General features: G+C 36.5%; 1 protein-coding gene across 1 annotated transcript; it reads right to left on the reverse strand.

Moving 5' to 3' along the window:
- Positions 1–17,722: 17,722 nt before the first annotated feature.
- On the reverse strand, positions 17,723–57,725 carry LOC143357325 (protein dissatisfaction). Its single transcript, XM_076793738.1, has 9 exons — positions 57,716–57,725; positions 53,879–53,959; positions 52,400–52,561; positions 23,671–23,803; positions 22,787–22,991; positions 19,825–19,944; positions 18,820–19,062; positions 18,472–18,553; positions 17,723–17,976 (listed from the first exon to the last, which is right to left on the reverse strand). Exons 1-9 carry the CDS (start codon positions 57,723–57,725, stop codon positions 17,723–17,725), a joined length of 1,290 nt encoding a protein of 429 aa, XP_076649853.1.
- Positions 57,726–61,762: the final 4,037 nt, after the last annotated feature.

Here is a 61,762-nt window from a genome sequence, read left to right on the forward strand (position 1 = left end):
CGAAAGAAAACAAAAAAAAAAAAAGAAGAAAAAATCGGGTCCTTGGCACCTACACGTGCCGCGAGTATTGCGCGCTTTCCGTTTCCTTTGTCGCACGCGAATCATTAGCGTTCCCTCCGCAGAAACTCTAAAATTAAACCGCGGTATCTTTGCCGCCGCGGTAATCTCCTCGGAACTCGCTGAGCTATCTGAGGTTATTTCGAAAAAAAAACCGGGTTCAGAGAACCGTTGCGTCGCACAGCGCGGCATGCTGTGGACAAAAAATCGAACTAATTTGATTTTGATCTGATTGTTCGGTGCTATCATCCGTTGTTCAGCACACTATGTAAACGTAAACATTTATTTCCAAAAAATTCGATAAAGGACTAGTTGAAATTGAGAATGCATTAAAACCTAATTCCTAGAAAATCAGCTGAATTTCTTCGATATACGTTGTTGTTTTTTGACGTTAAATAAGGAGAATTCCTACAAAACTGTGAACAATTTCTTGTTTAGAAAGTAATTTAAATGAAAAGGGGTCAAGACGCCATGATATTGTTATAATAATCTGAATAAATTTAGTCTTATAATTATTTTAAAAACAACGTGTACCAGTCGCATTGTGAGCTCGGTACGATTAGTGTTAATAATATCGACATGACTATTATGATTATTGTCTCTTATTGGACTTAATGCTAATGTAACTTCATTGGTACAAATTAAGCAGGGAAGGAATGACTGCAGACAGTGGACTAACATGTGCACAGGTTAAAGTGAAAAAAAATGCAATTTCATTTGGAGCAACAAAGGTGATTTTTGCATCTTTCAATATTCTCCAGTCATTAAAAAACGCACCGTTTTTCGCAAATATATAATTAAGTATGTTAATTACTGCACATAGTAATATTAAAAAATTGAAAATACTCCAAAAAATCCTTAACGATTGATTGTTCAAGGGCTATGAAATAGACCGCCATTCGAGGGTTAAATGACTAATCTGCGAGTATTTATAGCACTCCACACGCGTAAAATGTGCGAAAATCATTCCAGAAGAATAAAAATTATAAAAACTCCAAACTCCAACAAGATGCGTATACTTTTAGGAACATAACAAAATCGTTGGTAGAAGAGATAAAGTTATGCTTGTTTCACTTTCTTACAAATTACAATCTACAGTTGTGAATGTTTAAAGATCGCCAGATAAGTAAGGTAAACATCCCAGTGGCTGACCATATCTCGGTATCCGGACAGTAATACAAATTTAATTTTTTTTTTCCTTATTTGTTAATATAATTAAAAATAAAAATTAGTAGCATAAAGTAGCATTAAAACTTATCAGTTAAAAATTATTATTTTGAAACATGTGTCATATCTATAACAAATCTTGAATAATTTCTTAAGCTTTTACTAAGAAATCTCGCTAATTTATTAAGGGAATATTTCACTATATCTGATGTTTTATGTTACCTAGGATGAATGATTGAAATAAATATACTTTAATATGTGAATCAAATATTCGAACGTCCAAGAAAATTAATTTCTTTTTTATTATAAAATTATAAGATTTACATATTGGGAGAACAGTTTCCTCAATGCCGGTAGGGGACCGTTATGCTGTACCAGTAATTGACCAATCAGCACGTGGCTGCACGAAGTACAGGTGAGTTTTCATGTGGAAATATTAAGTATTTAATTATGTTATATAGTAAATTATAATAAATAGCGTTTATTTCTGACATGTGTTTCAAAACTTTACATTCATATAAAATGGATCTTTATCTTTTTTCTTTTATAAATTGAGCATAGCAGCAACGAAAAAACAAAACTATACAGAAGACTAATTAAATCAAACTTTTGAAGCTGTATCGGAACAGGTAATGTTGCAAATATTACGTGTTCGGTTAATGGGAAAATGTAATTTGGGTACTGGGACATGCACTTTTAGGTTGTCCGTTAACTTGGACATTGTACCTTCTCGTATAATCATTAAAATAAATACGCCTAACATGTAATAGAGGTTTGACTGTACTATCTTTCAATAATTACACTGTATTAGCTTCTAAATTAAACAAAACTTGTTTAATTTTATGGTGGTTTTATACATCAAACAAAGAAATACTCTACCGCTATTCCTTAAACGTCCGGATACTGGGACGTTTACCTAGCTCGATAAGTAGCCACTAAAAGACCGCTAAATTCTCATAAGACAGCTGTTTAGCGAAAAGATCACGGTCGCTCGTAATTTCGCTCTTGATCGGTCCTTAACAGAAAAATCCACGGTGACACGCGAATCGATATCGGAGAACCATAAATCCGCGACAGCACATACCCGAGAAAACATGTTTTGTTCGTGTCGAAGTTCGCGCGAGTGAATCAACACGATCGGTTATTTTGTTTGTTCACCGCGATACAGCGCTTCCGAGTCGAGTATTTATCGAGCATGTTCCCTCGTGTCGACACGATTCGACGTATCCACGATTTTTCTGAGGCTCGTGTGACGCGAGCGAAGAACAAGATCGAGAGGTTCACGAATCGATCCGATGATCGTCCGATCAATCGGAGCATCGGGATCGGAAGAGAGCGTGATCGGGAACCACCGAGGAATATCACGATCGGGGACTACGAGAGTCGTAGAAGAGGCGTTAGAATATGAGAACGGCGTTAACTTATCGAATCTTGCGTCGTACCAACGACCCCGTCGACCCTCAAAACCCGATAAAACGACCAGCTTCTGTTCGAACGCTGAATGCGTTCGCTTCTTATCGAACTCGTCCGGTGGTCTTGTAAACTGACCGATCTTTGGGGATGAGCGATGTCCAAAAAGTAGCTGGACCCTTTCCTACATCGGAATTTCGGGAATCAAGGAATGCGAGAAACTCATTCCCTGAGCACCCTCGAGCTGTGAACGTTTTTATTTGAACGAGAGATAATTCAGCGATGCTGAAGACTAGATTCTTTTTGGGAGTCGAGAAAATAATGAATACCGTAATCGTTAAAAGTTCACGGCTAGACTGCGGATTTTTGGATCTTTACAGAAAGGAAACAATTTCCACCAACAAGAAGGTGTGTTTTGACATACACTGTGCGACAAAAAGATAGCACGTTTATTAAAGTTTTGTAGTAAAAACTTGTAAAGATATATTTTTCCTGTTTTCCGTTAGCCTGCATGCACAACACGCTCAATATTATTATGAAATAATGGACATAACATTTATTGTTGGAAAAGTGAATAGCACAAAGTATTTAGAAATGATTAATGAGAAAAATGAACGTATATGCCAAATGTGTTGCTGAAGATAAATTCACTTTTCAACTCGAAAACGCTGTGGTTTATATCGCAAAGGCGGTGAAGGAATACTTTTTCTGAAAAATAGTTCAAATTTTAGATTGGACAACAAGATGTCCTGATCTCAACAAATTTTTAAGAATACTTAGAGGAATCTGGTCAGGCTAATATCCAAAAAAAAAAAAAAAAATAGCAGCCAATTTGAAACCGTTGAATGATTTTAAACAGTGTATTCAAAAGTATGAAAAATTTGCTGAGGAAAGTATTAAAAAATTAATCATCAAATATTGTTAGAATTGTGTTCTGGAGTGTGAAAACTTAACAATGGCACAGATTTCTTACAGAAATAGCGATTTGCGAAAACTAATTTCAACAGACATGCAGGTTAAGTGTTCATTTATTGGACAGGTCACCCTAATTCGGATGATGGAAATCGGCCTGCACCGATTCCAGACGAAGAAGAAGAAAAAAGGAGAAACCGTTCTTCGGACACAGCCGATTCGTAAATCCGGCCTGAATTATGCATGTATCGCAGAACAAAGATCTGATCAGAATTCGATGGTGTCTCGTGTATAATGCGAGATCATTATCGTCTCTTATCAGAGATACCGTTTGTGCCGGTGCTACTCCTCCTATCGTCGCTCGGCTATTCACCGAGTCTCACGACAATAAATGAAAAAAAGAAAAGCAGAAAAAATGCAAGATGATAATCGTGCCTGACGTAATACCGGAGCGATTACTTCGAGCAACTGTCACCAGTCGAGCTCGATACCGAAGTGCCGCTGCTGCTTCTGGAAAACTCTAACTTCCGTCTAGCTCTGCTCGAATTTTCTTTCTACTCTGAAACCGACTGCTAGATTCACGACCTACTTTCCTGATTCTACGAACTGGAAGATTACTAGTCGAGACACTGAATACTCTGTCGCGAGATTTTCTTGGCCTCCGATCGTCTTTCTCGAATACTTTGAATTAATTAGAGATTGCGGTCCACCCTCAATTCTTTTAACATTGCGGATGTCCGGTTATAGTCGTCTAGAGACGCCTATTCAGTGGTAAAACAGTATTTGAAATAAAAAAGAAAAACGTTTTCGGAGAATATTTCGGAAATTGTGTGACATCGATTAATTTCAAATAATTATTTGCTTTTGTTTGATTTTATAATATATTCAGGATGTATTTCAATTGTGCATTTTTTCGCATGAATTTTAAAGAGATATTCGAGAGAAATATTTCTGCCATTGTTTATGTAAAGCAATCTTCGTAGATTAATTTCGTACAGCGAAATCCTTTTTACAAGGTGCCTGTTGACAGTCTTGACACTCACAATTACGATTGCGTATTGTAGAAGTAGGTTTAAGGGTATAACATACGATAAAAGCTTTTACAGTGATATCTCTATATATGTCGCCAATGCCTAGATGATAAACGTCGCGGAATGTAAAGGGGCCACGAAGCTCGAGAAGCCTCGGACGCCGAGGAGTGTAAACATAACACGACTCGGGTATGTCTCCTGGATGATACACGACCAAGATACAAGACCCGTGTTGTTGACATATATCGAGAATTCACTGTACTTGGTTTGGCACATACGACCTATTGTTCAATGATGCTAATCAAATTATTTCTCCTTCGTCGTGGACAAAAGTGATCCTCGGACTGCGGATTTTATGCAGTTGTTGCAGAAACGAATTAGAGCAATTTGGAATAGTAAAAACATTTTAAAAATCTAAGAAAGTCAATATATTGTCTTTTGACTTAAGATTGTCAATTAAGAAAATAAAGGGGCTATATGGTTACTGTTTCGCGCACTGGATGCCGACAATTCTTATTTCGCACAAAGATCCGCAGTCTAGACTAAATGTATAAGCCGTTCACTGCAAAAGCGGTGTCAGTCAGTATTTTTCTGTTTCATCTCAACACTACATCTCAAGGGTTTAATCGTGATCAAATAGAATAATTGAGATATAACGTTAGCGTGGCTTCCATAAGATAAACGTAACATCCATCGATATTATTGCGTTTTACAGAGCTTTTATTTAATTCCACATTATCCAATGATTAACTGTTTTGACTTGCATCGTTTCTGTAATAAACGGCTCAAATGCAAACGTTGCTCGAATCTGTTAATGACCGAACCTGTGTGAATCGTTCGCTGCTCGGAAAAGGGATCGTTCGATGACGATAACGGGCGCTAGAGAAGGGTGGAGAAGTGTTATCGTTATCGGTGTTCCGTGGCGGGCAAACATCGGCCGCGTTACCAAGAGAATCGCGAAAGAAAATATGCAATTATATATTATCGTATTTCGGGATAACGTTGCGTGGCTTATGGGTGGTACGATCCCGGAACGGACCAATCGCTGTGCCCCGTATGGTGCCTTACCCCCTTACACGTGACCCCTTTATAGCCACTGCGTCATTACTGACCCCGCGAGGAGCAAAACAATAAACGATGGTAATACCAGAGCAACAAGTTTGCCCAGAAACGTCGAGAATGTGTTTTCTGCTCTGGCTGTATCAAAATGAGACGTGCCCTCGCTTTGATTATCTTACTGCTATAAATCACACGATACGTGGACCGTGGTGTACGTGCCTCCACGTGGAACGATATGTCAACCGGGCTTCGACCAGCGTACAGAGGCCAAAAGCACCGAGCTTTTTCCTTCGTTTCCTTTCCTTCGTGCCTGCAAAGTCGGTCCTACCAGTACCGGGCACATCAGGCTTCCTATTTAGCGCGTTCCCCGACGAACTTCATTGTTAAAATGTTTCAATGAACGCGACATAACTCATTCGTGAAATATTGAAACCGTTCAGCAACGATTCGTTGTGATCTTTCTGAAATTGATATACCATGCCTTTAAATAACAACGCGCATAAAATTAACTTGACTGTTTCCGTGTAAACTACCAGATCGTGAACGTCACATACAGTAAGGAGCAAAACTGATTACACACCATTTGAAACAGCATAACTTTTTTCAAATTAGTCCAAATAACTTTAGTGCTTTTGAGAAGTTAGAATGATTAGTTTATTAGACGAGATGTAAACAATTTTTGACAAAAATTTGAATTGTTCGGAATCGTGAAAGAAATAGTAAAAGTTGGTTTTTTCAGCTTTTTTATCTGAGCCTGTATTGAAAATTTAAAGAATGTGTTTGATTCGCTCGAATAAATTATATCCATGCTGAAAATGTCACCGATATTGGTTACTTTGTTTACGAGTTATAAACGATTAAAAGTGGGAAAATTGCCATTGTTCACGATTTTCGACTTAAAATCGCGATCTCATGGGATATACCCGGCGGTAGCGGGGATAGTTCTGCGACTTTTATCAACCAGGTATTAGCGACATATATCGAGAAAGGACTGTATACTGGGTCATTCCACAAGTAATGTGAATTACGTTTCAAGATTTTAGAGGATCAGAAACTAAAACATTTGTGAAGATAATTAATTAGTCTCTTGTAGATTGTAGTTATATTATATATTATACATGATATACGTACGTATTTATATCTTTATATCGGTTGTAAACAAGAGAGGAAATATACATATAGAATACTGGTGATCATCATTATGTTGTGTTACACATTCCAAAAGTATGGAATGAAATTCGTGCTACTTACGGGATGAACCAACAAAATTATGCACATTTGTCAATCCTTTTCAGTCTACACTGTATTTGCAGTTTCCCATTATTCGTCTACGAAGACTTCGTCAAGTATGTATATTGTATATACAATCTAACAATTCAATATACCATGACTGCTATTAATATTCGGACATTTTCGGCCATTTTCAGAAGTTCAGAACGTTTAACGTTTTTCAGAATTAGATTATGTGTAATAGAAATTTAGAATAAATTTATCAGCATTGCTAAATGGTTCAGAAATGGTAAAAGTGACAGTTACATCTTTCGATACTTGTTGTATACATTTTGAAAATTTCATCGAAAACAGTGGTAACTCTTCGTGTTCTAAAGTACTTCTAACAACTTATTTTAATAGTAATGCACAAACCATACAATGTTATTCTTAGTATTTTAATTTCATACTTATAATACCTCCCCGCTATTAAACTCACATCTATAAACGGCCAGTTGTAATATAACTACCATAAAAAACAAGTTTCCCGTAGATCGTTAAAATATTCTGTTACTGCAATAAAACTAAATGTCACATCTAAGTTTAAAATATAGTGCCAGACTAAGTTAATATTAGCCAGATTATAAACGACATTAGAATTACTTTTTTGATAATATGTTTCATCTTTTCCAGAATAAAATATGATTTATATTCCAAATCCGATGACCGCGTGTTAAAATACATCTAGCGCCATCAGACGTCAATGTTCGTAACAGTACCTAGCAGACCTCGTACCGCAGATGATAACTCATCTGTGCTCGTACCACATACGAGGTATAGAAGTAGACCAATCACCCACTATATTTTTCTGTCTCACGTCCGCGGGGCTCTAGAGCCCCATTACCATTTTTGTGTCACATCCTACCGTATCGGTTGGAACTAATATTGTGGAACTAATATTAAAGACGAGATGTAGGAATAGGCCAGTTCAGTCATTTCATCTTATGCTGTTTCGTGTCGCACGCCATAAAATACCGTGAGAATGTTCATGGTTGAAAAGTTATTCTGTACCTTGAATTCTATTACCTACCTTTTCTAAGAAATTAGATGGCCACATGGCCAAAGGAGTGCTTGTCGACATCATTGGAAAAAGAAGTTGTTGTAAACATTACACAGTCAGAAATAAGAAATTTATCAGTCTATTGCGTTCGATAATTCAATAGGTACAAATATTCATGGTTCAAAAGTTATTCTGTATCATGAGTTCTATCAATTACTTTTGCTAAAAAATTAGATTCCAAGATGGTCAAGGGAGTGCTTGTCTACATAGTTGCCAAAAAGAATTGTTGTAAACATTGACCAGCTAGAAATAATCAATTTACCAGTGAATTGTGTTCGATAAATTAATGTGTGCGAATATTCACGGATTAAAAGTTATTCTGTATCTCGAGTTCTATAATTTATTTTTACTAAATAATTTGATGGCAAGATGGTCAAGCGATTGCTTGTTGATACCATTATCAAAAGAAATTGTTATAAATATTAAACAGCCAGAAATAATTAATTTATCGGTGAAATGGGTTCGATAAATTAATACGTGCGAATATTCATGGTTCAAAAGTTACTCTGTATCTCGAGTTCTATTAGGTATTTTTACTAAAAAATTAGATGGCAAGATGGTCAAGGGATTGCTTGTTGATACCATTACCAAAAGAAATTGTTATAAACATTAAGCAGCCAGAAATAACAAATTTACCAATAATTACTATCGCGGCGATCGATATCCAGCGAAGTTAGTTTGGGGTGGGGGAGTTGCGCACCGCGCACCTGATCTCGGCGGCCGCGCTCAGCCGTCAGTCGAGGTGCGCACTCAGGAGGGAGCGGGAGGGCTCCGGGACCAGAAGGACGAAGGACCTTGGAGTTGACCAGAGGTTCTCCAGAGCTGCCCTGGCCCACCCTGACCACCCTGGCCTACCCTCGCCTACCCTCTAGTGGACCAGGGATTCTCCAGAGCTGCAGTGGACATCACTGGTCAACCCTGGTCCGCTGGCTCGCGGTCGGCCCGCGGTTCCTGGAAGCCGTCTCCGCTCACCTTGGTCAACTTTCAGCAGCTGGTAAGTGACAATACAAATATACATTATCTATTTTGGAATACGTGTTTATTCAACGAACGCAGTCAATTATTATTTCTGTATTTTTAATTCGAATTTGCTTCGGCATTTTTCACAAGTTTCTTTTCTTGAAATTATATTATATTATATTTTTGACATAAAGTTAGTATTCTGAAATTTTATTATATCATATTATATTTTTTACATAAAATTGGTATTATGAAATTTTATTATATTATATTATATTTTTGACATAAAATTGGTATTCCTCCGATCGGAGGTCCCTCAGGGGCTCACTCACGGGCCGGGCCGTGGGTGAGTACGGGTATTAGCGAACCCGGGGCGACCCAAGCTTGTAGGTTGTTGCGTTTTAATTTCCCTATATTTATTCTTGATTAAAATTGTTGAACTTTCCAATTAAAAATTATTTCTGGACTTTCAAAAGTTCCTCTTTTAAAATTTATTTATCTGATTTAAAATTGGTATTCCTCCGAACGGAGATCCCTCAGGGGCTCACTGCTGTGGGTGAGTACGGGTATTGGCGAACCCGGGGCGACCCGAAGCGCCACCTCAGTAGATTGAAGTTCTGACTTCATCTACTCTTCTTTGTTTCTTGTCGGTTAGGCCGTACTTGCGTACGGGGTCAGTTTGGCTCTCTTGAGCCGGTTAGATTCGCACTCTTGTGCATATTAGGTAGGCCGTACTCGTGTACGGGGTTAGTTTGGCTCTCGTGAGCCGGTTAGATTCGCACTCTTGTGCATATTAGGTAGGCCGTACTCGTGTACGGGGTTAGTTTGGCTCTCGTGAGCTGGTGTTAGGTTTGGCTCTCGTGAGCCGGTTAGATTCGCACTCTTGTGCGTGGTAGGTAGGCCGTACTCGTGTACGAGGTCATCGTTTCTTCATTGATTACTTCGGTGTTCCTTCATTTTGTGTCTAATTATTATTAGACTGTTTCAGTTAAATCACAACAGTTCAGCAAGATCATCGTCGCACGAAGACAACCAATATTAAGAAGACATCGCATTATTTATAAGTTCGTATTAGTTCTCGAGCAATTATTGTGTTAGAATCACTTTGTTAGTTTCGCTTGTTGATTTGCAGTTGGTAGCGTCACCCTCGAACCAGAGACTTCTGCTCTGGTTCGCTCCTTTCATTTTTTTTTTTTTTTTTCGTAAATCTGAGCCTTGTGCTCTATTTTTATTTTCTCTGTCATTATTCAGAGACTTGTCAATTCTTTTTTTTTTCGCTCACAATAATTGCTCGACTTAAGTTCATGCGTTAGTTATTAAGCTTGTTTGTTAGTATTGTATATATGTCGAGTAATTATTGCCCTAACTTAACTTTGCTCGACTCGATTGTCAACTCCGACACAGTCTCCTGCTGTGTCGGACCTTGCTTGCAAGTGTTGAACCGGTCCAGTTGCGATATTCGGCGTGGATGCATAGAGAATCGATGGTCAGGGAGCAGTACTCGCCAGGTAGAACCCTTCTTTCGTAAAATGTCTGCCTAAGTCATGTCAACGCTGGCGTGGCTCGCGCCGGAAGCAGGGGATCCTTCGTCCGTAAGTCTCTTCGTCGCCTTGTTGCGCCAGCGTTGCTCGTGGCGGGTAGTTGGGGAAGGTAGTTCTACCGTACGGTGGAGGCGTCCCTGGCCGTCGTTCTCTGTGAGGAAGCGTCGGGTACCGTACTGGTCGGCAAATAGCTTGCAAGCATTGTACGCGTCGCGTCACCCTCGATCCAGAGCCTTCTGCTCTGGTTCGGTTTTGTTTCTCTCTTTGAAAGAATCAGGGCCTTCTGCCTGATTCGTTTTTGATCTCCCGTGAAACGGAGACTTCTTCTCCGATTCGCACCTTTTGCTCCGCAATAATTACTCGATATACGCTAAATGGTAAAGTGACCTTTTCCGTCTGTGGAAAAGTAATTTTTCCCATTTAGCGATCTGCGAAATTTAGTGTGTAATATTGTAAATCGTCATTGTAAGAAAGGGCGTCAGAAGGAAGCGTATTGAATTCCTTCTGGCTTCCTTTCGGGTCTCTCGTGCAGCAACCTCCTCGTGGTGAGACCTGGGCAATCGGTATTATTCTCTATTTGTAAGAACTTTTAGTATCTTACAAATAGAGAATAATATCGAGCTAATAGCTGCTTATTTATAATTCGCGATAACATTGTAAATAGAATTTAAGACTTACTAATTATAAAAACTAGTGTATTCAATTGAATTGTGTCAGAATTTACTTTAGGCTAGCTCGGGATGAGCCAAGGTGGGCCCTCAATGCTTTCCTTGTTTTCCCCTGGTCCACCTTCAGCTTCTTGGTAAGCTCCTTTGAATTACTAACCGAAAAACACAGTTTTTCATCGTCACCTTTTTTCCTGGATTTCTAATTGAAATTTGCTTCGGAACTTTTCAAAAGTTCCTTTTCTTAAAAGTGATATTTTTTGCCTAAAATTGGTATTCCTTCGATCAGAGGTCCTTTCATTTATTATAGGTATATGGTCTAAGCTTCTGGTGGATCTAGTTGCAACATTTGTCGTTCGTCAGCGTAGAGGGCGTAAGAAATCTAGTTGTTGTTAACGATGTCGGTATTTCAGATCGTGAGACACGAAACCCCATATGGTGATTGATCTACTCCTATACCTCGTCTGTGCTCGTACCATTTCAGTATCGCGGTCAATGTTACCGATAGTTCAAGAATTTCGGCGTACTAGCACTGACGAGATATAGGAATAGACCTGACACCCAACGTATGTTGGTGTCCGTCGGTTTTGAGGTGGTAGCCTAACACCCCATTCAGTGTCAACACCCAACGTTACCAATAAAACACGATTTCTGAGTTTTATAAGCATGAAGAAAAAATTGTATACTCCATTCGCATTACATGTATTTAATATGATTTGGCGGGAGCAAACATACGTTATGCTACCGTTTAAATGTTGTATATGACATTTATAAAGCCTATTTTACTTATCAAAAAAATGACTTATTCTATATGTATTCGTTTTTATAGTTTTCTTATCAGATATGATACAGTATGCATATTTTATAGCTTTCTTATTACATTTCGATCTAGTAATGCATACATAGCTATATAATTACATCAAAATGTAATAAACAGGTATAAATAATACGCACAGATCTTCTATCATTTAATTTTTACTCGCCGGTTATTTAGAACCGGTTAGAAGAATAGTTTCATTGTCACAGCCATTAGCTCGATGTGATCGTCGAATTTAATATTTTATAGAGCAATTGGTATAATCTTGGCGTAGCAAAATAGAATCACACCGATTGTCCAGGTCTCACCACGTGGAGGTTGCTGTGAGGGAGACCCACCCACTCACTTAGTATTTCATTATCGTCCCACCCGACGGAAAATTACAAAATTACAAAATAGAAAAAAATCTGTACTTTTGTATATACTCTTCCGAATACACATTTGACAGTGCTTTACTTTCGACCACTGTACAAAGGAATAATAAGACGAGCTAATTGCAAGCCTACCCGTCCAAATTACTACCTGCCTAGTATAAAAACTAATATTTTCCCCTGCATGTATCTTTTATGATTGTGTTTTTTTCTACGTAATCCCCATGCATTTTCTATCTAACAAGTATATTATATTTTTGCCATGTGTGTGCCTAATTAAATTCTTTCTCTTCGTTGTTTTCATTTTGTATTAAGCAAATGATATCTAAAATGGAATTATTTTTAGTGTATCGCACAACAAACATTATGCACATCTTAAAAACAATAGGTCATGGGTAATCATTATACTGTGTTCTCATTTGGCTTACCATTTCCAATGAGAAAAACAGATATTTCAAATATCTGAAACGGACTTTTAAATTAGCACATGAAAAAAAAAAGAAAATAAAAGGAATGACACATTTGGAACATTGCCCATTCGATGCATATTTTAAATAAACCCTCGAGCGGACCATTTTCTCGCAACGCCAATCTACAAAATACTAGGGGTGTGCGAGAATCCGAAATATCGGGTCGGGTCGGGAACACGAAATTTCTTCGAGATTGGGACGGGTACACAAAAATGTCGAGATTCTCGAAAGTGTCGGGATTCCCGAAAAAGTCGGGATTCTCGTATTTATCGGGATTCTCGAAATAATCGGGATTCCCTAAAGGGAATCTCCCCGACCATCGGGTTCTCGCACACCCATACAAAATACATATTGAACGTCTCAAAAAAAAAAAAAAAAACAACCACGACCGGTGCATTATTATTCGCGACATTTTAAAAAATACAATGTGTAAAACTCCCGTGCACTTTAATTTTTATACGCAACTCTATAGAGAATCAGCATGTGCCGCCATTTTATTTGGCTTACCATTTCACTGCCAAAGGATGAAATAACTGAAACAGACAATCTAGGGTTAACACATGAAAAAAAAAAATTAAAAAAAACATACATATGCAATATGGTTGTCCACTCGATATATTTAAAACAAACGCGCGTGTGGATCATATTTGCGCAACGCTACTCTAAAAAAATGTTCATTGAACATCTTAAAACAACGCGAGCAGTGCATTATCTAACGTGACGCTAATTTATTTCTTCCAAAACGGAAAATTTCCGTGCACTTTCATTTCTTGTTCCACAACTCTAAATGGTACCGCGATGGCAGCCGTTCGAATTTATGGGCAGGGAGCCACATTCTTTCGCAATGCTAGTCTACAGATAATAAATAGTAAATATATCGAAACAAATGCGAGCAGTGCATTATTGTCGTGACGCTAATTTATTAAATTCGATATGGAAAACTCCCGTGCACTTTAATTTCTTTATGCGCAACTCTACAAGGGAGCAATGGCTGCGGGTATTTAGGGGCAGCCACACCGGCTGTGGGTATTTAGGGGCCGCCACATCGGCTGCGGGTATTCAGAGGCAGCCACACCGGCTGCGGGTATTCAGGAACCGTCGTATCAGGATGCAGTACGGCATTTCATTTATCGCTACGCTAATTCAACTTGTTGTGATTCTCTCGCAACTCTAATCGAAACCACGAATACCTACACGACACCGAGCAGCCGTTTCGACTGACGGGGACCACTTTTGTAGTGGTTCGTTGCAGCTGGAGCATGGGCGCCTGAACAGAGTTGTGTAGAATTACAATTGAATTACTCCTGGAATTATAATTACAAAGTAATTGAATTACATTGTAATTCAATCATATTGTAATTTATAATTCAGATCTTCATTCAATTAAATTACAATGTAATTCGTAATTGCAATTGAAGTACAATTATAAAATACTTTGCAATTAAACTACATCAATTACGAATTACGATGTAATTAAATTAAAATTAAAAATTAATCCTTCGCACTCGGAGCCATCGATTCTGGACTCATCACCTCCAAATTAACTTTGGAGGGTGCAAATTAATGCTAGAAGATTGAACTTTACTTACAGCGTTATATGAAACCCCATAAGGTGATTGGTTTACTTTTATGCATTGTCTGTGTTTGATTTGCGTCCTTAAAAGTTAAAAAATTGACAGCACTGTAGAGTTATGAGTATAATTGAAAAATATTTAACTTTTCATTTCACTAATGTAATTATTCGTTTCGATAGTACTATGGAACTCAATTTTTGCTTCTGGTTTTAGTACAATAATATTTTGAAAGTGTTTCAACAAATTATTCGCTATTATTATTCATATACGTTTTATAATGCTGGAAATAATAATAGTAACAAAAAGCTTTATTAAAAATTAATTTACTCAATGACATTTTCTTTTTTTAAAACAGTTTTTTTTTTAATAGAGAAAGCACTATTAATTCTAACACGAAGTGTCTTGCTGTAAGGTCTTTGTAGGTATGAATCATATTTTGTTAATATTATATAAAACACAGTGTTTATATTCTAAAAACTTGTTCCTTTACAACAAACATTAGAATGTATGTACAAACATAAATTGACTCATATTAATTAGATATTCCTAATTAAAGGAACATACAATATTATATATTCATACTTAACTCTGTTGTAAGTAAACGCTGGTACATTACGAAATCAATAGTATAAACTATAATTACAATTAACAATAGTTCGTTTACATAATTTACAAGAATAGAAGGAAAATTACAATATATGATTATGAAATTATAAAAAGATAAAATTATAAACTATAAAGTTTTAAGACATTAATACATGTACGTAATATTTAATTGTGGAAAAACATTGTTAAAATTTATTTCTAATTTTAATCATACTTAATTGAAAGCAAAATATATAATTAAAAAGTAACAGTTAATTAATACTGCACTACTAAACCTCGACTATTCAAATGTATCCATAATTTCGAACAAGCAGTTCTGAAGAAGTTCCTACGTTTGTTATTTTATTAAAGTTGTACGATTCGAAAGTAATTTTGTAGGAACCAGAAGAATTCAAGGAATATCGTAACTCATATTTTTGTTTTTCGAAGTCTGTAAAAGTTAAAGAACTGTAAGAAAAACCATAGTACAATATAAATTTCTATTTGAATAAGCAAAGGGTGCATTCAACTACGAGTACATTATAGAAAACATACATTGTAGTTTTCACTACGTATATTTTTGGATCTGTAATCGATCGTAACATTTGTTCAAATAGAAAATTTATCAAAAAACGCGCATATGCTTAAGGACGAAATAGTTCTCATTTGTGAACATGTGTGTGGTTTATAACCTACTTCGAAAATAAATCTAATAGGTAATAAAACAACAAAAAGTATATTTTATTTGTAGAATTATGAGTTTGTACATGAAACTTACTAATTTACAAAACAGTCTATACAAATGAAAAATGTCAGAAAAAAATATAATAATTCTCTGATATGCATTACATTAATACGCTCGTAATGGATGTATCGTATCGTCTAATAATACAAAATAATTGAACAGTAGATTGTTTAGATTATTATAAAATACTTTGCAAACGTTACTTTAAATAACTTTGTTCAACCGAATAATTTTTTACAGTCTACCATTCTCATGATCTTCAACTTTCTGAAATCCACACCTATTTCATCAATCATGAGGAACATCTAATATTATATGAAAAGTAATTTACACAACCTGCTATTGCAAATGATATCGCTAATAAAGCGTTGCAAATATTTCGTCGACTTTACTAAACTAAACTCAAGTGTTCAACAGCCTAATACAGGGCTGAGACTACTTGCTGACATTCCATCCATATGAGTATTCAAATATTCGAATATACGGTTTATTGAACTTGACAGTGATCTATTAACATCAACTGTCCATTACTGTTATTACATTTGAAAACATTTCTTCAACTTTTAATTATTTGCCAAATTGTCACGTCAGAAATTTACATCGTATTTACAATTTCGAAAAAATTTCTTGTTTAGATTCCACATTATATTACATTTATTTGTTCAAAAAAAGAAGAAACATTTTTTTGTTTAAATAGTTGTCGTTAGTGTCTAATGCCAATTGATCTTGGCAAAAAGTGTTCGATAAAGCAAATGAAGCGTCTATCATTATAACCCATGATATATTCAGAAAATATTTTCATTAACGATAACTGAAAATACAACTATAAAGCTCGTCATGTATCAAGAAAATATTAATATAAAAATCAATATGCTTGCATTTCTACGAGGTAGAGAGTAAGAAAATTTGAGATTGATTTATGGAAGCGTTCAGTTATTCCTAAGAAACTTATTTAGCAATCTTTGTCGTCATTTTCATCGTTCGGAACATCAAAAAGTTTTCTGATGCTCTGCCGTGGTACGCAGCTTTTTTATTAACATTTTACTCAAATATCGTTAGCTTCTCTCTTTCTCTCTTATTTATCTCATATACAAATCAATTATTTAACAATCCTATTCACGGTTACGATATAATATTGTTTTGCTAGGGATCGTAGTACACGTTTAATATAAAGTTTGTTATACATACATATATCACGTAACAGAGCCATCGTGTGCATTAGTATCCAATCACAGTACAATAAGTGCAGTAATGTCTCGATGTATGTGAAAGAGATGTGCACGATATTTGTGTAAAATTGATCCTCAAAGTTGAAGCTCTAATATTTTAATCTAACGACAAAACATTTTTGTTTTTAATTATTTTCTCATGAAACGTTTACTAACATATTTGTGAAATTTGATCAGTGAAAATATTCGACTGATTAGTACGAATAATCGAGATTCTACAGTATCGTTGATTAAAGAAGTAAATATGTTCCAAACTCTGCCGGGTTCAGTATCGTTTCAATCAGAAAAATGTCACGAACGTTTCATAGAAAAATGATTGGAAACAAGAACGTTTTATCATCAGTATTGTCTCACCGACCCGTTAGTGTCAATGTTTCGTTCACTCGCTCTTTTCTGCGCTCTGCGTAAAAGAATAGTGAATAGTGCGTAAAAGAATAGAGACACAACTGTATTCGAATAACGAAACAATTTTTACAATCGGAACCCCTTCGATTCGAATATTAGAATACGAGACATTGGTAACATCGATCGTTTACGAAACGTTTGAATGGCAAATTATTCGAGTAGTCTCAGTCCTAGCCTACAATTCCTACTCCAACTTATCCTCGAAGCTTCTAAAGAAATCGCAAGGGCCATGTAAAATCTATCGGTCTTGAAGAAATCTGTAATTCGCCGTAAACCTATAGTTACAGTCTTCTGCTACAGATTTCGAAAACTTTTCGAAAGGAAGAAGAATCGGAAGAGTTTTCGAAAACCGTGCGCGATCTCGCGATAAATTGTCGGCCGTTCGCTCGAGAACTTCAGTTCTTGGGATTCAACATTTGACACATGTTATCCAACAAACGGGAGATGGGAATCTCGCCTATGGTTTCGCGAAAGAACAAACGCTCGACCGTTTTTGAGCTGACCGATTTCAGGTAACCGACTAGATACATTAACGCCCCACATCTGCTAGATTGCTGTAGATATCGGGACGACGTATAATCTCCCAGGATGCATTGGGCCTGGTCTTGCAGCATCTTGATCGATTCGACCGCTTGCAGGCCCTCCGTCTCTGCGACACAATACGATTTACGTTACTTCAGAATTAATCAAATCAAAACTATCATTAGGCTGAGGATTTTATGTATTTATAATGCAAAATAACAAAAATATTTAAAGCATACAATCATAGTGTTACATTAACTTCAACCGATTGAAATTATTAGAAAAAGACATAAATGTCCACGTAGCTCCTGGATCTTGCAATCGATGCAGACAATTTTTGGTTTTCATAAAAATCCGCAGTTTAATTATAGTTAAATATAAAAGCGTATTAGACTGTTCGGAATGTTCCGGCCGTTTCATAGATATTTTATGAAATTCTAATCCAGTGTGACGTACATCGTTCGTCGGTATATTGTTTACAAAAAATAATACAACTTGTTCGTTTACCACTTTTTTCTTACGTTTAACATTCTCGAAAAAACGTTGGATAATAATAACGCAAACACATTGTTCATACAAATTATACATTCTAACAATTAAGTAATAATTTATGCAATATCACCTGGTGTAAATAGTGCCACTGCCTTCATACATCCACATTCCCCCACGTCTGGAGCGAGTTGTCTGAAGCGGAATATTATGGACTGTAATTATAAATAACATATGTTACAGTCAGCGATGCACCACACCCAAATATTTAGAACATATTACACTAAAGCTCTGGACGATTCTCTATATAATTATTACGAGACTGCTGATTTTATGCATTTATGACAAAAATGAACAGGTGAGATACGAAACTCGAAATTACACAGATTGGTATTCGGCACACGAATATCTGTTAGAAAGGTTTATTGAAAGTCGACGAATCCAAGAAGAAGTTCGTTTGTCGAACAGTAGCATCAGTCACCTGAATTGTAATTAAATCTTGATTCGTCGTAGCTTCGTCTTTCGATAGTCTTTCTCGTATTTGCTCATCCTCCAATAATCCCGTAATATTGCAGGATATGAACCATTGTGCCAGATGTAGGAGAAAGAGTTGCGTCCACGAAGCTTCTAATAATAGTAGCTGATCGTTTTTTGAAAGCGCTTGAACAGGTGGAAGAGAGTGAACCCATCTTACAGCCATGAACAGCAGACGAGCAGTTGTCTCCTGAAACATTGAACCAAAACTAGAAACGATTCGAAAAGTAACTGTTCAAAATTGTTACATGAAGGTTCTGATCAAAACAGTTACGAAGAACTATTGAGTGATTGTCAAAGTTCATGGCCGATTTTCAGAGACCTCAAGACCTCTGAAGAAAAATCGTGCAATTTTTACTGCATGAAAGAAAAATCCACCAGCTTGTAAAACGCTGGAAAACAATTGTCTAAAATGGCAGAGACTATATAATTAATTAATAAAAATGTTATTTTAACCCTTCACGAACTAAACTTTTTTTAACGCTATCAACAACCTAAAATCGAAATGCAAAGATCTTGAAAATGAAGAATTTTATTCTGAGAAGAGAAAACCGAGAATCTTTGTACATTTATGTACTTCGATTATTTTCATTGTAATGCAACTAAATATAGCATTGCTATTAATAATGTGAAACAACAAATTATGGATGTTTCCATTCAAATAGGAAGATTCTGGCTAAAACTAAAAACTATAATTTCTTATTACTATTTCTTGCGGTTGTGATTCCCATAGCCATTGCCTACTGTTCCATAACAGTTATTTTGTCGGATCTATATCTGTCCCAAAAAGATTTTTTGTATATCAAGCATTTTTTCTCTTTTTAAGTACAGTGACAAGAGAGATAACAGAACTAAAATGTTGAATTGATGCTTATTGTTAGCTCTGCTATTTATGTTTTAGTAATAACATCTTTTAATTATTTTGGAGGAGATAATGTTGATATAGCTTTACCTGTAATGGCTCTCGAATAGATGGAATAGTTTGTAAAGTCCCTGATGAATTCTGGCTGACTTCCGTTTGTTCCAGGGAATATTCTGACTCAGGTTGCAGCCGCGCGTTCCACGCGAGTTCCTTGACAAAAAGAAAATGAAAATACGTTTTGCAGAAGAGAAACATAAAGAAAAATTTAATACTTTTATTAAGTTATGTTATTTTATAAGAAAATGTAAGTTTTGTACGTGGTATTCTAATATTTTACAACAAATTGATCAATTTTTGTGTCGTAAAAGTTGCGATATAAAATAATAGTCATTCAAGAACAAAATTATCAATTTTAAAACTACAAATTGGTAACGTTTTTATGAGTTTTAATAAGAACAATAACATGTTTAAATAACATGTGAGTATAAATAATTTTATACTCATTAATCTGACTATCAAAAATTATTGCAAAGATTTAATATGAAACTTTCAATTAACACTTTAAAAAATTTCAGAAAAGCTTGAAACTTGTTAGACAACTGAATAATTTTCCAATGTAAGTCACCAAAATAAATCATTTTTTCATGATAATTATATTCTGTAATGATACTGTAATAGTAATAAATATTTCGTTATTAAGTAATCAAAATAGTAATAGCGATTACTCAGTAACTATAGTTTGTAGTGATTACCTTGATTGCATTTTGCCAAACTGTGTTGTCGGCAAACTGTAGATAGAAACACCAATAAATGACGCACAGGAACAATAATTTTCTTATTTAAAGAAAGAATAGTCGAGAATTATTTAATGTATGCGATGACAGCATGCACAGATAGGACGTGCCATATATTTACTACGCAATAGAACAAGAAACAACATTCTAACATTGATTGAGAATTTTTCGAAAAAATATTTCGTCTCATTTTCAGTGACTTTTGATGAGACCATATTTAACAAAAACCGAGAATTAAAATTGAAGCAATTGTATTTTCTTTTATTTTTTTCGTAGTTACAATTAAAGTTAAAGTGAATTCATATTAAATAAGTGTTGCAAGCCTTATTTCGAAAAGTTAAAGTCATTCAGTGTAAAAACAACGCAGGTCGCAGCAGTTGAATGAAAATCTAGAGGGATATCTTTTACTAAAAACTATTAAGGTCAAACAGCCAAAGATGCACAAATTTCCAAACAATAAGTGAAGAAATCGAGAACCATTCAATTTACGAGAAAAACTGTGTTTACTTATTCTTAAAAACATTAATAAAAATAATTCGTGCAATTACTACAACAACAAAAGTTGTTGGTTCTAACATCTATAAATTGGGGAATTGAATCAAATATGGCATAAAATGTAAAAATACTATTTGGAAAACCATACGATTAAGAAAATTCAATGTTTTAATGATTCGGTTACAAATACAAGTAACCATACATTCAGAGAGTGATCGAATTATTATGAACACTTCGAAACTATTACTTATTTGAAGTTTGGTAACAAATAGAATTAATATATTGTTGTGTTTTCAATAACATATAGCGATTATTTTATATTGTTTGCGAGTGAAAAAAGTGCTGCAATAAATAGACAGCTCCGTTTTCGAGTAATTTGTGTAAACCAATAAAATAAATTAAAAATAAAGTACTGTTTCAAACGTGCTATCAATTTATCATGAATCAAAATTCGTGTTGATGCATTTTTACATTGCATATGAAACCTATACCTTCTTTACTGTGCCAATTAATGCAATTTAAATGTTGAAGCTGTTTGGAGCTACTTTTGTGCCAAAAAGAAAAATAATATACCTAATCACTCATTAAAAAGATTTAAAAGAGAATATACTTTATTTTAATCATTACCATAAGGAGTAACACATTCCGAAATATTCTATTATATTTTACACTATTACATTATAATAATATTTATAAAGCCAGGAGTAACTAACAACTAGGGTAACGAGCAGAGGAATATGTATGTGATTGAAATATAATTTTTTTGATTGATAACTGTTGCGAGCAACAGAAATAGATTTTCGGTCATTGTACTAAAAAATATTTTAGTTGGAAAAATAATTGGTATCCTATGACTCTTTTCCAATTTGGTTATAACTATATTGCAGATGTTTATGCAAATTTTATATGCCAAAATATACAAAATATATGCAAAAAGTATGCAAAGTATGAACAAAATTTGTTGAAAATAGTACACTATAATTATTATCAGATATAGAGTAGTTGTATAATATTTTTCGCTATTTATAATGTGCATTACAATATGTAACAATAATACTTTCTGTGTTTTCAACTATCAATTGCTGCTTTTTATTAGGGAAAATTAAATGTACTAAAAATGTCCTCTAACAACACAAGATCTAATGGGATTTGATTTTAATTTTGTTGTGGTAACTAGCGAAGCAGAAAAATTTGCTTGAATAAATGCTAAATTGTTAAAGCGAGCTCCTTTTTTATAATTTCTTAGGCTCACATTGACATTTCATAGTATATCAATGTATACACACTACCTTGTTATGATTCACAATATTATCACGTGACAATACGAATAACCGTTTCTTAGCAAGATAGATAATTATTAGAAATTTTATATTTTTGATTATTAACGTATAAAAGAAATACAAAAAAAAATATGAACTATCCAAAACATACGCACCACGCAAAATATGCAAAATAAAAAGTAAATTTTTGGAATTACCTAATCATGACATAAATTTCTATCCAGGTCCCATTGATCGACCAATTTTCTATAAAAATATGCATTTTCATAAACATCCGCAGTGTTGTTATAACAGTTATTGTCCCTGGTTCCAAGCCTTGGGAAAGGGGCATCTCGATTGAGAACAGAATGCGGCAAAGTGGTAGAGGTCTCGAGGATAGTCAGTATCAGTCCATTGTGCGAAAGAGAGGCAGGATTTACTCGGTTATAAAGTTTGCAGAGGGGAGAGACACGGAGGCCGAGCAAATTGAGCTGAATTACTTACCTGACACTTCTCGGCGGACATTAGTATCTGAAGAAGGGGCGGTTGCGGCGGCAGGGTGACGTTCGGGGACGCCGAATAGAGGGTCGTGGCCGAAGGAGAATGCGACAGAGCCAGCGATACAGGGGATTGAGAGTCTTCCGGTGGTTTCTGTACCAGCCCCACTGGTCGTGGGTAAGGCATGATCCTTTGGTTGCACCTTAACCTTCTACGGTCATTACGTTTTCATTGATCTCCCGGAGCTACACCGCGTCCAAAAGTTTCCGGCCCGGACCGGTTCATTTTGAAAAGTCAACTTTCTAGCCGAGTTGTTTCGACAACTGCTCAATTTACAGCGACCTAATTTCAATTAACTACTACCATACAATTTTCTTCGCGATTATAATGAGCAATAATGATAGTTCCATACAAGAAGAAAACAATTGGTATTTATTACATGTCTGCATTTACTTTAAAACATTATCGTCTATCGGCGATTATTCCGAGCATATCATTGTAATAACTAGACTGTGGATTTTATGCAGTTATGACATTAGAGAGTCGGTGAAATTTCAAATAGTGGAAAGATTAAAAGAATTTAAGAATGTCAATGTATTATTTTTAGATTATTAGACTTATTAAAGAAAGACAGACAATTTCTACCGGATTCCTGTCTCTTGCAATTGAGGCAGACAATTTTTACTTTGCATAGAAATCCACAGTCTAGTAATAATACAGCTATCAACTTGAATTATTATCAGAGGCTAAGTAGACGATGTGTTCAAAGCACGAAGTTAAAATTGGAACTGCGGCTATTCAGGGTTAAGTTAATATATTGAAAATTATTATAAATGAATTTACAATAATTACGTCTTTACGACACGTTTATTAGCAGAGGTTTTGCGTACCTGGGAGGTAGTAGAACATAACCGGACCCAGGCCCAGTCCTTAATCGATCGTCGTTTTCAATCGGCGATTGTTGCTTCTCGGAAATCACTGAATGAGGTTTCGGCTTCCTCGGACCACGTACATGTTGTACTGCTAAACATTAGCGATGACATACACATATTATCTTTGTGTTTGAATGAATTTTTCAGAAAAACAATGTTCAATTTCGGCACAGCCTCCACATATTACGTACACTTTATTATTCTTTGTAGAACATGTTCCTGTAGTGAATTTGGGATTTGGAACAATGTCTACAAACGTAGGTATTTAAAGCATTACAATTTATTATGATTACACTTTTACGTATTTATAATATTAACTAGCAAGATGAACGTGGAGATACTATAATTATTAACTGCAATTTAGAATGAACGTATCCGAAAGATTTAAAATGAACGTGAAGTTAAAGAAATATTTACACGTCAACGATAATTATAATACTTTTCGCAATGTAATCACAAAATGATCTTTTAATGTAGGAATATCATCTTCAAGGGTTCTATCGACGCCACCCCAGGACTTAATGAAACAAGAGAGAAAGAAATAGCATAAAGAAGCTCGATGAAGATTGAATTGAGGGTTGCGAAATTCAAGATTTTCTGAATTAAATATCTTATTACAACTATAACTGACCACAATAATTTTAATGTAGCAAGATCAGTAACTTCCAATTCAAGTAGAAATGGTATGCGATGATCAGACACAGTTCATTGGTCTCCCTTCCATTAATACACTTCCATGTTTTCCTTTTCACGATTAATATATTTGTATGTATTTTTAAAACGTGAAATACGAAAACATATTCACAACCATTAATGTTTTATATATTTTCCCAGATTTTCGCAACCCATAGAATGATAAATAGAAAAATAATCCTCATTCCAAAAATATGAAAATAAATTCGCATTATTCGTACAGTGTCCTAATACTTGCCATTGCAACTGTCAATGTATATATTTTACCTAGATCTATTTATGTCTTTATCATATAATAGACAATTACTTGCAGACTGTTTAACTATCCATTGCACTTTGAATGCAAACAATGAATAAATTAAATCGATCTTAATAAAAATTCTAAATTCTTAATTTATAGTTTATTGGTGAAGATGATATTTTAATCCTTATATGCAGCTAGGGTGAAAATTTGTCTACTTTCTATTTTCGATACTGTAAAATTTGTTGATTCCCTATCACATTGTGTTGCAATTTAATGCATTTGTTTGAAATATAATATTTCATATAAACCATTTCATTAACACTTGCAAACCTCCTACAACGCCATATAATTCATCTATACAATTCCCATATGTAACTTTACCAGCCTACACGGAACAGTTCGACAAATACTACAACCATTGTGACGTATCATGCGATTGTAGCATTATTGACGAATCTAACGTAAATTAGTAAAATAAAGTAACAATTGGTGCAGAAATTTCAAAGTCAGGCTCGACATAGGATTGGAAAGGCTTAATACTCGAGCACCGGTTTAACGAAGCCCAATTCGCCAACAACAATCCCACTGATTGTCCCAATCTCCCAGCGAAAACTCCTCAAAGTCAGATTCCCTGGTCCCCGTGTATCTCTTTCGAATCGGCCGCCTCATTTGCACAAGGAACACCGGGGTCTTGCCGCGTCTTCCACGGCCTCCCCTTGACGAAACCGTAGTCGAGGAAGCGATTCACCCATCACCGATCAGGAATCACAAATCATCCCTTAATAGAAGACTCCGCCCCCCCTGCCTCTCGTCACGCCATGGTTTTTCTATTAATATCACCTAAGAACTTAACGGTGAGAGCGAAAAAGTCCGGTACGGGCTGCGCGAAATTGAGTCTCGGGGAAGGTATAGCCTGTTCGAGATGTACGAGCTGTATTTTCGTGATCCTGGACGGAGGGGCGGGTTGGTTGGAGGTCGACCGAGCCATGGGAGGGTTGAGAGAAATGGGAGAGAAACACGGGAGGAGGGTGAACAAGAGCTGGCTGGCCGGGCGTCAGCTTCTACTGGCTCTCCTCGGCAAGACACAGAGAAGTGTGCGCGAGAGACAGAGTCTGAGAGGGGGTGGAAAGAGAAAGAGGGAACTAGAGAGAGAGAGAGAGAGAGAGAGAGAGAGTGCAACAGAAAGAGGGATAGTGTGACAGAGATAGAGGGTGTAGCAGAGAGACAGTGTGCGAAAGGAAGAAGAAGAGAGTGACAGAGAGAGTAAGAGAGACAGAGAGAGAATGTGAGAGAAAGAGTGAGAAAGAGAAGGGGTGAGAAGAGAGTGTGAGAGAGAGGATGTGAAATAGAGAGTGTGAGGAAGAGAGAGATTGCGTGAGTGAGTAAGACAAAAAGCGTGAAAGAGAGAGAGAGTGAGAGTATGAGAGAGTAAGTGCGACAGCGAGAGAATGTGGAAGAGACTATGAGAAAGAGAGGGAGTGTGTGAATGTGAGAGAGGGGGTGTTTGGAGAATCTATGGTAGAGACAGGCACACACTCTGAAATATGTAGAGGGTGTGAACCCGTGGGTGGGCGAGCGGGAGACAGAGGGACAGAGAGGGAGGATGGAAGTGCAACCGGGTACCTAGCACATCATCATTAATGAGGCTGAGCGGATAGCAGCCGTGGATTCCCACGTTCGCACTGGCGTCGCAATATCTGCGCTTGATCCAGCAGCCTCGGTCGGCCATTGGCGGCGTAAGAATATATCTCCCTTCGGGTGGCCTTTGACGACGAAATCGCGTGCCCGCCCGCGATGGGAAACCTCCTCTGCCGAGAAAGAGGTCAGAGATCGACACGGAGCGGGCTCGTTTAGTGTTTTCAGAGTAATTAATGCGCGACGGGGCTGGTTCCTTTAAACCCACTATCCGGGAAATCTCTGGCGGGTTGATTAAACTGATTAGAGGGTTCGCTGACACTGCGGAACAAAATTTGCGCGGCGTGGCGCCTATTGGGTGAGAACAGTGATATTTGTGTTTTTTCTTTGACATTGAAGAGGACAGAGTTATGATTAGACTACGGATTTTATGCATTTATGAACAGAAACAAATAGATCAAGCTATTTGAAGAATTTAAAACTTCCAATTATTTTCAGCTCAATCAAATTATTATAACTAGAAATGAACGTCTACATAGCTTCTGTGTGTCTTGTAACGGATACAGACAATTTTTTCGTGAATATAGGATCTAATATAGGTTTGTGAATATAGAAAACAAATATGAGAGTTAGGATTACATTTCTAACTTCATTTGATGCTAAAGCGTAGCAGTAGTGAATGTGCTTCATAAAAATTCTCTGTTGGCATTCCACACACGTAAATATTTTTTTCCTAAGGTTTTGAAAAATTTTGTATGAAAAATACTGAATCGAAAAAGGGTGTTCTACCGTTTTTCCGATTTAGCTTGTTTGTGTCCAAATGAATGATTGCAATGCGATGTTCAGTAACTTAGAAGCACGTATAGTAAAGTTTGTAGAACGTAAAATTCCTATAATCGGAAAAAGGGAAAGACTCTTCCGTTGCTGAAACTATAAAAGACTTCTATGGGTAATTATTATTAAAAACTAGAATCGCGAAAGGAAACCTGCTTGTAATTAAATTATACTGTAAGTAAAGTTTTAACTGTAAATTAACTAATACATTTTCATGATGGGCACTAATATTAAAGATGAAGGTCTGTTATCGCGTCAAATAGAATAATTACGACAGTTGCATTTGTATTCTTATTTTTATTACGTCACTATCTTGTGTCGTGAAATGAATGTCGAATAGAAAAATACAAATATTCGTTAGTCGGGTGCAGAACGTTTTGCAAGCACAGACCTACGGTAGCGAGTGTACGTTGAAAAGTAAGGTGCGGCGAAATCCGCTTCGGGTCTATTGGTTTTACCGACTAAATTGGCCGTGCATCGAAACAGGTACAAATATTATTATTTTCCGAGTGTAATAATTGTTTTTTCATCAGCGAACACCCCGCTGGAGGAAAAAACAGCGAGCCGGTGCGCGGTTGTTTGCTTTGTAAGCAAACTTCCTCGTATACAGCAGCACGCAGTCGGGATATTAGAACGTGAAATCATTTTTAAAAGCGTCCTCCTATTCATTTTTCCCCTTATAACAGGGGTCCCCACAGTATGATCGGTTATTAAAAAATAATAGTCGCTGGGAACAAATAAAAGCTTTGAAAGTGCTGTGTTTCTGTTTGAAATATTCAGATCGTACGATTAATGTGGGGAGGTAGATTTGATAACAACATATGTTCGAATCCAGAGATAAAGTTGGTACATATCTTTTTATACTTCAATGTACTGTACAACATTTATAAACATATTTTAACACGTGTGTGATTCGGATATTTTTTTTTTTGAGATTTAGAACACTAGAACTATCAGACTTGTGTAATAAAATAGCGAATTACGCAAACTCTTTATTGCATATACTAATATATATACTAATATATATACTAATATTGTGTAATTCCTTTTTGAAGGTTTTATTACCCGTTTACTTTTCAGAGTACGCCTTTAATGTCAGTTTAACAAAAAAGTGCCAGAAATAGTTTAATTAAAATCTTAAGGAATCTTACATTTTATAGTATTATTATCCATCTTTGAAGGAAATATTTTATCTAAACATTTCTAAAATACACGTTTCTCTATGTCTGATGCAGATTTCTAATCAGTGATGCAAAATCAGAGGTAACTCCGGGAAACCTCATAATACGAACCTTGTGATGACATAAGTACATTGTATAGAGCGAATTAAATTTGTATCGAGGAAAAATAATGGCTTCGAAACAAATACCGTTGATTATATGGTATAAAATATTTCGATATTTATATCTGTATGTGGTGTACTGTGAAAAATCAGAATAAACCATCCGTCCGGATTTTCTGGATTTTAAATATTTCATTTGGTTCGCGTTAATTGAAATCATTATGAACTGCTTCGACTGCATATCAATTTAACCCGCGAGTATTTTTTTTTATAATATCATATAAATGAAACGTGGTGGCGAATTAAAATAAATACTTTAATTCTGATCGTCTAACTTTACACTAGAATACGTGGAAACACCACTCCAGAATGTTCCGTCTTGTTTTATTTCATTGCAATGCTAATATAATCATTTTCTTTAGATTCAAATTCCAAACAATTACTGTGTTATTTCAATTGCAACACGTTCCATACCGAGTCAAAATAAAAATGTTCCACCCGAATTCCAACAAACTGGAGTGAAATAGAAATTTACTTTCTTTCATAGGTAATATGCTCAATAGGCTGAAAATAATACACCAGTATTTTCAAGTTTTAATTCCGGTTGCCTCCTTCATGGCCATGAACATTGCCATCCTCTTTTCTGTGGTGCTGATATTAGGGGTACCTACACTCCCAGACAAAAAGATAGCACGCGTGTGACATCTTTAATTTCTCGTGTTAAAATTATGCTAGCGTGGAAACTCTGTGCAGTATGTAAAACATACCTTCTGCGAATATGTAAACAGGACATAGATTGACTTCAGTTCAATGAGGTCTTTTAGTTGAAAGGAAAACACATAATCCGACGCAGTTAAAATGATAGCACACTTGAAAAATAAAGATATATATTTCGTACAACACAACAATATGTTTCATAAAACAAAAGTATACATATTTGTTATAGCAATATATACGCCAAACTACATTTTTTTAATAATGTGTGGAACCTCCTTTGTTTTCTATGACTTCCACCATCCTTTTAGGTAAAGAATTATATAGTTCTTTAATTTTTGCCTGAGCTAAATTTTCCCATTCAGTTGCAATGCAAGTTTTTAATTCATTTGTGTTTGAAAATTGTCGGCCTTCAGCATACACTGCTTGCGAAAGCATTGCTCAGCAATTTTCAATGATATTCAGGTCGGGTGAGCACGCTGGCCATTGAAGAGTGGAAATATTTTCGTTTAAAAAATATTCCTTAATAATTTTAGTAGTATGTACTGCAGCATTGTCTTGTTGGAATATATATGGCGTTTTCGCAATGCGTTCTCCATATGTATAAATTTGATTTTTTATTAATTCGAGATATCGGACGCTATTCACTGTTCCTTGAATAAACTTGATTTCCGTTTTTCCTTTATATCCGACACCAGCCCAGACCATTACTCCACCTCCATGCATTTGACGTCGAATTTTTGTTATTGGTTTCTTACGAATATCATGATAATAATATTTACATCCGTCTGGTCCATCAAAGTTAAACCTCTTTTCATCCGTAAAAATTACTCTTCTCCGAGTCTTCTTCCAAAGCGCATGTTCTCTTGCAAATAACAAACGTGCCTCCTTATGTTTGGCGTTTAATGATGGTTTCGCTATTATTCTAGACCGGTTTATAATGTTACTAGTCTGAAGTACACGACGAATATTTTGTATATTTGTTTCGACTCCAGCTTTCTTAGCGATCTCCCTCGCAGTACCGCAAGAATTGGAAGCAGCACGTATAATTGCTCGGGTATCGCGTTCAGATAATGCTGCTGGCCTTCCTGTACTTTTCTTCTTTCCGTATGCACTTGTATCTTCCAACAAATTATATATAACTTTTCGACTGCGACTAACTTCTTTTGCAATTTTAGTAATAGACAACTTTCGTTTTCTCAGAGCTAAAATTGTGCTAATTTTGCTTTCACTAAGTTTTTTGCCACGACCCATTATGAGAATAGCAATATGACAAAGCTCTAGATACAAATTGAACATTGTAACTCCGTGCAAGCTCACGAAACACTGAAGAATATGTGAACATAGTTCCTGTGTGCTATCATTTTGTCTGCGTCAGATTATGTGTTTCTTTTTCAACTAAGAGAACTCATTGAAGTGAAGTCAACCTGTGTTATGTTTACATATACGTAGAAGATACATTTTCCATATATTTTAGAGTTTCCATGCTAGCATAATCTTAACACGAGAAATTAAAGATAGCACACGCGTGCTATCTTTTTGTATGGGAGTGTATAAGTAATCAATTATTTGCAGAGAATTTGTTTTGCCTTGAGTTCTGTACCGATCGTTGAAGAGGAAACACGTATTCTTTTATAGTTTTCGGTAAAGCAGCCTGTGTTCAAAATATTCTAAAAAGTACAATTTTTTTTACAACCTTGTAATAAAATGGCGGCGTCCGCACCTTCCGAGGATCGTATTCGTCATTGCATACTTTTTCATTTTCATGCGGGATTTAATGCAACGGTAACAACAAAGAAAATTTGCGATGTTTATGGAGATGTATTGAAGGTCAACAAGTGTCAACGTTGGTTCAGAAGGTTTGCTGCTGGTGATTATGATCTCTCTGACAGGCCTAGTTGAACTTGATAATGAGACCCTAAAATTTCTTGTGGTAGCTGATCCAAAATTAAGTATACAAGAATTATCGAGAAACCTTGGGTCCACATGGTCAACTATACAAAGACACCTACATGAAATGGGAAAGGCATATAGGCAAGGAATATGAGTACCGCATCAATTATCCGAGACCAACGAGAATATTCGATGATCAATTTGCACTTCATTGCTATCCAGATTTCGTAGAGATCCATTTCTTAGCAGAGTCGTTACCGGAGATGAAAAATGGATTCTTTATGATAACATAAAGCGTTCCAAGCAATGGCTTTCGGCAAATCAAACCGCAATATTAACCCCTTAACCTAGCTTATCACTTAGAAAGGTGTTACTGTGCATTTGGTGGGACTGTCGTGGTATAATTCATTTTGAGTTGTTGAAACCTGGAGAAACAGTTACTGCTGAGTTGTATTGTCAGCAATTACAACGGCTGTATTCAGAACTATTGAAAAAGAAGGCATCTATAGTCCACAGAAAAGGTGTAATACTGCAAATTGACAATGCCCGGCCCCGTACAGCAAAACTCACTCAGGAAAAAAATCAAAGAATTGCAACGGGAAGTTTTACCGCACCCTCCGTACTCACCGGATATTGCTCCCTCTGACTATCATCTTTTCAGATTTCTGGAGCATTATTTAAGAAATAAAACATTCACTTCTGTAGAAGATATAAGGAGGCACCTTGAGTCACATTTTGCTTGACGAACCCTGGATTTCTATACGAGGGGGATTGAAAGTTTGCAGGAAAGATGGCAAACTGTCCTTGATAATTAAGAAATAAAAACTTGAATTTACTACAAAGTTTGTTTTAGATTTCAAAATAATTGATTACTTATGGGCCCCCCTAATATATTTCTCAGCCTTGCACTTATTTTAAAAATTATACGTTTCGAACGCATCGTAAAATTCGATTTGGATAGCCCTATACAGAAAACTCACAGAAACAGAGGAAACATTACGCGCGGGGATCCAGCGAAACGAACAACAATGCTCGTCAAGAACGAAATCTGCAATTTCACCGTCGGTGGCGATAGACAAGCGGAATTAAACGCTTCTTATGGAAGAACCGGGTACGAGACTCGGGCCAAAAATTACGGCGAAGCAGGACGAGCGACCCGGAAGAATCCGTCGCGTCGAACGTTCGCCGTTGCGTCGCGTCGCGTCGGTTCGTCGACGGACAAACCTCGAATTTCATGCCGGATGTCCCGGTAGCCGGCGCGACGTCCTCTCGCACACGTGCGACCAGTATACACGTTTCCTCTTAATTCGCCGGAACAATTTTTCGCCCAGCGTAAGGGGCTTAAGGGGGCGATTTTGCGAGTACGTGCGTACTCGCGATCCGGACGTGGAATGGACGCGGGGATTAGGATCGCATGCGCTGGAATGGACCGCGCCCTGTTCCCTTTTCCATTCAGCCTGTCCTCTCTGTTTCTCTTCCAGGGGCCTGGGCTATCTCGCTCGTCCAACGGCACATCCAGTGCACACAGAAGCCACGAGCCACCGTAATACTCGGCCTCTGGCCACGTGTGCTACACAATGCGAGTTCCCACAGTTTGAGTGGCGTCGGACTCTCTGTGTACCCTAGCGGGCGCGCGCGCACCGACCCGACCCGACCCGACCCGACACCAGGTTAGGATTTGCGTTTTGTCATTCATACTGGATCGAGGAAAAACGTTGACCAGAGGCCGCAGGAGAAACCAGGCGGGAGAACTCGACGGATAATGTGACGGATAACCGAGAGACCCGGCGGACGATTTACAGAGAAAATGGAGCAACCAGGCTACACACCCTTAGCATTACGTATTTTGTATAAACATTAATTACGCATACGCATGACGCAGTATTAATTACGCATTATCGATAATAGTATATGCAACGTCTTCCTATTCAGCAGGGATATCAATTCAGGAAGCTATAATATTTGTTGTGGTTAAAAAATTTTTCAAATTGTTCGACTTGGTCTACACACAGGAGAAAATCGATGGATATGATACACGAATAAAATTGTTTTATTAAACACAAGAAAGATAAGAAGCTTGTAGTCATTGTTTACACATTCTATCAGTGTTATAACAAGTATAATAACTGACCAAACATGGGAAGCACGAATATTACAGGCTACACACCCTTGCTACACCGAGCTACTTTCCTCAACGGAAAACGACGCGACTGAGAAGCAGCCGAGTTGATACTGGGGCATCCTGGATGTGTTTCAACTGAAGGAATTTGGCAATTTCAATGTCCCTTTTTGTATCCTCGCGCCGCATGGTAGTGCCATTTCTGGAAAGTTTGGGCAGTCAACGAAATTTCCATAGATCCGCTAAACATTTCAAGTGTTTTTGATTGGTATCGATTGAATTTGTACTTGTCGCCGACTGGGATAGTTACAATTTTTATTAATGCGATAATTGCTAACATTTCGTAAGCATTAGATGTATAACCTGTAAATATTTTATCTTTAGTTATACAGCGTGGAGCGGAAACCGTAGTACAACTGGGCATAGGGTGATTCTACATAAAAAAAGAAGAAAATAATTTGGTATAACATTTTTTCAGACAAAAATTCGTTTTCGAAAAAATCATCCAGTACTCGGTTGCCTAGATGAGTTGCCTCATCCTGGTTGCTAAGGATTTATACAAGTCTTTAATTGTGGCTTGGGAAATATTTTCCCATTTTCTTCGTATCGGAAACTAAACGGAAAAAGTATTATTATACTGCGTCCGAGCGGATAGTATAAATCAACGTTAAATCGACCCTTAACCGTGTTCTCGGAGGGTCGTCTGTATTTCCGAGGGGCGTACCGCTCGGAGACCACTTCAAAAAAATTGCTTCTACTAAAATCCACTTAGGATAAGCTAATTAAACTAATAAATTAGTTTTATTCGAGCGATGGCGGATTCCGCGTGCAACGGAGCCCGAGAAAACCGATCGGGTTAAGCCGGTGGAGAACGGACGAGCGAAAAAGAGTTCGCGAGGAGCTAGTGGGGAACTCGAAATAGCGAAACGGCGGACAGCAAAAAACCAAGCGGATAAGGAAGCGAGTACACAAGTGACAAATATAGTCCAGGGAACGTGAACGTGGACGCGCGCGGTGTCGAGAGCGAAATTTGGCTGTGTGTGTTTGGAAGCGTGGACGTGTGACGATCGCGTGTGTGGGGTCGTCGGTGCTCACACGGGCCATGGATCACGGGGCTCACACTCTCTATCCTGCTAAACGGTAAACCGATCTGTGAACATTTCAGCAGTCAGCGATCTCGAAGGCTAATCCCCGAGTGAGTGGGGTTGATACATCGACTACCACCACCACCCTAGCCGCCATCACCCACCTACTACCACCATCAGCTACCACCCTGCTGCTCCCGTCGCCATCAACGTTCCCCTGCCCCGGCGAGTTTAGCCGATTGGAGGGGCCGAATTCGCGATTCGTGTGTCGGACTCGCGTGTAGGACGCGCCCGTACACGTGTTACCACTCCATAGAGATTCATATGGTGGGCCCCCGTGTGTACGCGCAGCGACGCGTGTGCCAAAGGGACACGACCTTGCGAACCTTTTTCCTGTCTTCTGGAAAATGCCAAGCCTGTTGCAGCACCGCGCCGCGCGCCAGAATATTGCGTTCCAACGCGTTCAAATTTTCGAATACGGAAGGGTCTGTCAAACATACACCGGACTTTTTCTCTAATTTTCTATTTCAGGCGAATTTTTCCGAAATACCAACGAATTATTTTCCTATGTACTTCTTTCTCGCAGTGAGAATCGTGCATAATGTATCAATATTGTAGTTAAGTTCAATAACAAGATAAGTGCTTCCCAAAAATTAAGTAAGTTTTCAATTTTAAAGCTTGGTAGCTTTTAATTTTTCTGGTTGGTTAACACGTTGACTGTCATGTCACCCATATGTGGGTGACGCAATTATTTGTCCAGGTTTTGAAATAAATTTTTACGTTAATATATTCATTGGACCAAATTTCGTTAGGATCTGTAAAATTCAAGAAAGTTGAAGGACTGCTCAATATCACACATTAAATTTCTTTCAATTTTTATTTCATTAAAAAACTTACTTTGATTTTATGGAATTGTTGAGGTTTCTAGTTTGGCGGTCAAAGTGTTAATCAGTTTCCAAATGGTTTGAATCGTTTCTGGCGCGACGCTCGTTTTGAAACGTCACGGATGCGTTGTGTTTCGAATGCGTTGACCTGCACCAGCGAATGATTTATGGTAAACTAACATTTGTATCCCTTCCAACGTTTATTTCGAAACGGTTGACGTAATCTATGCAAGATTTGAGTCGGTTTTGCGACTTTCATGGTCACAAGCTTGTCAACAATAAGCTGCGCAATGAAAGTCATTGATCGTTCCAGCTATTGAGAATTCGCAACATATTTAAGCAATAAAGGGGATGTTCAGGAATAGTCCAACGGAGTTTTTAAAATTTTTTTCTGGTGTTAAAACGGAAGCTCTATTAGCTATCAAATGGCGCGAATAGTTTCTGACCAAGCTCCTTTTGTTGCGTTGTGTTTCGATCGTATTGACATGCACTAATAAACGATTTATGCTAAGCAACAACTTGTGTCTCAGTAACGTCTCATCTCTAAATTTTTGACGTGAACTGTACAAGATTTCAGTGAATCTTGCGTCTTCGATAGTTAAAAACGTGATGATAATACGTTATGCAATAGAAATGTTGAGTAGACTAACACGTGATACAGATTCAGTGTTAGACAAGTCTACTTGATCTTCCACTTGATGTCATGTACATAAAAACGCCTATGCTGTTCTACAATGCAAAGTCTCGTTAATAGTTAATTGACTTGAGTTTTCGGTATTGTTCTTTAAACTTTTCTGATATTTATCATGTTTACTTTTTATTTTTAATACATACAGGCTTGTGTTTAGTTGTATATTTTGTAAACTTTATAATACTTTTAAGGAATCAGAACGAAATAAGGCATCACGTTCGTAGCTTCATTCAGAACAAATTGTAAACAAAGTTTGTGTATGATGGGGGTCTTAATCTGTAGTATATAAAATATCAAATTCGAGAGACAATTATTCTATACACAAAAATTAGTTTATCTTTCGGACTTGAAGACTGTTCAGCCTACTATATGTCTGAGCATTATTGGTTAACACCACTTTTCAGTAGAGATAAACCTCTTTATGTTATACACGTTATATTTTACATGTTGCTGTAATTTCACAGTATTGCCTGGATTATGAATGATACACTTTATATAAATAATCCATGTATCTATTGTAAATGTTACAACTCTTAGAAATAAAATGCAATTTAAAAATGAAATAACACCGTCGGATTCAGAGGAGTATTATTTAAAAATGACATTGTAAAGTATGTACAGAACATAAACGCTCAAATATAGCACAAACCATTTATAAAAAACAACAATACCATTTAAAAACAGATTACATTTAAAAATAATTCTATGTTAAAAATCAACAATACTTTCATGTTCCTTTTATAATATATTTCGTATCTCTATGTGTTGAACTAAATATCGCAACATAGATATTTAACAAATCAAAATTTTTTAAAATATATAAGTTTTTAAAATTAATAGATTCTATTCTTGAATAATTTTCTTGATTAATAGCAGTATTTAAACTAAAGAAAAAGGATTCGGCATGCTCGAATAATCATTTGTTCTATAAAATAAAAATAAATAAATTTATCAATATTCCATAAAATAAATTAAAGATAGTGCACAAAGGTTTGAATTGGAACACCAAAGAGTTCTTAATCCATAATGGTTGCTTCAAATCCAAGCTGCAAAGATTACAAAAATTAACAATAAAGTTTAAATAATGAATTAGAATTGTAGATTACGTACGATATATAGATACGATTTCTGTCAACAGGTCAGCTAATTTGTCGTCTCTTTGGGAAATGGTATTCCAAGTATGCATGTTCGTAATGCAGATTGACAGAAGGGTAACGCATATGATATTTCACACATGTTTAAATCAGATGACCACAGATTAATGGATTGTACAATAGGATTGCACTGCTGTATGACATGAATTATGCATTCAGCCCACCTGACTCAGAAACCCTTAGTTACTTGAACCGAAGGAATACAATTAGCTTCTGTAGATACACAGTAATATGTTTTATTGCTGACATTTACAGCATTTTCACTCGAACTGTTTACTTAATCTAATTATAGGCTGCGGATTTTTATGCAAAATAAAAATTTTATGCATTAATTACAAAATGTAGAAGTTACCGGGTAAGTCCAGATTTTGAAAGTTGTTTAATTCTTACTTCAGACAATTAGCAATGCACAAAAACTATGTATCAAAATACAATTTTATTGAATAATAAACTTGCTCGAATTTTGCACGAAGACCGTCAATTCCAGAAAACTATAACGAACATGAACGACGAGTTAACTCGTCTTCCTTACTTCTTTTATAGGTCAAACATCTTTCTACAAACATAAAAGACAAGTGAAGCATTCAAGAAATCAAGTTGTGTTATTTACTATTTATAATAAAACGCGTCTAAAAAGTAGAGCTGCCTATTAATTGTTATAAACATTTCGAACAGAATCAGCTAAATAACTATGTTATTCGTCTCGGTTAAATCGAAGTAAAATTTGATTAGTCTGTTATCATGTTATCAATGTTCAAGCATCGAAGTAAACGTAAATATATGATTACTACTACATGTTGAATGTAAAGTCACCGTGATTCATAAAAAAATATTACATTAATTGTAGATGAGTGTTGCATCAAAGCTGGGCTTTGAATGAGTGTCGCATTCATCAACAGATGAATGTTACATTTAATAAAGCAGATTTATTTTTTGTATAAATTTTCAACGGTGGTTTTATTTATTAATTGCATATAAAACTTCATATTAACATATAACAAAAACGGCAAAATGTATCCTGAGATTCTAACATATTCGGATATATTACTTGTAACAGTTTAAGAATTTTATAGTTTTGTTTGCAACGAACTGCTACTCTTAATTTTATAAACTTTTTAAAAAGTGCCCATATCAATCCTTTAGGATCTATTGTGGAAAATTTGTTAATTTCTTTTTAAATTTATTAGTTGTATTGTTGAATTTCATTTTCTGTGAATAATTGACAATACATATACATTCGTAAAAAAGTTTGGATTTTTGTCAAAAATTTTTCCATTTGTTCGCCACAGTTACAGTGGGGAATTTACTGGAAAAGTTCAATATTCGTGTATATCACGATATGAAATACATTTCTTTTGCAAAAACAGCGTATTACGATGGAAATTGTTATTAATAATCATATAATAATAATTTTTATGCATAATACAATTTTGCAATGATAATTATATATCAATCCTTTTTATGTATTCTTAATTTGTTTTTAATATATGTTGTATACCTATCGGAAAAGTAATAAGAATGTAAGGATAGATCGAGATTGTTTGGAAGAACGTGCATGGGGATCAAATTCCAAGTACTGAGAATGCGTCGGACGGCGAATAGGGATTTGTTAAGTTTGTTAATTATGTTTACTACCAATATGATTTGTTTAAGTTTCTTATTATTAATTTTACATATGGTTCATTTATTATTAATTTCGTTTTAAAAATTGTTAATTTCTCGTTAAATTTATTAATTATATTGGTAAATTTCATTTTCCGTGAAGAATTACTTACATATAAGTGCCCAAAAATAGGCTATTTGTCCGCACTGTGCGACGGTACGACACGAAGTGCTTCGGAAATTCACAGCAACATGCTGAATAGAAGTATTCTTTTTCTACTAAGAAACTACAGACAAAGAAGTTCTCCAATAGCTGTGAAGAAAATGATACGGCAAAGGGGCTACTGTTCGACTTTGAATGCGTTCAAGTATTCTAAACAGGGGGGACAATATCCCAGAAATGGTCACCTCGGGGAACGGAACTGTGTTTTGCACATAAACATTTCGCGGCGAATGTATTAAAAAAGCGAACGATCCGATCGCGAATGGAAGCGGCGCGTTGCTCCCGATGCATAAGCTAGCAGATGTAATTCTCGCAGTTATGTGAACCGTATCCGTGGTGCAGCTCTTCTGGGCGTTAGTATGACAGGTGACGATCAAAGCCCAGCTTAGCGCAACGAGTCGTTCAGTCCACACAGATCGTGCCCTACCACAAGAGGGAGAGCATGCAGAGCCTCGTCCTGTCTTCCTCTTTTCTCCACAGTCTCAGCACGATACCATATCATTCCTCTCTCTCCCCCCCTCTCTCTCTCTCTCTCTCTCTCTCTCTCTCGTTCTCTCTTCAGGACCCGCTTTACAGTTTACCGTTTATGTGGATGGATTGATGCTGCCGGCCGCGTGTACGGCACGCCTCGCTTCGTTGCGTTACCAGCCGTCCACTCCCACGCAACCCCCTTCCATCATTCTCGCCCCCTGTTCTATGGTTTTCACTGTGTCTGCCTTTCTTCGGTGTGCCGTGGTCTACGAAACCACGCTGGCTACAGGACCGACCGATCGGTCGAAACTATAACGCCGTAGGCTCGATCGTCCTCGAACGATCGTCGGGTAGTTTTCTTTCGAGAACGGGAGGACTAGGGCTTGCGTTAGGAACGCGAGGATCTCTGTTAACACGTTCCGTGCCGTGTGGGTCGCATACGACCCACGCTAAACTTTCCGTCGAGGACACATGGAATTTTAGCTACCAGGTGATAAAAAACCTGTTAAACAAGCACTTGTTCCTAATTTATTAAGATAGGAATTTTTGCTTTGTTCTGTACTACATCTTAAACGCTACACTTTTTTCTTGATAATTTTATTCTGTACCATAAATGATGTTGCATATCGATTGCTTTCGATTCAGCTATCTACATCCGAAGCATGGATACTAAAGACTTCAGACATTAGAGGTTCAGATAATCGAGGCCCTACTGTATAATTAAAATTTCAATCACAGCAAGAAAGCTGACTCGATTATTTATTGAGCGCGAACGGTTAAAGTTACTCGAATGATTTCTTTTCTTTCGGGAGCGTGGTGATCCGCGAACGATGGAAGGTTGGTCGAGGAGCGAACTATCGGAAATAATCTCGATTTTCTGCCGGTGAAAGGGGCAAACACGGGGCGCGTCGGTTTAATTCCGGTTCAGAGTACTTCGTACTTCCAGAAAGGGTGGCTCCGAATTATGAACGGAAACAAAGAGATTTAAACTTCGAAGTTGCGAGCGGCGATCGATTGGGCATGAAACGAGGCAAAGTTTGCGGATCGAAACGCCTCGCCCGATTTGAATGTGTACACTGGAAATGATGTTGACCGTTCGGCCTGGGAAAACTAAGGGGTTCATTATTCGGTTTTGACAAGTCAAGACTGATAAGCAAGTCTGACGCCGCGAGTTCCGTGTCATATTTCATTATTCCATGTCTAGAGTAGCGTACATCAATTTTTTAAATGGAAAGTCTGCAGAGAAGTTGGAAAGTCTGGTAAGATTGCTTGACAAGCAATTTTATCAATTGTCTACACTCTGATTTCATTTAGAAAACGTTATATTCTGAGGCTTGCAGACTTTCCATTTCAAAAATTAATCTACGCTACTCTAGAATGACAATTGACGATGAAAGTGATCTTTCGCAAAATTTTCTTTACATATCATAACTACTAGATTGCAGTTCTTTGCAAGGAACGAGAATAAACATCAAATAGGAGGTTCTTTTTTTCTTCAGTGATCTTCGGAAATTGAAAATGGTGCATTCTCAAATTATTTTAATCTTTATACAATTTTCAATTTTATTAGGTGGTCCCAAAAATTTCTTTTACAATATGTATGTTTAATATTATTAAATAACACGGGTATATACAAATGATTCTCTGTTCAGAATGGTGTGTTCTAATATTTTTAATTTACATTATCGAGATTCTAAGAAATGGATCAAAATTTGGATAGACACATTCTTGTTATTTTTATAAATAGTCACTCTTAGTGCTCCGGTAAACCTAGTGTTGACAATTGTAATAGGTCGAAGACAATGTGTTGCCACTCTTAAATCTTTTTAACGTTTTCAGTATTTCAAATTTCCCGGACTCGTTTTGGTCGTAAATGCACAAAATCTATTTATTCAGATTACTATTCTCAACTGTATCTATCAATGATCCCTTTTATGCGAATCCTTGACAAAAACTGTTATGTTAGGTCCCCGAGCCGCAACTCGATAAAGAACATCTCGGCTCACAAGCTGTGTGCGTGTACACCTGTTCCCAAATTTTTGAAGGCAGCAGGAAAAAGCTGAAGCTTTCTCCCTGAGAATTGGAAGTATCGGCCTATGAGGAATATTCGAAGAAACCGCGACGAAGTCCCTCTTTCCCTTTGCAAACGGCAAATCCGACACGGTAAGCCGCTTGGTAATCTTCTGATGTCGTTTAACGCCATATTTCGCAAAATATACGGGTCCGCGGGGGCATTTCGTTGGCAAGGTAGACGGGCAGAGCAAATGACACCGGGAGGGACGAATTTCCGTGGAATTGTCGGAGGGGGTGCTGGTACAGACCGCTGCCATGCCGGGGGTTAGAGATCTCCGGGTTGTCAGCTAGAGGATGATTGTATGCCTGCGGCGACGCGGTGTTTCGCGAAAGCACCGCGTAGCACCTACATAATAGATACCACTTATCGGGTGGTCAACTACGTTTTATGGGTCCCTCACAAACGGCGAGTAAAATGGTGTTAGCTGTGCAAATAAATTCGGTGCTTTTTTATGCAATCGGTCGTAACTTTGGTGTAAATTATACTTCCTACCCGCTTTTCGTGGCGCTTTAAAGTGTCGATCGTCAGCTTTAAAAATATACTTTTAAACGCAAGCGGTATCTCTTCACCTTAAAAAGTTAGATTAAATTCAAAAGCCTGGTCGTTGTGTCCCCCATGAACCACGTGAAAACATCAAACGACGCAGATTTGATAGAGCGGCATATTTGCTTCCTCGATTTAAAAGGACGAGTTTCCTGCACAAGATCATAACGTGCGATGAAAATGGGTCATATACAGGGTATTTCACCCAACTTGACCACCTTAAATATATCACTTATTTTGTGTGATAGAAAAAATGTCAGGCGGAGAAAACATTGTGTTCGAAGGCGCCAATACAGTGATGGGCCGAATTTTTTTCCAGATTTCAAGGTCATTGTATTTTTTTTTTAATGGGACTACATATTTTCACTACAACAGTCTTATAGCTTATAAAAAAACGAATCCAACGAGGTGCGATATGTTGACCTTCACGTGACCTTTTATCAAGGAAATTATGAAATGTTTGTTAGTAACTTCAGTACGCGTTCGGGGATGGTAAATGAAGGAATTTCAATTTCTTTGAAACAGTCTTAAGTTAAATCTTTATTTTAGAAGGTGTTCAAAATGTGCACCATGAACCTGAATACATTTTTGGAGGCGGTAAATAAATTCTAATTCTTATACATTTTTAAGTTGTTCTACAGTAGAATCCTTTGTAGAACCCTTTGTTACATGTTTTCTGCTGTTGTGGGAACATCATTGTAAACTTTACTTTTTAGCTGTCCCCACAGAAAGAAATCAAGTGGCGTGAGATCCGGTGATCGAGCTGGCCAACAAATTCGTGCACCACGTTCTATCCGACGATCGGGAAAAATTCTGACTAATATATTGCGTGCAACGAGTTCATTATGAGTAGGACAGCCGTCATGCTGAAACCACATCCTTGGACGATATTGTAACGGAACGTCTTCTAGCAATATGGATAATTCATTTGTTAAAAAATCTGCATAGTTTCGACCATTTAATGCTCCTTCGATAAAGAATAGGCCAATAACTCGGTGGGTCGTAATATTCTGCTAAGATTATCGCTTTGATAATAATGCTTGTAAACATACTTCAACCGATGAAAGGAGAATACGAATCTCTGTTTACAAGCACCACAGACAATTACACGGTATACTGTTTCAATGAAATTAAAATTCCTTTATTTACCGTCCCCGAACGCGTACTGAAGTTACTGACAAACATTTCATAATTTCCTCGCTAAGGGTCACGCGAAGGTCAACATACTGCACCTCGTTGGATTCGTTTTTTTATCAGCTATAAGACTGTTGTAGTGAAAATGTGCAGTCCCATTTTAAAAAAATACGATGACCTTGAAATCTCGAAAAAAATTCAGCCCATCACCGTATTGGCGCCTTCGAGCAGAATATTTTCTCCCCCTGACATTTTTTCTATCACACAAAATAAGCGATATATTTAAGGTGGTCAAGTTGGGTGAAATACCCGGTATATGACAATCCGAAATGAAGAAAATCATGTCTTAGCCCCGGAGAACCTTCCACATCCACGGAAAAGCGCAATATTCACGATAAAAACGTTATGCTGTCATTTTGATGACATATATAATGAGCTGCTTGATCCTGGCTAAACAATTACTGCAACAATTACTATCAGCATCAATTAATGAATGTATACGATGAATTGGAGAGAAAACAACCTTTCACCAACCAAAGGAGTAGGCACGTCATCCTGCAACACGACAATGCTCGGTCACGTTTTGCATATAGGACGAGGGACACTCTGTATGCGTAAGGACTGAAAGTCATGCCGCATGGCAGCATACTCTCCAGACATGGCCCGAACAGACTATCATTTGTTCAAGTTCCTCTAATACAATTTGTCCGGGGAACATTAAAATTCCATCGAAGAGGTCAAAAAATGTATCGATGACTTCTTAGTCAGGAAACTGACATTCTCTTACCGGGAAGGCATTTATAATCTACCAGGTTGACGGGAAAAAGTACTATAGAATTATGGTAAATACTTCGAAACATAATTTTGTATACTTCCTGTATGAATGAAATATAAAAATCGCTGAAAATGCACCGAATTCAGTCATTTTTGCCATACTTCTCATATGTGACGCCAGTGATTTCTTGAGATTCTTCCGATTAAAATGAGTGCAAACATGACGTAATTCGGTCTACTTCTATAGACTTCATACATAACAATCATACGTATATGTATATACCTTTTGTCGACTGGTCAGCTACGTTCTAATATAGTACTTGAATTAAAATGTAATCATATTTTCAGAGATTATTTCCTCAATTGTTTTACGTTGGTTAACGGAGTCTTGTGGTGTAGAACCTTCGAAAAATTGATTTTTCACAAAGCCATTTTTAAAAATGTCTCTGCAAAAGGATTCGTTTAAATTCGTGAGAATAAGGAAATTATGCATGCTTGAAAAACGCAGGAAAGTGCACGACTATGCCAGAAGTAGAAGCGGTAAGTAGTGAAAAGACGTATCAGCTGATTCCTATTTAACTACCAGAGGAGTCAAATTGATTAATTTCGATTCGATAATTTAGATGGTGTTGTACATGGATCACTTTATATCGAACTATTGTCATGTGAAACAGTTCTGCACTCGGAGAATTAAGATATCGGTTCGGATAATCAAGATTCTACTAAAGTATCAATTGAACAATGAAATATGCTTTGAGTTATGTCATATTTGTGTCTCATGTTGATCATAAAAATATGACAAATGTGTTGGTAAAGGCTTCATTCGAAAATAATCGAAACTAAAAGAATTTTGTCGTGGTAGCCTGCGAATTTTATGCATTCTTGATGAAAATTAATAGGTAAAACACAAAACAGTAATGGTACCGAAAGAATTTAAGAAACCGAATATATTATTTGCGATTTATTAAAAGTGTTAAGAGAAAATATAAATATGTAGTTTCCGTGTCTTGCAATCGATGCATGCAATTTTCATTTTGCATAAAGATCGCAGTCTGTACAATGGTTCTCATCTCCAATGTATGACTGGTGTATAAAGCCATAAATGTCTTATAAATGTGAGAAGATCGCTTACATTTTCTACGGTTTTTATTATAGTCTGTGCTTCAATGACGAAATGTATCAGTTCCCATGGAAACGTCTTTAATACTTTAATAATTGTGAAATTATTGTTAAAAATCGGACGTTTCCTATGTAACAACCTAATGGCGAGGCTCTAAAAGATCCAACAGGATTTCTTCCGAATGTCGAACGCCGAATCAACCCTTTCATGTACAACATTAACCTTCCGACGGCGGAGCCCGGGTCAATTTTGATTCAGAGTATCAAAATCGTCATTCAAATACTAGGTTGCGAATCAATTAAATGAACAACTGCTGTATCTTTAAAAACACGTTTTAAAAAATTAATAAATCAAGCAGCAAATGGTCCCATACATCGTCAATTATGCAAGGTGAGTCTCGTAACGTGACGATCGCAAATAACTCGTAAGTTATTTGTTGTACGAAAAAATGTTTCCAACAAAAGTTGCATGGTTTTCTGGGGGACATACAGTGCTCTAATCTGTTTTTTATTACTCTGCTTTTTTTATCATGATATGAGGGTCACCTTCAGTTTTTTAAATGGAATGTCTAATATTTTTTCTCAAATTCGGATGAATTATGAAATTCTGCGTAAAAAAGTATGATACAAAGTGGGACCTCAAATGGATAATTACTGAGATATTTTCAAATTAATAATCTTCTATTAGGAAATACGCTCAGTCAACGTGATTCATAACACGACTTTGTTTACGACGGCAGGCCATGTTTGTAAACATGTTCCCGGTTAGATGTTAGAAATCATCAACATGAAAGAGCTATTTAGTATCTTAGTAAACGTTGAAGTCGTATTGATGAAGATGCTACATTTATTATCACGATGTTCAGTAACAGTGGAAAATACGATATGATAATTGTTAATGGTACCAGGCTAAGTATCCTGATCGAAACCAGAAATCGCATTCTTCCTTTTTAAGGCTTAGTAAAAGACTCAAATAACATGGAAATTTTAACGTACAGAAACCGTAATCGTAAAATTGTAAATAATAAGGATGTCGTATTTCCACCTTTAGCAGCTATTGCCCAAAATCCACACGTCAGTACACGACTAGTGTTCCTGGTTTCTCAACATTTTTCATTTCTCGAGAAATGAGAAATAAGACTATATTTCTCGAGAATGTTTAATAAAATAAAAAAATATTGGGAAACTTTTACCAAACTTTTATAAAGTGAAACATTACGCTTTTGTTTTTAAATGACTTCTTAAGAAGCATAATGCGTCTAATGTAGAATCAGACAATCTACTTCTTTTTTTTTTTGTAACAAAATCTGTAACCGTAGAAAAATTTTTTTCATTTTGTGTGGATGATGGCTTTATCGTATACAGAACATCCAAAAGTTCCTGAAGATTGGGTGTCCCTTTTTCAGTGGACTCAAAAATTTGGAATTCCTTTGTTAGAGTCCGGAATTTATTTTCTTCTATCGCTAAACTCTTGACACGAAATTCTTGTAGGCTATCTGCAATTTCTAATTCTAATTGTTTTTCCAGTGATAGTTCCTCATTCTGAGAATCTGAAAGTTTTTCACTATTTTCATAAGAATCATTGTTATATTTTCCAAAAAGTATGCTTAGAATTTGTTTTGCCGTTTTATACATATCTGCCTTGGATGATAACAACAAGAAACTCATTACTCAATTCAGTATTCAGTTTTTCTAAAGTTTTAAATAAGAATTTAAGAGAATTTAAGAATTTACATGTTATAAAATAAATGAAATTCATAAGAGTTGTCCTAAATTTAGATTTCTCGAGAAATACTGGAATTTTTCTCGAGAAATGAGAAATAATCAATTATAAAATTTCTCGAGAAGGAACGCTATACACGACAGATTTCGGGTGGTATGGGCATTAGTCAAAGAAGTGTTGTTCGTATTCTTCATACGGAAAACTTTCATCCGTATCACCTGTCAGTCCATCAAAAGCTAGATAGATAGATACTACAAGACTTTGTAGAGACTGTTTTATGGACTGACAAAGCCACTGTCACAAATTATGGAGATGTTAATACAAGAAATATGCATCATTGGGCAACAGAGAATCCACATTGGATTCGTGAGGTTGACCACCAACGACGGTGGAATGTGAATCTTTGGTGCGGCATAATTGATCACCAGATCATAGGACCGTACATCATTGAAAGATCACTAACAGGTCAAACATACTCCACAGGCTTGTCTGAAACACTGCCGGGACTATTATAAAATGTACCATGTTTAATACGTCAAGTAATGTTGTACCAACATGACGGCTGCCCAGCACATTATGCACGGCAGTCGTGGCAAGTATTAAGTAGAATATTTCCTAATCGTTGGTTCGGACGTGGCAGTAACATTAGTTGACCACCTTGCTCGCTCGATTATTTCCTTTGCGGAACATTCAAAAATGAAGTTTATCGCGAGCCCTAAACGACGGCAGAAAATATGCGAGGACGTATTATTAGTGCATATGCTGAAATAACTACAGAAACACTGAGAAGAAATTCTTCGCTGACTGATAATTCGATTACGCAAGTGCATTGACTACAATGAAACACCGCTTGAAATAAGATTTGTTTTCGTAATATCTCAGCAATCATTCATTATAAGTACCACTTTGTATAATACATTTTTACGCAGAAATTCATAATTTATCCGAATTTGAGAAAAAGTATTAGACATTCCATTTAAAAAACTGAAGGTGACCCTCATATCAAGATAAAAAAAGCAGAGTAGTAAAAAACAGATTAGAGCACTGTATGTCCCCCAGAAAACCATGCAACTTTTGTTGTACAACACATAACTTACGAGTTATTTGAGATCGTTACGTTACGAGACTCACCCTGCATAGTTATAAGTAGACTGCGGATTTTGTGCATTTATGGCAAAAATGTGTAGAACGAATGAAAAACGTATAAAGAATTTAAATACACTTTTGTATTGTTTCCAACTCTATAAAGTCATCAAGGAAAGGAATAAATGCCTACATACCTTCTGCACCTTACAATTTATACAGACAATTTTTATTTTGGATAAAAATTCACTGTCTAGTTATAGGAATGGTTCGAATCTCTGTCGATTATGTTAAAAATCGTACGTTTCTTAATGTAACAAGCTAATGGCATAAATCGGAAAAAGTCAGTGGGATTTCTTGCGAGCGTCGAACGCCGACTCAACCCGTTCGTGTACAACGTTCATCCCCAATGGTTATCTTCATGAACTACCGTTAATTTCCAAGAAAGGTAGAGCAACCGTGGAAAGTCTCTCGTAGCGAGCATATACATCTACTCGCGCGTTTCCGCGGTGGATGACTGCGGGATGAACAGAGAACAGAGGGGGTGGAAGACGAAAACGCGAGAACGAGAACGCTGCCCCACCCCGTGTGGAGTCTCCTTAACGTTAGGAAGCTCTGCCACTAATTGAATCTCCTCTCTTACTCGCGTCTGGAGCCTCAGCAACTGCTGGGAACCGGAGCACCCGTCCTGCATTAAGCACCCCCGACACCCTGGGCACCCTCATCCCCATCGAGTGGTCTGGTCCGCCCCTGGCTGCTTTTCTCTTTTGATATGTACCTCTGCCTCTCCTACTTCCCTCCCTCTCTCTTGCTCTCTATCTCTGTTTCACTCTTTACCTTCCTTTAAATATGCACTGTCTCTCTTTGTCTTTCTCATTCTTTTCCCTTCGTCTTTTTCTTACTTGGTTCTACCCCCTCCGATGGCCCCTTCTTTCTACTCCATCCTGCCTCCTCGCCTTTATCTGCGGTTCTCATAATTCTGTATATCCGAAATGTACCGGCAGAAAAATTGCAATACCTGTTGTTTTACTTTGGCACGGAGACCGGCGTTCAAACACGGAGCTTCCTGCTCCTCCGAGCGGGATAATTAGTCTGAATTTGCCAGCTGCGACCAAGCGTTCTGACCATGAAATTTTACTCGTGCCAAGGAAGTTTAATGTTACAATGTACAATGTGGGTGCTCGAATTACCAGGGCACTTGAAATAAATCATTTCACGCTAAATCGATGAATTCTCAAATGGAAATCTAGATAGTCGAAATTGTTCTTATTATGTATTTCTAAATTGCCAAGTTCCTAAATTGTTTATAGAAAAACAGACAAGGTTCTCAACTGGTCTGGGATTTTTCTAGACCTCGACCTAATCGAGAATTTTTGGGCATTATTGAAGAAGGAACTTTTAAAGAAATTTGTTATAAACTAAAAATAAACACTATACGCTAAAGACAAACTGCATTAAATGGATCAAAAGTATGCCGAAAATAATTGTCATTTCTGATCCACATCGATATTTCACTACAGTTTTCTTTCGATATTAGGCGATGGCTGGGGACCGGCTTTCGTCGTATTTCGGATGAAGAAGAAGGAGAATTCCTTATTTCGAAATAAAAATCGTGATCTTATGTCTGCGACTCTGGCATAGCATACGGAGGGTAAGCAGCAGAAGCAGTTGTTACTGAACACTGGCCTTGTTATTGTCTTCTATAATTACCTTAAAAATTTGAATTTTTTTTACGTATTTTCAATGAAGAATTATCGAATCTCACATCGTTTTCACAGCCGGAAAAAGAATTTCGCAATAATTTGAGCTCCCATTGAATCATGATTTTCTAAGCAATTAAATCATCGTATTTCTTTGCTCTATTCGTCGAGGAACATCTAAATATTAGGATATTCCGTGAAATATTTCACGTCTGACAACATTAATTTCGGAAATCATTGGTAATTGTGAAATAATAACTTGAATTCGAATCTTTTTAATATCAGTCGTCGTTTAATCGCGACTCTAGTAATTTGGAAAGCAACAGGGTGTTCACCAAATCCCGTACAAGAAAAACGAGAATATTTACAGCAAGTAGGCGTTAATTACAATTTGGCCCGTCATCGCCGACATAATGTAATGCCGCATCGAAAAGAGATTACGAGTTTTCGAGCGATTAATTAATTAAATGGAAATGGCCAGCAACGCTTATGGAAGACCGGTGAAAAGTTTCAGTGTCACCGATATCGTCTACATTTGCCGGATAAACGCGAGATCAAGTGGAAACATCGGTCGGTGACATTTTCGGTGTGATAAAGATAGCAGCTGGCGATTACAAATTTCGAATGTCCTCAAAAAAACATTCTCAAACTATATGCGAATATTGAATAACTTTGTCGTGTCAAATTGCATGCGCTCCGTCGATTCTATTTATCAGATGCACGCAAAAACTCCTTTTTTCAATTTCCGTTTATTTATGCTCTACATACTGGGTATGTTACCAGTAAATAATGAAGTTATGCTATTTAAACACATCGATAGCAAACGAACAATTGCACAAAAAGGCAGAAGATTATATTATAACTTTAACCCTAGAGAGAAACCTTATTTCTCACTAAAAATGTCACTGGGTTCAAATAACAAGACACATATAATGCACTGTTTTTAATTCAGAAGGAATAGAAGTACAATAATGGAAATTATTACATATTCATGAATAAACAATCTCTCCTTCGGTTATGAGTAAATAAAGTCGGTCTGTGAGACCGGGCGCGACCACTCTAGGGTTAAGTCATGATTGAGAAAGATTAAAACTTTTGCATATATACAATATAATTAACATTTTACGAAGGTTCACCACACGTTTCTGTTGTTCCTTTAGTACATTTGCATAAGCTACCATAGTATATATTAGGTGGTCACAAAAGTTTCTTTCGCAATATACAAGTTTAATATTGTTAGATAACACGAGGATTCATTAATGTTTTATTTTTTCCCAAGCTTCTTCTTAATTACCCGAGAAATTTGCCTTTTTGAAAAACTAGTCTGAATTTACATTTGAACGCATTAATCGAAAAGGAAACAAATATTTGCGAGACTACCTAATATAAATAGATACACCACTGTTAATTCAAAAAAGAGAAATTGTACCTAGGCAACAAAATTTATAGAATTCGTTTTAATCAATAAAGTGTTCCAAGCGGCGAACTATACATATCTGTATCATAAAATATGACGTAGAAGTGCCACGTAATGATCAAGTGAGAGATCACCGAAAAGTGGAACGTGGCATGATTCTGCAGTATCGTGATTAAGTCTTCACATTTGTCGTGCTCGTGTTGAAGTCTCCCACATAGTTGGTTAATAGTGACACGTAACACTTTATATATCGCGGTAAATTATTGACCAAATTCCAGTTAAGTATTGAATAGGAAATATAAATAAATTCTATTTAATCCATTCCAACATTAAATTCCATCGCAATTGTGTTTCTACAGTGTTCCATCAGTTACACTTTCTTTTTTAAATACAAATTTTGTGAAGTACTTTGGAGATTGCTTTCAGGGGAATGGTTTCAGTATAGCGTCCATCAAATCAACTACGAAACCAACATCAAATAGACTACTCTAGCTAGATCGCGTCATTGGACCTGGAGACCGTTTGCTTAGGAAGGTTTGCCTGACCAGTGGCTAAAGTAACTTTCTTTGTGGTATATTTGTAGTTAAGTGACCTTATTCCAACCGCTTTGAACAACGAAGCCGCGATCGATTTAGTTGTATAAGTCGGACTTGAAATTATTCGAATATAAGTTTAAAATAGCAATAAGAAACAATAAAAATCCTTAATAAAATGTATAGCAATGTGAATTCAATTTGAAATTTCATAAAATTCTACATTAGGTGACCAAATGTTCGTTCGATCACAGTTTCTAGGAATTAATCTTTACAAAACTCTAGTTGCATATTCTTCCTCTAACATTTATGCAAATCGTGTTTATTTGAGAATAAAAAAATATTGCAAGAATATCTCACGTAATTGAAGTGTCAATAACCTTTCTCGTTACTATGATTTATCTTCAACATGCTGTGATAGACATTCATAAATTTCCAAATTCGAAAATTATTGTCGTTCATGATCTCTGCAAAACTACCTTGATAACCACAAATATCCGGCGCATTTAGTAAATTGTGGAGTAATAGTTGTATGATTTAAATATTTAATACTATGCGAGAAGAAGTATGCTGTTTATCAGTATCATCATCTCAAAAGAACAAACTGCTTGATCATGGGTATAATGTTAGGGGTTTTGTTCCCCACATTAAACTTAAAATCAGAAAAACTTCCTAGCCAGGCAACATGATTCGGTGGAACAAGGACGTGAATCTATAAGAACAAATAAATCGAAAAGAACGAATAATGTTTTTGCGTTTAAGGCTTCGTTTTCGAGAAAAATGAGTTTGAAGGTTCGTTGGGTTCGCTTGCCCTAGTATTTGCAGGAAGTAGAACCGGTAAGTCATGAACAGACACACTATCAAAGACTATCTAATAGCGCGCGTATTCGCTGAATTTTAAAACACGGATTTCTCGAAAACGATACCTCAAACGAGAAAACATTATTCTTTCTTTCTTGGCTAATTTTTCCGTGTAGATTCTTCTACTTGCACCACCAGATCGATAACACCCTGTGTATTAAAATTGTGGTGTAATATTGTCGTAATTGATGGTATTACTTACCATCTCTGTTCATTTTAGCTTTGTAGCACATAGCAAGACGACAAGCTCGACATTGGTTTCTCAATTTCTTATTGATGGGGCAGCGCCCTTTCAGAGCACCCTGTTCTTTACAGACGTATTTCCGATTTTCGTGGATGCTCCTCTTGAAAAATCCCGAGCAGCCTGAAATTCGGACGAGATCATGCTTGTGACATTTTCAAGCTCGTATTCGAATTATGAAATTAATGGAATATAACGACGAATGTAGGTACTTTTATATACATTAAAGAAATTGTAAGTTTCAAGGTATTAATGAATGAAATTTGTTTTATTTAATCTTTTACGGTCCTGTTATATGTCGAGGTAGACATGATATTAAAATTAAAATTCTATAACAACAGTCCCGGTGCGTTAATAATCGTATACTCTCGGATCATATTACCATTATATCGCAGAACGAATTTAACGCTATTATTTGAATACTTTCTGAATGTGTGCATCGGTGCTCGAAAATATCAGTGGATAAGACCAATGGGCTACGCGGTGTTGAATATTAATGCTGAATACACATTTATAATCGTTATATTGAAAACCGTTTGGATTATAAATATTACCGTGCAGTATTTTACTTGACAATGCCGTCGCATAACGTATTCAATATATTCAAACCTTAAACATTTTTACATTGTTTCAAGCCAACCATTATAAAACTGTTAGGATGTATTGAACGTGACTTTTTCGAAAGTATGTTGCAAGCAGATTTTATAACTTATACTATTTTTCATTTTATCGCGTCTTCCTTTTAATGACAAGTTTCCGTCACAAGTTTCCTCAAACGATATTATTTTTATATAAAATATATTACACTTAGAGTGAAATATTATGTTGATTGTATTCAACAATTTATAGATTATATAAATTGTACTTATCAAATATTGATAATCCTTAGTGGTTTATCACAGTAAAAAGTACAGTATTTGTTTTTTAATACAAATAGAATCATCATTGATCAGTTTGATTGTTGTATTATAAAGTGTATTATTTTCACAAGCATTCATTCTGCAAACGAGTATTAATTTCGTTCCCGACGGAAGCGTTGCAAAAACAATTTCCAGCAGCACTTCGTGTTCGTAAGACAGAATTTCGATTTAAAAGTAGCTTTTCAAATGTATTATAAAATGAATTGTTCGATACAAGTAAAAATAATCAATAAAGTGTGAAATATATTTATTAGTAGAAAAGAACGTAGATTTTCTGGAAATATATCTTTGTAAACTCAAATTGTATTGAATAAACACAAAATTAAAATTGACAAATAATTCATAAAACTCGAACAGGACTTCAAATTTGAAATCAAAATCATTAGAGTACATTATCTTTCAAAAATTATAATAAATGAAACTGTAACAAACGAATGTAGTTGTAATCAACGGATTTGTTATTGTAATTTAATATAACATATCCACAGGGTATTATAGTAAAGAAGAGATTCATAGTTACCGTCGCAACTGTAGGTGCCGTAGTGTTTTCCAGAGCTACGATCACCGCATACAGTACATAGTATATCGAGCAATCTGTCTCCTACAACAAATATTTACCTGGCACTTAATTGGACAAAAATGTGTAGCAATATGAATAACATTATCTTTGGAAAATGGAAATTCTAAAAACAGTACGAATTTCCATGATTGGAATTTACACTGCTCGAAGAAAGATATGTTGGTTAATTCAATGATATGCAAAATACTTGAATATTCATTATAAAAGTCGTACAATAGTACAAAAGAAAAGAGAAAGCGAACGTTGCGCAGTTTTAGTGGAATTGGTTTTCACTGGTCAGACGCAGTAAATACATCATGTAATATGATATGCAAAATGCTTGATTATATGTGGTACATATTAAATAATTCATACAGTAATTGAGAATAAAGGAAAAGTAGAGCGTTCCAGCCAACACTGTCAGTAGAAGTAGATTTCACTGGTCAGACGCAGTAAACACATCTATGCATTTCCACTTCAAAGCATTATGATGTAATATTGTGTATAAACACAATTCAATTAACTGCACAGTAGAATTAAAATAAAATATATTACAAAATTTCGTTGCAACTGTATATTAACGTTATTACTTATACTTATATTATGAGTTTTTGTCTTCTAAAGTCTACAACCGTTGCTACAATAGTAGTAATCACCACATTGCAAGCAAATTGATATCACTGTTTACTCTGACCCAGTTCAAGAAAAGTTTCATCTTGTATGCCAGTTAATTAAAAAATTTATTCACTGCAGTTAAGATAAATTCAAATTGCATATATCGATAATTAAATATTTATCGAATATATTTTATGGAATATAAAGTACCTACTGCAATCCAAAGTGCTATCCATTCTTCGTTTCAAAAATCACAAAGTCTAATTTTTGTTGTACCTACTACAAAACCAATTGAGATACTCTTATGAGTTTCGCAATTACAAGGAAATTACTGAATTTAACAAATCAAACATCTATCATTAAATCTGTCCATACATTTTACATGGAAGATATTTTAACTAGAAATCAAGTGCTAATAGAATATAAAAATTAATGTATGTTTTGTTTTTTATACGATGCAGAATGAGAAAATTTTACACTGATTTGTGAATAGGTACAGTCGTTCTTAAACATTGAGGAAATTTTTTGTAATCTATATCGTCGTTTTCACTGTTGAAGTATTAAAAAGTATAACATGACGGTGGACATTTTTATAATTAATAAAAAGACAGGGCCAGTAAAATCAAAGCAATTGTAACGAAACAAAAACTGAGACTGATTAAGATTGATGGTGCTAATTAGTTCTCTTACATTTTACAGATCGTAAAAAATGTAGCATACTTAATCTGTCATCGCAAAAATGAATTTTTAATTCTGAACAAATAATTCCGCCACTCAAATATGGTTGGCATGACAGTCCACGTGTAAAGTGTTAATATACGACTAAATAACTATTTCAACAATCTCGCACTTGCACGAACATTTTTTGGGGAAGGTAGCAGAGTTCACCGGGAATCTTAAAAACGTGAAAAGCTGACGGAATGAGGTGTCCGTTTAAGAAAGCGAGGCGGACCACAAGAAGAACTCGAGCGTTAATCTGTTCTCCCCTTTTCGGAGGAACCCTAATCGCCCTAATGATCCGCGGCAAGAAAAACACGGCCATGCCTAAGCCAACCAAAGCTTCCGCTTCTGGCCTGGGGAACCAACCACCTTCTTCTCACACCCAAAAACCTACCAACCTAACCCGATCAGACGAGTTACTTCAACCCCAACAGATTACCTCCTTCAACGTTTCTACTTATACTTGCATTCTTATATCCTGAGCGTCAATTAACCCTAAACTCGTCCGGGTGCCTCTGATACCCCATAAATATTATTCAACTCACGATATACTGATCATTGGACGGCGAGTTTTACGAATTCACATTTGAAAATGTTAACTTGCTCTGTCTAAAGAGAGAATTTAGGCTGCGTCGGAAAGTACTTGATCTCAACCCCTTGCTCTGATGCATTTTACAGCCACTCCTAAATCATTGGTTACGAATGACTGAGCCTAATAAAAATAAAACGTAACCTAACGAGAAAGCTATAAAATTAGAATTTATTCATAATTCCTGCCAATTACAATTTTCCCAAAACTGTTTTACGCATAATAAACTAATCCCGAGATCTTGAAAACTGTTTTCCAAAAAGCTACCCTATTATAACCGTTTAACGGAGTGACTTTACAACTACGAACATATTCAAAAACGTAACGAAACGAAAATAAAACTGACATAACAAAAATTTCACCATAAGTAACGTAAATGCAATCGTAGTGTATGCCAGCACAGGTACTATGTCACAATTAAGTGAAAGAGTTATTCGTTGAATTATGGAAAAAATGAAAAATTTCTAACAGCGAACTCCAATGACGAATTAACTCGTCACCCACAGTTACACCTTTGCACTCCCATGTGAATTATTGTAGCTCGTCATCAATTCTATTCGTAGAATTTATATATCTATCGAGTGTGATTCGACATATTTAAATCACCAGTTTAAATCTGCATTAAATTTTACAATATTTATTCTTTTTCACTTAGAAGAGCAATATGCAGCGTGTCTCTGAAGTCATTGTGCAAACGACCGGGTGGTGATTCAACAACAGTAAATATAAGCAAATAATAACAATTGTTAAGAATAAACAAATAAGAAGTAACAGTTTCTTATTTGACGCCCCGTTTTCAAGAAAATTAAATTTGAAAATTCATCAAATACACGAACTGTGAAACAGTTCTGGTCGTGATCTACCGATTCTACTTATAAACACTGGAGCTCGCGAACCTGACATAATTTTCAAACTCACTTTTCTCGAAAACCAAACCTTAAACGTGAAAATATTATTCGTTCTTTTCACCTTATCCGTGCATGTAGAATCCCCTGGCCGCTTGTACCACGATTTCGGAGACACCCTATACCCGTACCCAGCTATTTTCAATACACAGTCGACCCTCGTATAACACGGTTAATTCGTTCCGTTTTGTATCGAAACCTTCGTGATAAATAAAACGTACAAAAAGAAATGCAAACAATGGGAATGTTAAACGAATTCTAAAAGTTATACAAATAAGAGAAATGTGTGCCGTATTACAAACTGTGTTTTCAGAGTATCCGGTTGAACGAATTCTAAAAGTCATACGAATAAGAACAACTATGTGACTGAAATCAACTGAATTGATGCTCAGTAAGAACAGCGACGCACAAAATCAGGATTACGTGTACAAAATGAACTCTCTGTTTATGTCAGCGAGACAGTGCGACGAAAACACTCGTGCAATACAGGAATAGTTAAAGGGTACAAAATCGTGCTACTTGAAAACCGTGTTACGCGAACATCGAGTTACAGGAGAACTGTCGCAATTTGTGCACCGCGTTTTCAGAACACCGTAATTACAAGAGGGTCGAACGTAACTAAAACGTGACGAAAACTGTTTAAAATCAGTACCAGTCAAATAGACAGTCCTTCGAACTACACTGAAAACGTCTTGGCGATAAAATTGAAAAAAAAAAGAATTCGTAGTGCAAAGGTAGTTGGATGGTTGCAGGGCGTACGGCGACTTTCCGACCGAGGACCGTAGGTTTCGTTCTAAGAAAGAGCCACCTCTGCGGACGACGGCAAGCTTTCGAGATTCCCATGATTAGCAACGTTTACCCTGTATGTCAATCACTGTACACTGAAAGCACATGCCCGAGGGGGGTAGCCGCACACCTATATATGTACCGTTGGGAATATAAGCAAGGGACGCGCCTTATCGAACTGACCTGTGCCCATCCTTCGCGGCTGATCAAAAGTCGAGCATCCCCAGACGGACAACCGGGCTGGTGGCCGATCCGATACGACGCCGAGGGAGTCGCGCGAAGTCCCGAAGCGTTCTCCGTGACGGGGTGGCTTCGAGCCTCGGCGTACCTACTCATCTCGCCGGGAAGGGCGTACCCGCGACCGCGTTCATGTTGCCAGTTGGTGTCGGGTGGCGGTGTTGATATCGGTGTATGCACAGGACTCGCGTCCCTGTCTCTCCACCCGGTTCTACGCATGTATAGGACCGCTGCCCGACTGGCTGTCGGAATTACCCATCTCTCCTGACCGTAGCCATACTACGTGGAATCACGGGTCGTTCTTCACCACGCTCCACGTGCCACCTAACCCCCCTCGGCGGGGTTGGCCACGCGGCGGGGGTGTGGGCGACGCCTCGCACACCTACAGAACTTTCTAAACGGCCACAAGTCGCCGTAGCCATGACTTCGACGGTACGCTAGCGATGGCGGCAAACCCCTCGTGTTATTATCAGAGCTCAATAGTTTAATTTCACTTTAAAAAATTGTTTCCTTATTCATTTTTTCAAGTTAATTTGTACTGCTTATTCAAATCTGGAAGCGCATTAATAGGGGCGCGTACCCTAGTAAACAGTCTATTTTATTTGAAATCGTACGTGCACTTTTGAAAATAGAAAAAGTTTTTGAAATAGTATTTTTTTTTTAAGAATTCTCAAAATAGGGGCAATTGTATTTATTTTTATTTCTTTTTTCTGATATTCGTAACGATCAAATATTATTTCTGAAAATATTAATCTTCGGGGTGTATAATAAATAAGTACAAAGCCGGTCGTAGCGTGATTCTACGCTTCTGAATTGGTGAAGATTAATTGTATTGTTGGATCAACTGAAAAATCCAATTATATAAGAGTTAGAGGAAACGGAGTGTTCAATGCCAGACGCATTATCCAAATTGCGACAGATGGGTGCAAAGGTTTCCTTATTTAGAAATCTCGCAAATAGTGAATTCTAATAGATTTTAACGAAATCTATATTTAATCGATGTTAGAGCCACTACTCGATCACCGATGAAATTTTGCCAGAGTTTCAGTACAATGAAGGAGTTAAAGCAGATATTTTACCTTACACGGTACACGTGTTTTGGCAATATCCGCTAACTTCTCGATCAAACACGAACAAAAGAACACGTCAGAAGTGTTCAGTTTCTTCATTTGGACAGTCTTTAATCTGAAACAAAAGAAATAACCAGATTAAGATCAACAAATGTAGATAGAACGATTCCAATGAAATTAAAATAATTTTTCATTTCATCTTTCATTCAATTAAATAATTCATATACTCAACAATTCTATTCACTTCGTGAAGACTAAAGAACAGTTTTAAAAGCCAATGCAGCTAAACTTTAATCATTCAACTACAAAAATTACTGTATTTCAATCTAAATTTAGTTAATTCAATAACCACTTCTTGAGGTGAAATTGTTTATTATTTTATTTGAAAATAATTAATTTAATTTAAACGCCGAATAAAAATTCATTTCTTATGTTATTTAGTATTATCTTATTTCAAATTAAATATAGCCAACCCTGTTTCAGAAGTGTCCAGGTCTGTCTGTAGCTCGGCAAACAATTTGAACACGGGTTCTAAGCCATTGCTAGGTAGAGCTTTAGTCAGGCTATCGCGCGATGTACACCGCTTCTTTGGTGTGGCTGGTACGTTGGCCTAGAAGAGTAGGGTAGATGAAGAGGGGTCAGAGGAAGGTGACAGCGAGATAGGTGGGGAATTCCAACGGGCGACTAGACGGCCCGAGGACTTGCTGGCTGAGTGGCTGACGCGACTATAGTGGGGTAGTGCTAGTTAGCCACGGAAAATGCGGGGGCGGCTCCGAAGGCCACGTTGTCAGACGAGCGTTACCACCGTGTCATTGGTCGACTCCACCCCTGAGAAGGCGACGGGGTGCGGATCTATGTAGCAAGGGGTGATGGGCGGCGCCAGCACGCTCATTCGACGAGGGGAATCAGCGAGGTTTCCAACGACCAACCACCGCCTCGAGATTAGGCCAACGTCGTAGGTGGCTGCTACGGGTGCGATCCCATTTGCCGATAAAACGCTACGTCGCGCAGCGTCGGCTCTTCTCGCACAGGAAGTGGGGGGTGCGCTGGGAATCGATATGATGGGTGTACGCTGCGGTTTCTGCGAAAAAGAAGGGATGGTAAATTGTCAATGCAAAGACACTGTCGGCGAATCATCCCCTTTTCAACACTTAAACGTTGCGCTTTGATTCGAAGAAGTTAGAGTATGCGACACAGATGCGTTTATTATTTCTTGCGCAAATAGCTCAGGTTTGGTCTACAATAGAAAATATTTGTTGTATACGCACCGGCGATCGCGTATGATAAATATTATCACTCTTTTTTGGTATTAAAGACCTTCGTGTATAAAATACGTAGAAATTCTATTTGTTGAAGTTTTACACATTTTTTTTGTATATTCCTAATTGTTTGGTGAAGGAATTATACAATTTTCAAAATCTCTACTTACTTGGTTTTACACCAAGGTCTTCAGTTATTGGTGAATTCGAACAGTAACGTTCGACTTTATCGAATGTTTTATTGGAAACCCTCGTGCGTATGAAAATCTTCTTAAAATATATTTCGTGCATATAAAATTATTTTATTTTTTGAGAAATGTATAATCAATGAATATGTAGGATATGCTCAGAATATTGATGTTCACAGATTAACCCCTTGCACTATGGTTTATTTTACGATAACAGTGATTAGAACATCTTTGTCGTTCATCATTTCCTCGAAGAAAAAGAAAATTTATATTTATTACATGCCCGTGTATTCTTCAATGGCTATATGTACTCTATTTTCGACGTGTTAAACCTATTAAAAGAAAAAAAATGGATTTTCATTTAATTTCTATTAATGGCAGTTGATGCTAGGACGCGCGATTCCGTCAAATTTTCGAACTTGTATTTTTTTCAATAGTTTATTCCGTAATCTGTCAAATCATTATCGATTCCTTTGTTATCGTAAACGATAAATTAGGTAGCCAAAAGGGTTGTTATCATCAGATGCAAAGTGTGAGATAATGAAATTGATTTACAAAATGAAAAAAAGGAAGCTGTACGACAGAATAAAATCTGTGTAATACGTTAAAATGCATTTACCTAAATAAAAAAAATTATTATCGGTGCGAAGTAAAATTTTGTGAGACAAGTTGACTGCCTTATCGACTTGGGAATCGATGCACAGATGAGTGTATCACGAGTGCATCGTGTACCACACAAATGAGGTATCAATGAGGTAATCACTATTATTCTGTCATACACTGGTAGAGCTCCAATGCCCCAGTACCATTTTACCCAGTGCTCAATACCAGTTATCGATAACTCATGAGCTTATGCTTGTTAGTGAGAATCGATTATTCAGTATACTTCGTTTCTGCTGCTTAATATAATTTGGAAGCAATAAATTCGCACAGAGCGCGAAAAACATTATTTACGAAATATAATATTACAGAAGTAGTAAGCTATAAAAAAGTAGTTTCAGACATAGTATAACAGAAATATAATTTCTATTAATTACATAATTAAAAAGGAAAAATCATAATTACATAAGGTAAGTTTTATACAGTTTTTGAGCACATTCACAATTCTTATTTTCTTTCTTTTTAAATGAACCTTTAAATATCTACAAATTGTATAATCTTCCTTTCAATGTATAGATGAATAATAGTTTTGTATATTTTAAGAATTTTAATTATAGTTTTCATTGAAAGAGTAAAGCCTTTTTTAATTTAAATCCTTTTTTAAAATTAGTCAATTAAAAATTGTGACTATCATTACTTTCCAGCAACGATATTATGTGTCTTCTTTATTAGTAAACCTGTCTGAACCTTATGAAATATTGCTTTATTATGTGTATAATATAGAGAAAAATTAAGATTCTCGAATGGAATGAGATAAATTTTGTTTCTACTAACGTTCGTTTTGTTTCTATTCACTTTTATTAAAGTTTTAAAAAT

This window comes from Halictus rubicundus, chromosome 9 (assembly GCF_050948215.1).
Source record: "Halictus rubicundus isolate RS-2024b chromosome 9, iyHalRubi1_principal, whole genome shotgun sequence".
NCBI lineage: Eukaryota > Metazoa > Arthropoda > Insecta > Hymenoptera > Halictidae > Halictus > Halictus rubicundus.

What these genes read in the sequence shown, in the direction of transcription:
- LOC143357325 (XM_076793738.1), bottom strand. An exon ending in TATGTTCTACTACCTCCCAG is followed by an intron (nt 22,992 to 23,670) that starts GTACGCAAAACC and finishes TAATGACCGTAG; the next exon opens with AAGGTTAAGGTGCAACCAAA. An exon ending in TGTCCGCCGAGAAGTGTCAG is followed by an intron (nt 19,945 to 22,786) that starts GTAAGTAATTCA and finishes CTTTTTGTCAAG; the next exon opens with GAACTCGCGTGGAACGCGCG.